This window comes from Amaranthus tricolor, chromosome 2 (assembly GCF_026212465.1).
Source record: "Amaranthus tricolor cultivar Red isolate AtriRed21 chromosome 2, ASM2621246v1, whole genome shotgun sequence".
Lineage (NCBI taxonomy): Eukaryota > Viridiplantae > Streptophyta > Magnoliopsida > Caryophyllales > Amaranthaceae > Amaranthus > Amaranthus tricolor.
This window is the reverse complement of record NC_080048.1, coordinates 24791581-24863669: the sequence shown is the minus strand read 5'-3', so window position 1 is coordinate 24863669 and position 72089 is coordinate 24791581. Positions and strand designations below refer to the sequence as shown.

At 31.9% G+C, this 72089-nt stretch overlaps 1 protein-coding gene across 1 annotated transcript; it reads right to left on the bottom strand.

The window, feature by feature from the left end:
- Positions 1–27972: 27972 nt before the first annotated feature.
- LOC130805633 (calmodulin-binding protein 60 G-like) lies at positions 27973–31305 on the bottom strand. Its single transcript, XM_057670417.1, has 5 exons — positions 31114–31305; positions 30946–31030; positions 30186–30343; positions 29969–30095; positions 27973–29856 (listed from the first exon to the last, which is right to left on the bottom strand). The coding sequence occupies exons 1-5, from the start codon at positions 31303–31305 to the stop codon at positions 29525–29527; spliced, it is 894 nt and encodes a 297-aa protein (XP_057526400.1). The 3' UTR covers positions 27973–29524.
- Between the last annotated feature and the right edge of the window lie 40784 nt (positions 31306–72089).

Genomic DNA, 72089 nt, shown 5'->3' with positions numbered 1-72089 from the left:
TATATATATATATATATATATATATATATATTTGCTTTTTTCGTTTAATACTATTAAATAATCCAATAATGTACAATGTAATAAACAATGATTAATCCAATGATAATCACCAATTAATACCAATAATCACCAATAATCTCTTTGTAAACTCTCGATCGTATATATAATATAATAGTATGTACATATACAAATTAAAGTCCTAACTCTAAACTAATTACGTTATTTACCAAGAACAAAAATTAGCAAGATAAGCGGCAATTTTGTTTTTCAATTCGCCTATTTCCCTATCTCTCAAAGGGCGTGCTTCCCTCAGAATGTCGTATAAAACCTATAATATAATATAAAATTAAAAGATATATAAACATTAGATTTTACCAATAATAGTAAATATATAATATATAATATAATTTAAGAACGTAACAAATACTTACGGCATCTATGTTTTCGACTCAACCCTCCTTCACGGATTGTAAGATATCGTCCATGTATTTGAGAGTATAATAATCGCAATCAACGGAACTATAAGCTTGTCGAAAGCACTAAGAGAAAATAGATGTTAGTTGCAAAAACGCTTAAAAACCCATAAAATCGCAACTTCGCACGTAATTTCCAGCATATCACTATGATTTACAATTCTAACAAATTCAACACAATAACATATACCAAATAGTGTTGTGTGCCATGTTTCGTGCAAAACAAACCAAGTTTGAGCTACTTTATGCGCGAAAGTCCAAAAAAAGCTTAAAAACACATAAAATCGCAACGTAACACCTAATTTTTAGCATATGACTATTATTTTCAATCCTAACCACTTCAACACAATAATATATACCAAATAGTGTTGTGTGCCAAGTTTCGTGCAAAACAAACCAAGTTTGAGCTACTTTATGCGCGAAAGTCAAAAAAATGCTTAAAAACCCATAAAATCGCAACTTAGCACGTAATTTCTAGCATATGACTATTATTTTTAATTCTAACCACTTCAATACAATAATATATACCAAATAGTGTTGTGTGCCAAGTTTCGTGAAAAATAAACCAAGTTTGAGCTACTTTATGCGCGAAAGTCCAGAATAAGCTTAAAACCCATAAAATTGCAACTTAGCACGTAATTTCTAGCATTTGACTATTATTTTCAATTCTAACCACTTCAACTTTTGGAGGTGATGTTCATTATCTTACAACACAATAATGAACATCACCATGCCAAACCCAAACATGATATTGAGGCCTAAACCCACGTCGAAGTATGTGCTCCTTAAGGATATCAACATCATCTACCTTTGATACATTGCCACAAGTGACACATGGGCAATAAAAATCAACTCCCCCCCTGTCCTAACTTGATGTTCAACCGCAATACTACAAAATTCTAATACGCCACCAATAAATTCTGACAATTCAATGCTTCTATACATCTAAGAACCATCTTTTGTCATCCTAATTAGTGTGATTAATTAAATCAAAATAAAATTAATACACAACTTTTAACATATATACTAAACCCAAATTAACCCTATTTAACCCATATAACCAAAAATATATTTTAATGACAAAACATATATAACCAAAAAAAAAACGCCATTTTCTTTAATCAAATACACATAAATCAAAATAATAAGAAACTAATAATATACAACTACATACATAAGTAAATTATTCACATTCAAATATACAACTACATATATACATAAGTAAATTATTCACATTCAATCTACCCTAAAAATCCTAATTAATTAAAATTATTCTTGAAGCTATTAAATCACAATGAAGCTATTCTTGAAGAACTTAAACAAAGATTGAAAAATTTATACCTTGAAGAAGAACAACCTTAGCCCTTATTTCATGGGTTTTTGAAGGAAAAGCAACAATGGTGGGTTGAAGAACTTAAACAAAGATGGAGAAGGATAATGGTGTGCTCTACAATTGGGTATAGTAACCTACAATGAAAAACAAAAAAAAATTAGTATAATTTGAAGAATTAAGCCCTAAAATACTATAAAAACTTGAAGAGCTAAAGGTTGAAGAAACAAAAGAGAGAAATTATACCTTAAAAGAACTTAAATGGTGAAGAACTAATGCAAGAACTTGAAGAAACAAAAATTGTAATGCCTTAGTCGTGCTTGGGTTAAATTTCATGGGTTTAATGTCGTGGGTAAGAAAAAAATTGTAGCTTGATGAAGAAGATGAGGGATTATGAACAAATTTTGTGGGTTTGAAGAAAATTGAAGCTTAGCTTGAAGAAGAAGAAGGGGGTCGATAAAACAGTCGTGCGTAGTACACTAGGTTTGAAGAGGGTTTATGAATGAGAACATAAGGTTTTGTAAAAGGAACTTTAAAAAGGTGCGTTTTAAAAACGGTTATTTGATGCGGGTAAAACAGAACTACAATATAAAAGAAATTAATTGATGCGGGCTTACTAAAACCGCAGCATATAAGGGCTTATACGATGCGGGCAATAGGTGAACCGCAGCATTTGTATTATATATTTTTTTTTGCTTTTTTTTTTTGCTATTTAATGCTGCGTCTAAGGAAAACCGCAGCAAATACGTTATTTTCCACTAGTGAGTGCAAGATTCTTCATGGATGGTGTTACATGATTTTCTCCATCATCATGTAGGGTAAGTTCATGAATTGTGAGCTTTCCAAAAAGATCGTCAAGTAATAGTACTCTCAAGTCTTGAGCTTCTTCAATGGCAGTGACTTTTAGACTCTATTTAGATATTGGAAGACACCTAAAGATCTTCTGGACTTTTACTACATTAGTAAATGTTTTGCCAAAAGAGTTCAAACTATTAGTAATCAATGTAAAACGAGTAAATATTTCATTAATATTCTTATCCTTAGCTTTTTCATCTTTAACATTTCGTATTGATGCATGAGGATGTTGATCTTTGTCTGCTTGACTTAATTTGTTCCTTCATACGTCACAACCAACTTACCCCATGTTTTCTTAGCACTTGTGCATGATGAAACCTTATTGAACTCGGTACCATTTAATGAACAACACAATTGATTCATTGCTCTATAATTTTTGAACACAGATTCCAAATCACTTCGTGAGTATTTGGACTCGAATTTTTCAACATCATTACCTTGAGCGTCCTTTTTCAATGATAACTTAGGTCCTTTGTTATTATGTCCCAAAGTTCTATATCTTGATCAATCACAAACATCTTTATTAAAGTTTTTCCATTGAGAGAAATTTGTTCCACGAAACAAAGCAGGTCTAGAGCAAGAACGACCTTGAGCAGACAACCCTTCTCCTATCGGATCTATCACAAGATATTAATCTTTGTACGTGAAACACATCTCTGATACTAATTAAAGGTTGATAGGAGATTGAATACTCTATAGAGGGGAAGAGGGATGAATGGAGAATATGTCCATTTAAAATTTTTCTTGGGAAGGTTTGCTTAAGAGCTTAGGAGTTCTTTTAAACCAGTTTTTAGAACTATTTTAGTTCGAATAATAAATCCAAGAACTACATGCGAAAATGTCCTTAAACAAGAACAATGGATTTTAAGAAATATTATAATTTTATACTGATTACATATAATTGCATTTATAAAAATTTATATTTATATATACTTTGATACTAACAACTTCGTGCACTGCACGAGTTTCTATACTAGTTTTCCTATAATCATATCACCCATTGATTAATCATGATTAATTTAAACTTTAGGGGTATTTTTTACTAGAGTAAACTCGGATAACCGGATAATCTGCTATTGTAGGTAATTTATAAAAAAATTAAATTGAAAATTGATGTAAAATTAGGGAAAAAATTTTAAAAATTTACGTAGTAAATTTTGAATGATAAAAAAGTTAGAATTGTTTTACATTTCTTCACATTTTATTTAAATTTATATTTTTTAAAATAAAACTTACTATAACAACTCATCTGGTTACTAGATTTACTTTAGGAAAATATCTCTTAAAGTTTAGATTATTTATGGTTAATCAAAAAGTGAGATTATTGTTGAAAAATCATGAAAGTGTTGGATTATTCCAGGTAATTGTTCCTTATTTTAAAGGTTTTTTTTATTTGTCTTTAAGAAATTAATATCAAACTTAATGGAAAAAATAAAGTCAAAATTAGTTGGGACACAACAATGTATGTAAGGATTTCAGTCCTTGAAAAGATCTACGTCTCCATCTTAACGTTTAGGTTAATGGAACTTTTTCTATCTAGAGTGTAACCTAAAAAAAAAAACCAAATAGTAACAAGAAAACTAAACACTATAAGAAAAAGCTGAAATAATTACGACCGTATTGTTATGGAAAAAGGTGTTGTTCGTGAGTTTTAAAAAAAGTGACGTAATTTTTAAAAAAAGGTATCGTTGTCATGCTTTTTTTTTTAATTGTGACAGACTAAGGGAATAAAGAACAGAACTATGGCGCTGTAATTGAAATTTATCAACTTCTTGGGAAACAAATATTCAGTCGCAATAAAAGGTTTTCACTGGTGTGTTACAAGTCCATGGCTAATATTAGTTGTTTTCATCGTAAGATTTAAAGTCGTTAATCTGTCACAAATTACTGCAATATATATCTTGAAAAAAATGTAGACTCAAGTGTTTATACGATCACTATATTATACAAATAAAAAATCATAACAAATTGTTCAATTGTGTAAGCTTCATTTTTCTCCTTACCAGGTTAGTCATTTATTTTAATTCATGTAGTAATAAAATTTATTTTTATAAGTTAATGTATGTATATAGATATGAAACATATTTTATACTTCCTCTGTTCCAGAATACTTGCTATATTCTCCATTTTTGGCAATTTCATATTACTTGCTACTTTCTATTTTTAGTAATAAAACAACAATATAAATATCTACTTTTACTTATTTTTATCCTACTCTATACCTCATTAACTTTTATATCTACCATTATTTAATCTTTATTTATTTTCAAGTAAAATTAATAATTCCCTCCATATTTATTTTTCTTTCCCAACTAATTTCACTATCCCAACCAACTAAAATTAATATCCTATTGTGATTGATGGGACTAGACAATTGAATGCATAAAGTTCAGAGTTATCCTATCCCTTTTAATAGTAACACTTTTGTATATATATAATTGTAAGTTCCACAATGCTTTGTAAGTGAATGTAATAGAAGCTAAGATAAACTGATATAAGTTTATTTCCTATACTACTTTTCTCCATATATTCTCCCTACCTCTTAACACGTTATCAGCACCAATTTTCGCTCTCAAAACCCAAGAAGGTAATATTTTTTTCAAAACATTATAACATTTTTAGCCACAATATGGACCAACAATCAAATGGTATCAATATTATTATTCAAGGTGTTACTAACACCGTTCTATACTTTATCCTTGAAGAAAATTGTATATCTATTACTACCAACCCAGATAATAGTGATCTAAACCAATTGCGAAGACATAATCCAAATAATACCCATATAAATGAAAACTCAATGCCAAATCCCAATAATGCAGCTAATCCACCAGCACAACCACCTACTAATCAGCCACCACAATCTACTGATAACCCACCAGTCCAACCTACTAATGATCCTACAGTCCCACAAGAAAATAATAAAAGAAAAAATGACGACGGCGAAGAAACTAGTAACAAACGTTTTCAGACTATTAACCCATAAAATAATTTATTTTAATAATGTCATTTAATCTTTATGTTAGTTTTTACTTTTTCAGCCGCCTATATGAACTGACTAATATTATTTTGTAATGACCGCCTTTATGGACTGGCTAATTTAGCATTGTTATCGCCTTTATGGACGGTTTTATCTCTATTTATCTGATCATGTCATCATATTATGTGCATATGCATTTGGTTATTTTAGTCTATAAATTGTATAATCACTTAATAAACTCATAAAATATAATTTCACCTTCAAATAATAATAAATAACGATTTTATTTGATTCTATTTTTATTTAACATTATAATAATAAATTGTCTTAATTTACCTATAACACAGATTATTAGCAGACATGACCACATTATTTCTACACAACATAAAATCCTTTTCTAATTGTAAAATATCAACCTCGGATGAATGCTGGAGTGGTCCGAAAATTATAATTTAAGTAAATTGTCAAGGGTTCGATTCTGAAAAAAAAAATAATAATAATAAATAAATAAATAAATAAATAAATAAAAATTTTTACCTTTTTACCCCCTATAAATAGGGACTTCTACCCGTCACAAACACACACACACACCACTCACACCTTATCCCAAACACAATAAATAATTTTTTTTTCTTCATCTTCTTCTTCCTTCAACCATCCATGGCAAACAATACATCTACAAACACCCACATCAATCCAATTGCCGACAATATAAGTAAAATACTAGATGCATTAATTATCATTATGAGTTTAATTGTATTACTCGTAGCATTAATGCTCTACCTAATTATCCAAAAATAAATTATAAATCTTGCATTTGTTTAGCAATATGTATTTATTTTTTGTTTGTTTTATTATCTATTAATACTCTCTATTTTATTTTTATTTATGATTATATTGTGCTTATAATGTTTGAGATATTAAATCAGGAGGAGATAAGACGAATATGCTTTAATATCTCTGATGATACACAAAATCATTAAATAACCTTGTCATTTTCTCAATTGTAGAAAATAATGGCTGATCTCAAAAAGAGAGAATTCAATGCCTTGGAATTAACAGGAAACCATTTTATACAATGGGCTTCAGATGTTAAATTATATCTATAAGGAAAAAGTTTATTATGGACAATAATTGAACTTAATCCCACCGACAAAGGAAAGGGTATTGAAAGAGATCCCATAAAAATTGAGGAAGATAAGGCAAAAGCTGCATCAATTTTGAGACATCATTTAACCGACAATCTCAAACATGAATACACCAATTTTGAGGACCCAAAATTACTTTGGGAAGAGCTAAATGAAAGATTTGGCCATAATAAAAGTGTACTTCTCCAAAAGGCCATCGATGAATGGCGAGAGTTAAGATTTCAAGATTTCAAATCAATCAGTGATTATAATTCAGTCCTTCATCTGATAAAATCAAAATTAGTCTATTGTGGACAAATAATAACAGATGAAGAAATGATAGAAAAAACATTATCAACCTTTCATGTAAATAGCATTTTGTTACAACAATAATATCGTGAAAGACATTTCAAGAAATATCATGAATTGCTGAAAACACTTCTTGTTGCAGAGCAAAATAATGAACTATTATTGAAAAATCACAATAGGAGACCGGTTGGGACTATGCCCTTTAATGAAACAAATATGATTAAGAGGAATGTGCGCCATCGAGGTCGTGGGAACTATTTCATAAGAGGTAGAGGTCGTGGAAAATATCACAAAAAGAGCGGCTTGAATACTTTTGAACTAGGAAATTTCTATGGCCGTAGTCATGGTCGTGGTCATCGACTTAATCGTGGCCGTGGACATAGCCACGCTTATGAAAGAAATATATTCCCCCCCCCCCCCCCCCCCCCCGCCGAAATGATAATTTTAAACAAGTCCAGAAATACAAAAGCACATGTAATAGATGTGGCATGACTGGACATTGGGGGCGAACTTGTCGTACCGCCAAACATTTAGTGGATTTATATCAAGCTTCCTAGAAAAACAAAGGAAAAGGGGCATAAGCAAATTTTGTAAATGAAGCAAGTACATCTGGGCCCACCTTAGATGTCTCTGATTTCTTTACTGAGGATGTGAACCTCCACAAACTTGATCCCCAAGAAGAAGATAATTACATCTTTTGAGATGACTAGATGCATTTTCTGTTTATCTAACTTATTTTTCATTTGATAAGTTGTAATTCTTTACTTATGTTTTTGTATTGAGTATTCTAGCTTTATATTAATAATATAAATTTTTTTCTAGTTCTTCTCTTGTCTTAGAATAGGAAATGTCAGTAATTGGATCAACATTTCATTGCCTCCTGGACAGTGGAGCAACACATACGATATTGAAAAATCGAGAATATTTTTCAAACCTAACATTGCTTGAGGCAAATGTCAATACCATATCAGGAACAACAAAATTAATCGGAGGCACTGGAAAAGCATGCATCATACTCCCTATGGGGACAAAATTAGAAATAAATGATGCACTATACTCGAGTAAATCTCGAAGAAATCTTATCAATTTCAAGGCAATAAGAAAAAATGGTTACCATGTGGAAACCAAAAGTATAAATGAAAAAGAATTCTTATGCCTTACAGCAGAAAGAAATGGAACGAAAATCATCCTTGAAAGGATGCCAGCATATTCATCGGGGTTGTATCTCACCCATATACGCCCGATTGAAATAAATATGATAAGATTAGACAATAAGGAGCTATTCACTTTATGGCATGACCACTTAGGTCATCCTGGCATTGGGATGATGTATAAAATAATAGAAAATTTAGTCGGGCATCCACTAAGAAATATTAAGATTCCCCAGTCGAATGAGCTCTTATGCACCTCTTGTTCTCTTAGAAAATTTATTACTAGACCATCAGTAAATAAGATTGTTACTGAATCTTCTATATTTCTTGAAAGAATTCAAGGAGATATATGTGGACCAATTAATCCACCATGTGGACCTTTTAGGTACTTCATGGTCTTAATAGATGCTTCCACAAGATGGTCACATGTAAGCCTTCTATTAAGTAGAAACAATGCATTTGCAAAACTACTTGCACAAATCATTAAATTGAAAAATCATTTTTCTGATTATACAATAAAAAGTATTAGATTGGAGAATGCCGGCGAATTCACATCTCAAACTTTTAATGATTATTGCATGTCAATTGGAATTAAAGTGGAACACCCTGTGCCACATGTTCACACACAAAATGGTCTTGTTGAATCCTTAATTAAGAGATTGCAATTAATTGCAAGACCACTGCTAATGAAATCAAAATTACCATCATCGGCCTGAGGTTATGCAATATTACATGCAGCATCATTGATTAGGCTAAGACCTACAGCTTATCATAAATATTCGCCAATGCAATTAGTAGCTGGTCATGAACCAAATATTTCACATTTGAAAATCTTTGAATGGGTTGTATATGTGCCCATTGCTCCCCCTCAACGTACAAAAATGGGTTCACAAAGAAGAATGGGAATATATGTCGGTTTTGAATCTCCATCAATCATTCGATATCTTGAACCATTAACTGGTGATCAATTTCAAGCTAGATTTGCTGATAGCCACTTTAATGGGACAATATTCCCATACTTAGGGGGAGAAAATGTGGACTTACAGAAAAGAAATATGGAACTTATTTGGAAAGCAACACATTTAGAATATTTAGACCCAAAAACAAAATCATGTGAACAAGAAGTACAACGAATTGTTCATCTACAAAGTGTTGCTAACCAATTACCTGATGCATTCACAAATACTAAGAGAGTTACAAAATCACATATACCAGCAGAAAATACTCCAGCTCGAATAGAAATTCCTGATGAAAAAGCAAAAAGTGATGAAATTATTGTGCAAAGAAAACGTGGAAGGCCACTTGGTTCAAAAGATTTAAAACCAAGAAAATTGAGAAAACAAGAAGGTGCACCAAATAATACTCAAAACGAAAATGAAAATAAAGGAGAAAATCAAGACATCTCCGATAATGAAAAGGATGAAAATTATGAAATCTCAATAAATTATATTTTCTCCAACAAAAAATAGAATCGAAAAGGGATCATTCAAAATGAATCCTTTGCTTATTCCGTAGCTGTTGAAAGAATAAATGTTGAAAATGATCTTGAGCCAATATCGATAAATGAATGCAGAAAAAGACCTGATTGGCTAAGATGGAAAGAAGCAATTGAGGCCGAATTAAAATCATTAGAAAAAAGAGAAGTTTTTGGGCAAATTTTGCAAACCCCAAAAGGCATAAAACCTGTGGGCTTCAAATGGGTATTTGTAAGAAAAAGAAATGAGAAAAATGAAATTTTCAGATACAAGGCAAGACTTGTAGCTCAAGGTTTTTCTCAAATGCCAGGAATTGATTATGAAGAAACATATTCCCCGGTAGTTGATGCAACCACACTCAGATTTTTGGTAAGTTTAACAGTTTCTCAAAGTCTAAACATGCGATTGATGGATGTCGTAACTGCGTATTTATATGGGTCACTCGACAAAGACATCTATATGAAGGTCCCTGAAGGGCTAAACTTACCAATAAAAAATGTACCCAGAAAAATGTTTTCTATAAAATTAAAGAAATCATTGTATGGGTTAAAGCAATCTGAGCGAATGTGGTATAATCGTTTGAGTGAATATCTTATGAAAGCAGGATTCAAAAACAACCAAATTAGCCCATGTGTATTCATCAAACGATCTCAAGTTGGTTTCGTAATAATTGCTGTGTATGTAGATGACTTAAATCTGATTGGAACCCCAAGAGAAATTGAGATAACAGCTAAATATTTGATGAAAGAATTTGAGATGAAGGATTTAGGAAAAACTAAATTCTGTCTTGGTCTACAAATTGAATATTTGAAAAGTGGAATATTTGTACATCAGAGCAATTATACTGAGAAAGTTTTGAAACGATTTTACATGGACAAGGCTCATCCACTAAGTTCCCCAATGGTGGTACGATCACTAAATATAAAAGATGATCCATTCCGCCCACAAGAAGAAGACAAAGAAATTTTAGGCTCGGAAGTGCCACACTTGAGTGCCATTGGTGCTTTAATGTACTTAGCAAATAATACAAGACCTGACATAGCATTTTCTGTAAATTTATTAGCTAGCTATAGCAATGAACCAACAGAAAGACATTGGAATGGGATAAAACATCTATTTCGATACCTAACGGCCAAGTCACAAACTGGATATGTATTATTTTTCCAGTCAGGAAATGATGTCATACTCACTGGGTATGCTGATGTAGGGTATCTATCTGATCCACATACGGCCAAGTCACAAACTGGATATGTATTTACATATGCAGGAACCGTAATATCTGGGAAATCAACAAAACAAACACTAACGGCTACATCCTCAAATCATGCAAAACTGATAGCTTTATATGAAGCAAGCCGAGAATGTGTATGGTTGAGGTCCATGATCGGCCAACTCCAAAAGGATTGTGGTTTAAACGATACAACTAGGGCACCAACTACAGTTTATGAAGATAATGATGCATGTATCAATCAAGTCAGAGAAGGATACATTAGAGGAGACAGAACAAAACACTTGTCACCAAAATTATTCTTCGCACATGATCTACAGAGAGATAAAAAGATGAAAGTCCAAGAAATTCAATCCTGTGAAAACCCTGCTGATTTTTTCACAAAGTCACTCCCGTCAAAGCAATTCGAATATTTGGTACGCAAGATTGGGATGCGCCAATTTCGAGACATATGTTAACTTAAGGGGGACAAATATGCTCACTGTATTCTTTTTTCCTTTGATCAGTTTTTTTATCCTACTGGGTTTTTTTTTCTGATAAAGGTTTTTAATGAGACAGTTTTAAGATTATGAATATCATAATAAAATTTCCACATATATGTAATGCATTCAAGGGGGAGTATTGTGATTGATGGGACAAGACAATTGAATGCATAGAGTTGAGAGTTATCCTATCCCTTTTAACAGTAACACTTTTGTATACATTTATCATCTTGCACTGTATATAAGTGCAAGTTCCACAATGCTTTGTAAGTGAATCTAATAGAAGCTAAGATAAATTGATATAAGTTTATTTTCTATACTACTTTTTATTCTTTCATATCCCTATTTATTCTTTCATTCAATTTCAACCCCTTATCTATTCTCCCATTCAATTCCAACCCTCCCAACAGCCCAAAATAAATTGTGAAATATGATCTAAACCGTCAAATGCTTTGATTTGCGATCCAAGCCATGCATTTGCAACCCCGAAAATCACACCCCCTATATAAACTCACTCACCCACCATTCCTAAACCTTAAATCAAACAGTCGTTCCCCCCCTCTCTCACTCTCTCTCTCTCTCTCTCTCTCTCTAACTATTATCTGATTTTGCATGAGATCTAGGTTCTTCATTTGCCTTGAAACTCATTGAAAAAATCAAAGTAATTCGAGATATGGGGTTTTGATTTGCTTTGGTTTGTTATTTGATTTTACATACTATCTGGGTTTTTGAGGGTCTTTATGTTCGTGATCCTCTCAATCATCTGGTATGGTTTTTTGTATTTTTCTACTCTTGGCTTTGATCAATTTTAATCATGATTTGGTATGTCAAAATTATTTTGATTCAGTATAAATTTTTCCTTTGTTCTGATTTGGTATGATCTTGTTCTGATTATTTTGATCTATTATAAAGTTAATGTTTTTTGTGATTTGAGTTTGTTCTATTTTGTTCTGATTTTTCTGATTTAGTTTAAGTTAATTTTTTTTGTGATGTAGGTTTGAATTAGAATTATGTTACTTTTGTTTGTATTTGATGTTTTTATTTTGGTTTTTTTGTTATTAAAAAAATAGAATTACTTCGTAAATTGGAAGTATATCAACGTAATTGGAAGTGTCTTAAATTTATTTGTTCTGATTTTTTCGGTTTAGTTAAAAAATAAATTGGAAGTTCTGATTTTTTTAATCTGTTTTAGTTTGTATTTATTCCGATTTATGGCTTGCATGTTTTTAAATTTATTTTTTGATTATTGTGATATATTTTAAAGTTAATTTTTTGTGATATGAGTTTGCTCTATTTTGTTCTGATTTTTTTTATTTAGTTTAAGTTAATTTTTTGTTGTGATTTGGGTTTGATCTATTCGGTTTAAATTGGAAGTATGTTACTTTTTTTTGGGTCTGATTATTTTGTTTTTATTTTTTTCCATTTACGGCTTGCATGTTGTTAAATTTATTTTTGATTATTTTGATCTATTTTAAAGTTAATTTTTTGTTGATTTGAGTTTGTTCTATTTTGTTCTGAGTTTTTTGATTTAGTTTAAATAATTTTTTAATGATTTGGGTTTCATCTATTCGGTTTAAATTGGAAGTATTTTACCTTTGTTTGGATCTGATTAGTTTGTTTTTGATTTTGTTCTAATTGATGTTGTAAATTGGTATTGATTTTGGTTCTTATTGGTATACTAGCTACTTCCTCTGTACTTTTTTGTTGCTACATAAAAATACATTTCTTGGTTGCCTTTGAAGATGGATAAAAGGAAAAATTTCTCGGCATGTCCAAAGAGAAAATATCAAATATGACAATATCTTTGCTTCGTGGTATGACCATTATTATCTTAATTGTGGGGAATTAACTGCTCTTGATAGTCCTGAACCATAACCCCCATCTTCTTACTACGGTTTACCCAATAAGGAGGATTGATCATCATTTTCGAAGGTGGAAACTCAAACAAAGCGGCTGCGCAAGATGACAATCCTTGGTCTTCACACATGAGCTTCACACATGAGCTAACTTTTACTTATAGTATTTATTTATGATCTTCACACATGAGCTAACTCTTATAGTATTTATTTATGATGATGTTTATGTTGATGAAAAATGTTGTCTTGTTGGCTATGCTATGCTTTGTGTTCCATACCTATCTAGTTTCTTAATGATGATTAGTATTTGTAACAGGCTCAAATTTCTTAATCTTAATCTTCCGATTAATTATTCCGAAATTTGTTTTCGAATTCCTAATCCTTTGGTTATCTAATTCAAATCACCTTTAATTCCTAAACCTTATTCCGATTTTTGTAATTTCTTCCAAATATTAAACTTAAAAATATATATATATTCTTAAATTTCTTTATAAGCACTAAAATATTATTTTATTATTTTATACTACGAAAAGTAAAATTTTAATATTATATTTATGGTTTTATTAAAACGTTACGTTTCAATTTCGTTTCCTTAAACTAACTTTACTACTTATCATTTTAACTTTACAACTTCGATTTAATTATTTTATACCTAAAAATTAACTATATTTTTCTTATTAACTTTAAGTATAGTTTTAACTAAAATTTTTAAAGTAACTATTATATTTTCATAATCAAACCTTAATCATACTTTGCAATTAATCTAAAACATTTCACTAGCATAAACTAGAACAAAAATTTGATGAATCAAAATATTTTCTACATCAATCCATAATGTTCATCACTTACACAAGCTATCACCATTTCCTTACACAAGTTAACCTTCTTCTACACTCCAAATTCTTACACATCCACTTACACACTCTAACTCTTACACATTCACTTACACACTCTAAATCACTTACACAAGTTAATCTTCTTTTTCATACAATCTTATGAACTAAAAAGTTGCCCAAAACTCATTATAAATACCCCTCCTTAGCCATGAGATCACTTGCATCCCTATCATCAAATCTTTCTACCATTCTTTCTTATATCTTCACTTCATTAACATCTTACTAACTCTATACCCTTTTTATTTGTTGAAGAATCAAATGAAGATGGAGCTTGATCTTATCACTTCTTAAGCCAATAATCATCAACTTTTAAAAAGTCAAGTATTATCTTTTGGAGCCTGGATATCATTTTCTTTTGGGTAATTGAAGATCTATTTCTTTGAAGCTTGGAACCTTGAAGACTTTCTTTTAGAGCTTATTTCCTTAAGTTCTTATTTTCCTATTATTATTCTCTTACTTGGTTTAGCACCACCTTCGAAGGAAAATGGTACACATTTTCTTAACTCTCTCATTATGTGATATTTATTTATGGTTACTCGATAATATAAAAGCATGATCAATATGATTTTATTTTAGTCATTTAAACTTTACTTGGTAATATTAAAGTTATATCCAGTTTAGTGATATTTTCGTCAAAACAATAATACTTTTGGAACACTCGAAAAAAAGTCATATATATGGAAATTTTTGATTAATATGATAATATAGATATATATAAATTTTACTAGTTAAATAAACTTATTTGTTTAAAATGATTCTATATCATCTTGGTGTTTTGATAAATTTTTAGTCGGTTTATTGGTAAAATAGTCAAACAAATTTGTTAAAATGCTTAGCGTTGTTTTTCTAGAAAACTCATTTCATTTAGATTTTGGACTTTTAATAACTTGTCGGATTATGTTTTTTTATAGTTATGATAGATCCGTTTTACTATTTTACTGATGATTTGATAAAATACGTTATTAATATTACTCTTGACTTTTATGATTATTTATGACATAATAATGACTTATTTTAGCCTCATGAATCTTATTATAGCTACGAAAATTTGTTTTTTAGTTAATATTAATTTATTAAATACTAGTAATTTGTTTCTATTAAAAGGGTAGAATTGTCAAAATTTTGACTAGTGCCAGTTTGACTTATGAGAATGTAAACTATTTCGGTTTAGAGTCTTGTTCGATATTGCATGATATTGATTGTATGACTCTGATAGTAAGGTAACGTCGAACCATGGACCGGCATGTAAAATCCCAGCGTCCGTGTTAGCCGGCACGTAAAATGCGGTGTCAGACAGGGAGTCCGAGAAAAACCCATCCTGTGAAGTCTCGAGCATAACAGTATTGAGAAGAGTGACGACTCCCACCACAGTTAGGGTTTAGGAATACGGTCCTCACCTAACCAGACCCTTACATATATCAGTTGTCATTATTGTTGTGATCTTGTGATGTGCTATGATGGTAAAGTTATGAGGCTTAATTGAATTTGATTAAATAAGCATTAAGATTACCAAGTATTTAGTAGCAGTAATGAACTTCTGCAAGTATTGAGAATGTAACTTAATCGCTTAGTAAAGGTCAATAATGAGTAATAACCTTCTATATTGTGCTTGATGATTATTTTGTAAGCATGATTTAACTATCGCATCATAAGCTTGTTGAGAAAATTGTACTCGGCTTTATCGCTGACCGATTTAATCGGCTGTCATCCGTATTATGGATGACAGTATTTTGCAGGAAAATTTAGCTAAGGTTTCGATCCAGGCCGCAACTTTAATTATTTTATCGAGGACTTAGCTTCAATGATTTTACTTGATGACTATATTGTACTTATGTTTTTTTTATCGTATTTAAGTAAACCTTATTTTATATTTTCTCAGTTGTAAGATATATATATATATATATATATATATATATATATATATATATATATATATATATATATATATATATATATATATATATATATTTTACTTATGTTTTGAACGATTTTACTTTAAATGGTTTTTAGCAGTTCGGCGTTTTACACTTCCGCATTATTTATCTTAAGTATAATTATTAAGTTAATTATGTATCGAGAGTGCCGCTCCTGCTACAGTATTCGTCTGATGAAATGTGTATATTATAAACTGTTTTATTGCCCTCATAGATTACTTGACATGAGCATGAGATATTAACATATGTATAACTTGCTATTTGATGTTGTTTCATTGCCACACCAATTACTTGGTACGAGGCTAAAACTAAATAATATTACTGATTTGGCAATGGATAATTTTTTTTAACTCAATGCCTTTTCAAGTACTAAGATGAGGCTGAAATAGTTACTTTTGTGCAATTTCAAATGATGCTAAACCTTAATTCTAAGAGATATATAAACGTACATAAGTGAAACTTGGAATGATGAATGATATTTAACTTGATTAATTTTTTGTGTGTAAAATGACCTCAATGACTAAATGAAGAGCTGTGCATAAGTTCATTGTGATTGATACTTATAAGTTGGTTCATGTTTACAAAATGTTGTCTTAGATGTATCTTTCCTTTAAAAAATATTGATCCATGTCTACAAAATGTTGTAATGATTTACAAAATGTCTACTTAAATAAAGTTAGACAATTCTTGTGATCCAAAAATAAGAGGGTGTTAATCCATCTCTACAAAAAATACACATTTCATATTGATAATTACTTTTAATCTTCTTGTTGTGGAAGAACATTCAGAATAATTATACCATGAGATAAAAATTGATGTGTTGCACCTATAAATTCAGGAGGAACTTCTAGTTGTCTTGGCAATATACCCAACCTGTTCAATCATTGTTTTCCAACGTGTAGATTCTAGTAATTATTACTACCTCTAACTTTTAACTCCTCTAGCAAGCATAATTGATATTTTATCCATGCGTGATTCAAAATTTTTGGTTCAAAAGTGTCATATGCATCATTGATCGCCTTGATCAAATCTTAGAGGTCTTTTGGGAATGACTTGAATTGATTTGATTGTAGTGCACTAAAAAAACCCAAATCTAAGATGTTCATATCTGGATGAGATGCCGGTTGATGAACCAGTCTCATATAAAATCCATCTTTATTAGTTGCTTCGTTGAATGATTGGTCATTTGTTAAAATATGTGGCTTGGCATTGTCTTGCTGAATCCAAATATCTTTGACAACATTGGCTAGCCATTTGGATTTGATTGCTAGTTGAACTCCATTGATCAGTTTATCCCAAATGACATCCCATGTAACTTTTGTTATTGCTCTTAGTTGTGGTGTCCCAGCTGGTCTTTTTTCTGACCTTCTAATTGCATAATATGTCACCGTGAGTGGAAAAATTCATATTTTCTCATCCAACAACACTTCTCCCTTAGCATTAATTTGAGGTCTTGCAACAGTTGCTATAAACATTACTTTACCAATAAAATTTTTATTTTGCACACTTATATGGTTCTTTCTCTTCCAAAGAGAATAAATAGTACCTTTGTGTTTCCCTAGTCATGTAGAACCATTTTTCATCGATGTGAACAACATTGTACATCAAAGTAACCTTTGGTGAGGTGTTTATAGTAGGTGGTATTATTTGGGATAAAATAAAATTAAGTCTCCTTAGTGGTCATGAGGAAGTTTTGGTTTAACTGAATTTGTATGTGCTCTAATATTACCTAATTTTATCATTCTATAAACTAGTGAATGTCCAATGCCTAATGCACTTGCCATTGCTCTAATTGTGGTCATCTTTTCAATGAGAACAACATTAAGCAGATTCATGTCCAACACTCTTGGTTTCCTACCAACTCTCTCCATTTTTTCTATTATTAACATCAACAACAATACCATTTTGCATTGCTGTTTTAGATGATTCCCAAAGTCTTTGCTGCAGTCCACCTAGATGTATTATGTTGCAATGCAATTGTTTTGATGGAACCCCATGGCAAATGTTTATCTGGTTCTTTACACAAACAAGTTAATTGTTGTACGATTAACTTTTTGGTTTGTATTGTCAATTCTTTCTTGTGACCAATTGATTATTGTATTGGAGTTTGTTGTTGGTTGTGTTAATGTTTCCTCATGTGAATTTGGTTGACTTTGGCTAATAGAATCATCTGAAGTCAAACTGACATCTATTGTTGGAATATGAAGAGATAATCAAATGCAACAAGAGGGGGGGGGGGGTGAATTGTTGTGTATTGAGTTGTACTACGTTTTTGCTCTAACTTGCGGAATTTTAACAAACAAAATAAATCTTAAACTTAAGAAGCAAGAAATAAAAGGAGACAAAGATTTTACGTGGAAACCTTCTTGGCCTAATAAGAATGAAAAACCACGACCTCCGGGATTTCAAAATTCTCACTATGTTTAGGCAATCAATTACAATTACACAAAACAATGTTTGCTTCACTTGAAGCTTCTCTACTCTAGGCCTAATTCTCTTTCTCTACTTTCTCCTTCTCTTTCTCTTCTCACGTTTCTCTTCTCTATTCCCTTAGACTTCCCACAAGTCTAATTACAACAAAACACTCATTAACCCTTACAAGGCCAATTCTCAAGAGGATAAAAATTAAAATAATTACTTAAGAAAAATATAATAAATTAATTGGCATTGGAAAACTGAAAAATATTTTTCTTAAGATGATCTCCCTTTAATGGACACTCATGGATCCTCTTGGATGGATACACGGTTGGAGCAAAGTTCCTCTTATTTATACAGGGAACAGACAACAGTTACCTCAGGCACACCTCCCACTATCATCCACGTTCTCAAAACAAACGGATAGTGGAATTACCACAAAAATAAATGACCGGCTGTCATTTGCTCAAAGAGAAAATCAGTTTCCTTATGCTTAAAATAGCATAGGAGTTAAAAACGTAAGATTCTAAAAAATAGGAGATCTAAATCTAATTAAGAAAAAGTCTTGGGCTATTTTTAGAAAACCTAAAAATAGATTAGCCAATTAACTTACTAATTAATTTAAGCAATTAAATTAATTCAAAACCATTACATGAACTTAAAAACAGAAAATAATTAATTCGCAATTTTCCAGTCGATGTTATTCTCCAGACCTGCTACGTAGGAACAGCGTACTGTCTCCAGCTTCAACTTCAGTCAGAATGTTCATTTTAGGAACAGTAGACTGTACGTCTACTTTGAACATTATAACACTTATCTAACATCTTGGACATATTAAGACATGTACATCTTCCACGAACCAAGTCATAGGCTTCATCAACGATTCAAACTAAATCGGATATATACCTACAAAACAATCTCTAAAAATATGTTTGTTTATTTAAAAGTGAAGTCATCATCAAAACCTTAAGAGGCCAACAAATTCCCCCTTTTTGATGAGGACAAACTTTATAAACAAACTTAAGTAAAATAGAGCAAAACAAAATTCTTAGAGCATACTAGAGATTAAAGCAACTCTAAATAACTTAGCAAATTAACTCGTTAAAATATAATTTACCAAGCATTCACAATAAAACAATTTACTCCGTAATATCAAATATGTTTAAAAATTTTCAAAATTAATTAATCTAAAACTTAAATGAAATAAACTAAAATTAATTAAACTGACATAATTAAACTAACATAATAAAACTAACACAAATTATTAAGTATTTTCAACCAAAAACAACTTGAAAACAAATTTACAAAAACAAGTAAATATCCATCAACTTGAAAACACAGATAATCATTTAAGCTAGCATAAACTCAGCACATTATCATCAATAAGAAACAATATAAATCAACCAAGATATGTTACTGTGTATTCACTGCTCTTCTTAAGTTTGTGCATAATCTTCCCCCTTTTGTCATCAATCAAAAAGAATTAGGGGTTATCAAACCTCAGCACAAACCATATAGATTTGTTAGTGATGAAAGCAAGAAACAATAATAAAAGTAAGTGCCATGAATAAAAATCAAACCTGCATATAGTGAGTTGTCACAGACCATTAATAAAAGCAAAGAAAGAAAAGTAGCAATTGTTCAACATTACAACAACAATGTACCCCAGATGGTACAAAGTAAAAGGTGAGATTGTTTGTGAAATGTAACATCCATTCAAATCTTAAAAAAAATAGGGAGAGGGTTCAAGGGGCAGTCTCTTCTTCATCCACATATTTGGTCTGCACTTCTACTGTATCCAACTTTGCACCAAGACGATTCTCCATCATGGTCAGTTGATCAACAATTGAAGCGAGTGAGACACGAACTTCATCTTGAAAAGCACTGAATTGAGACTGTAGATCATTAAGCTTGGAGAGAACATAATGTGAAGATGCTGTAGGAATAGGATCAGCACAACCAATACCAGGAGATGATGGAAATGGTGGTGGTGTAAAGTGAGTAGGTGATGGAGGTGGTGATGAAGTTTGATTTGGTGGTGGAGTGGTTGGCTTGGGTGAGAGAGGTTCGTTTGAAGTAGGCTCAGGAATGGTTTCAGAAGTGATATCATCAACCGTTACAGCCTTTTGTTTTGAAGCAAGCCTCCTACTCTTCCTTTGAATAGCTTTACCCTTCCTCCTTAAGGCAATCACAACCTCTTCATCACTGGAATCATGACAGAGATCATGAGGCACTTCTTCTCCTAAAGCTTCTTCCTCTCCTTGTTCCCCCTCTGTTCTTGTCCCCTCCTCCTGTTCCCCTTCTTCAGTGGGAACAGGCCCTTGTTCTTCCTCCTCTACTTCTTCATCTTTTTCTTTTTCTTTTTCTTTTTCTTCTTCTTTTTCTTCTCCTTTTTCTTTCTTTATTTTTACTTCTTTTTCAATTTCTTCTTCTTCTTCCTCCATTTCCTCCTCATCAGAACCTACATCAATTACTTCTTCTGATTCATTTATTAACACCCCTTCATCATTTAATTTGAGATGCAGATTTTTCAGACACCGTGCACCAATTTTCATATTGGGACCCATTGGGAACTCCAGCCCATCCAATGGTACCCCAAGCTTACGAAAAATCCATGTCAACAGCCCACCATAGCCCACAACATTCTTCTTCTCAATGCAGTTAGATAAATGTGATATCATCAAAGATGGAAAATTTATTTTTATTTGATTGTCCATGCAATAAATCAAAGTTGCATCACGTAGACTCAACTCACTCCTCTTAGAGTTTCGGGGCAAGATGAATCTTCGTGCTACATTATAGAGTAATTTATGCAATGGAGACAAGACATTGTGATTGATTTTACCCCTTTTTTGTTCAACCCCTAAAAACTTAAAAATCGTTTTTTCATTTATTCTAGAAAAAAACTATCTTAGTACCAACACAGTATGTATCAAAACCAACATTCGGAATATTGAACCATTCTGCCAACAAAGCGCTGTTAAACTCTAATTTCATGTTCCTAACCATACTAAAACACATTCCACATTCATTGGAGAAGTTTGAAATAAACTCTCGCATAATGTTTGGGAAAATGGGATTACAACTATACTCAGTCATCAAAACCTCCCATTCTTGAAATTTTAAAATAGTATGAAATTGAGGAAAGTGTGTAGAGTCATACCAGTACTTATCTACCCCAAATCCGACAGACATTTCCTTTGCAATCTCTTCAACACTGTTAGGATCAACTTGCTTCAAACGCTTGACCGCTTTGGAGGATGATTCACTTTTTGGTGAGAATATTTTGCGTTTTGTTCCAACATTTTCAGTGGTTTCTTGGGATGGTGATGGTGCAGCGTTCAGTAATGGGGGTGGATGAACAATTTTTAAGGGTTTTGGCTGGATGTTTTGGTGAGATGTAGAGGCTTTATTTCCTGATTTAGAATTTTTCTTGCTTGATTTTGGTGTTTTCATGTTTGAATTTTGAAAGGTTGAAAGAAGAAGGGGAATGGTTTCTTGAGACGGTTTTTGAAGAAGGCGTGTGAAGTGTGAAGTACGGGAAAGGTTTAATAAAGTGACGAAGTGACGGTTACCTCAAGTCCAATCCCTTTAATGTTCTAATCATAGCGTTTGATATGGAAGGATTTTGAAGAGATGGGATTGAAAACCGTTTCCCATTATTTTTAATTTAAGTTGGCCGTACATTCTTTTAAAAAAATGTGAAATATGAATAAATTATGAAATATGAATATTAAAATAAAATATGAAAACAAAATAGAAAAATGATGAATTATGATATAAAAAATTATAAAGAAAATAACGAATATATTGTTGTGGTCTGATCAAACTAACAACATGCAAACAAGAAAATTTTCATAGTACAAACTTCATTACGTGTTTACCTGATCCATGCAATAATTGATTTTCAATCAAGGTTTTGAGGTTGATTCCTGACCCTCTTTTTTCATGATGCTTCTTTGGAAATTTTATGCAACCAACTTTAGTGGAGCTTGATCATACCAAGTTCCAATCTCATCTTTTCATATTGTTCTCTTGGAAGTGGTTTGGTCAGAATGTCTGCAACTTGTTCATTAGTATTAACATGCTTTAATATAATATTTTTGTTTTCTACATTATCCTTAAGAAAATGATGTCTAATATGTATGTGTTTAGCTCGTGAGTGATGCACTGGATCTTTAGATATACATATGGCACTGGTATTATCACAATAAATAGGAACACATTCAAATTTAATACCAAAGTCTCTTAGTTGCTGTTTTATCCAAAGCATTTGGGAACAGCAAGCTGCTGCTGCCACGTATTCAGCTTCGGCTGTGGATAATGCAACCGTGTTTTGTTTCTTGGAACTCCATGAAACTAAACAAGAGCCAAGAAATTGTACCATACCTGACGTGCTTTTTCTATTAACTAGATCACCTGCATAATCTGCATCACTAAAACCTTTTAAATCATAAACATCACTTTTAAGATAAAATAGGGACAAGTCGTCTGTTCCCTTCAAATATCTTAAGATTCGTTTGACTGCCGTGAGATGTGATTCTTTAGGATTTGATTGAAATCTAGCACATAAACCAACACTAAATGAAATATCGGGTCTACTTGCAGTTAGATATAATAAGGAACCTATCATGCCTCAATAGATTGTTTGATCTACGTTAGTTCCTTTTAGGTCTTCATCTAATCTAACATTTGTAGCCATTGGTGTATGGTTGGTTTTAGCGTTGTTTAGCCCATACTTCTTAAGAAGTTCTTTTATGTATTTTTGTTGATGAATAAAAATACTATTTTTAGTTTGTTTAATTTGTAAACCAAGGAAGAAATTTAGTTCTCCCATCATGCTCATTTTAAATTCTGTGCCATTAGGTTAGCAAATTCCTTACATAATAAATCATTAGTAGCACCAAAAATAATATCATCAACATAAATTTGAACAACCAAAATATGAGAGCCTTTATTCTTAAAGAACAAGGTTTTGTCGATTTTTCCTCTAACAAAGTTATTTTGTATCAAAAACTTTGACAGTCTTTCATACCATTGCCTAGGAGCTTGCTTTAAGCCATATAGAGCTTTATCAAGCTTATAGACATGATCAGGACAAGAGGTATTCTCAAAACCTAGAGGTTGTTCAACAAACACTTCTTCATCAAGAAATCCATTTAAGAAAGCACATTTCACATCCATTTGGTATAACTTAAAGTTCATAAAAGTAGCAAAAGAAATTAAAATTCTAATAGCCTCTAACCTTGCTACCGGAGCAAATGTCTCGGTATAATCAATACCTTCTTGTTGATTGTACCCTTTGACCACGAGTCTTGCTTTGTTTCTTACAATTATTCCATGCTCATCTAGCTTATTCCAAAATACCCATTTCAGACCAATTACCTTCTTGTGTTTTGGTTTGGGTTCCAAGTGCCATACCTTATTTCTTTCAAATTCATTTAATTCATCTTGCATGGCTATTATCCATTCGGAATCCTTTAGAGCTTCTTCGTGATTTTTGGGTTCTAGTGATGATAGGAACGCAAAGTGAGCACAAAAGTTTCTCAGTTGGGATCTGGTTTGTGTTCCCTTATTCATATCACTTATAATCAGATCAAGAGGATGATAACTTTGGTATTTCCAAGGTTTAGGCACAAATTCTCTGGAGGGAACAGTAGCATGTTCTGATTCAGCATCTTGATTTGCATTTTGTTCAGCTACTGGATCATCTTGGTCATCTGTGGGAACAGCTGGATTGGGAACAGTCTGCTGGTCCTGTTGTGCTGGCAGTTCCTGGATTTGGTCAGTTTCCCCTGCCTCTTCTTATATTGGCTGTTCACCTACTGTTCCTGGATCTTGCATTTTAACTCCTTCATCATCATCTTCTAAATTTGAAAGACCTATTTTAATATTTTTTATTTTCTGTTCACTTGTTGAAAAGTTAGTTTCATCAAAAATTATGTGAATAGATTCCTCTACGCACATTGTTCTCTTATTATAAACTCTGTAAGCTTTGCTATGTGATGAATAACCGAGGAATACTGCTTCATCACTTCTTTCATCAAACTTACCTATATTTCGTTTACCATTCACATGAACAAAACATTTGCATCCAAACACACGAAAATAGGAAATATTTGGTTTAACACCTTTGAGTAATTCATAGGGTGTCTTAGAAGTGATTGGTCTTATTAACACACGATTCAAAATATAGCATGCAGTATTGACGGCCTCGCCCCAAAAATTCCTAGGTAGACCACTAGCAATCAACATGGTCCTAGCCATTTCTTCTAAGGTTTTATTCTTCCTTTCCACCACTCCATTTTGTTGTGGTGTTCTAGGAGCGGAAAAATTATGATTTATACCATGTTCATTACAATAATTCATGAAGTTTGAGTTTTCAAATTCTTTGCCATGATCCGATCTAATGTGAACAATTGAATTATTGGTAGATTTTTGTATTTTATTAGCAAAAGATACAAACTCATCGAAAGCTTCATCTTTGCTTACTAAAAATAAGGTCCAAGTAAATCTACTAAAATCATCAACTATGACAAACACATATCTTTTGCCACTACGACTTTGTGTTCTCATAGGTCCACATAGATCCATATAAATTAATTCTAATGGTCTAGAAGTAGTCACCAGAAACTTTGATTTAAAGGATGACCGCACTTGTTTTCCTTTAGCACAAGGATCACAAATTTCATTTTTGAGGAATTTTATTGCTGGTAATCCTCTTACTAGGTCTTTTGATCTTAAGGTGTTAATCAATGAATAGCTAGCATGACCTAGACGCTTGTGCCAAAGAAGTGGGTCTTCTTCTATAACGCTTAAACACGTTAGACTGTTTCTGGGAACAGTGTCCAGGTCCACCACATAGGTGTTTCCTTTTCTGATTCCCTCTAGTACAGGGTCTCCTGTGTTGTTCCTAGAAATTATACATCGTTCAGAAGTAAACTTAACAGAGTTACCTTTGTCACAAAATTGAGAAATACTTAAAAGATTGTGTTTTAGATTCTCGACTAAAAATACATTGTCAATGGCATGGGAGCTTGATCTTCCAACTTTTCCTTTGGCGATTATTTCACCCTTCATATTATCACCGAAGGTTACAGTTCCCCCATCATACGCTTCAAGTGAGAGAAATCTTGATTTATCACCCGTCATGTGCTTGGAACACCCACTGTCGAGATACCATGAGTTGTTCCCCCTCACTTGAGCCTGTAAAGCAAACTAATGGTTAGTTTTAGGAACCCAGTCAGCCTTAGGTTCCCTGTCGATTAAATTTGAATCATGTTTCTCAATCCATATGTATTCGACATAAGTTTCATTTGCTTTAGTGTGCTGTTCCCTTTTTACACATTGATATTTTAGGTGTCCATTTTTACCACAAAAGGAATAGATTTTACTACTAGGGAGATCTACATATACCTTTTTCCTTTTTTCATTCTTAACATAACCTAGACCTTCTTTATTCTTGGTTTTAGCATTTAGAATCCATTTGGGAATTTCATTGATTTTCCCTTTTCCTTTTAAGTTAATTTGATCTTTTAGAAACTTATTTTCTTTTTCATATGATTCTAATTTTAATTTTATTTCTTGAAATTCCGTGCTAAACACATGAGTGGTTTTATCATTTTTAACCAATTTTAATCCTAGCAATTTGTTTTGATTTAATTTAATGTTAAGAATAATGAAATTCTGCTTTAATTTCTCCAATTGTTCTTTTAAAATGATATTCTTATCTAACAAATCAAAAAATCTACTTTGCACATCGATCCTAAAGGAATTTAGGTATGAGATATGATCTTTACTTAAGTTAAGGTCTTTCTCAATTTGGAGACACTTAGTTGTTTTTTCATTGAACTTTTCTTGTGTCTCTAACAGCAATTTGATTAATTTATCCTTACTTAAATTAGACAGTTGTTTAGGAGATGGACTAGAAGACATTACCTCTTTTTCCTTAGACTCTTCATGAGATGCCATGAGACACAGATTTGCGGTTTCTTCCTCTATTGGCGCTTCAGTTTCAGCTTCGCTTTCACTATCACCCCAAGCTGCGATCATAGCTTTTCGAAAATCAGTTCTGAAGTTTCCTTGTTTAGGCATCCTTCCAGCTTCTCTTGTCTTTCCCTTGCCCTTCTCATTCTTCCATAGAGGGCAATCTTTGATGAAGTGGTCAGTACTTTTACATTTGTGGCATTCAAAATTTTTCTTCATGTTAGCAGTTCCTTTTTCTTTATTATTCCTTGATTTCCATATCTGCTGTTCCTGAAGAATTTTTTGAATTTACGTGCCAACATAGCAGCTTCCTCTTCACCAGCGTCTGACTCTTCACTATCATCTGCTGCCAGAGCCAGTCCTTTGTTTCGGGAACTGTCAGCTGTTCGCAAATGCAATTCATGAGTCATGAGGGAACCAGCCAACTCTTCCAAATTAAATTTGGTGAAATCTTTCGATTCCTGAATGGCTGTGACCTTAGCTCTCCAGCGTTCGTCTTGAGAAAGACTCCTAAGTATTTTCCTAACTTGTTCATCAACGGGAATGATCTTACCAAGAAAGACCAATTCATTCGTGATATTTGTGAACCTGGTGAACATCTCTTGAATGTTCTTCTTAGGTTCCATAACGAACCTTTCATATTTGGACATTAGGAGGTCAATCTTGGATCGCTTTACTTCACTAGTACCTTCATGGGTAACTTCCAGCAGGTCCCAAATCTGCTTGGCAGTTTTGCAACCCATTATACGATTGTGTTCATTGGGTCCAAGACCACAGTGAAGCAATTTGATAGCAAGAGCGTTCATCTCCATCTTTTGAAAATCTTCTTTTTCATATTCAGTGATTGGTTTTGGAATAGCTTCGTTATTGGAGTTGATGGTCGTCACCTCAAAGTCTCCAACTTCAATAACTCTCCAAACTTGATAGTTTTCGGCCTTTATGAAGATTTCCATTCTATTTTTCCAGTAAGTATAGAATTTCCCATCAAACATGGGTGGCCTTTGTGTGGAGTACCCCTCTTCCATGCGCTCGTTCATCTTCAACATCTCTGTGGGAACAGGATACTGCTCTCAGGGTTTCCTGATTAAATGAGGAACAGGGCTCTGATACCAATTGTTGGAATATGAAGAGATGATCAAATGCAACAAGAGGGGGGGGGGGGTGAATTGTTGTGTATTGAGTTGTACTACGTTTTTGCTCTAATTTGCGGAACTTTAACAAACAAAATAAATCTTAAACTTAAGAAGCAAGAAATAAAAGGAGACAAATATTTTACGTGGAAACCTTCTTGGCCTAATAAGAAGGAAAAACCACGACCCCCCCGGGATTTCAAAATTCTCACTATGTTTAGGCAATCAATTAGAATTACACAAAACAATGTTTGCTTCACTTGAAGCTTCTCTACTCTAGGCCTAATTCTCTTTCTCTACTTTCTCCTTCTCTTTCTTTTCTCACGTTTCTTTTCTCTATTCCCTTAGACTTCCCACAAGTCTAATTACAAGAAAACACTCATTAACCCTTACAAGGCCATTTCTCAAGAGGATAAAAATTAAAATAATTACTTAAGAAAAATATAATAAATTAATTGGCATTGGAAAACTGAAAATATTTTTCTTAAAATGATCTCCCTTTAATGGACACTCTTGGATCCTCTTGGATGGATACACGGTTTGAGCAAAGTTCCTCTTATTTATACAGGGAACAGACATCAGTTACCTCAGGCACACCTCCCACTATCATCCACGTTCTTAAAACAAACGGATAGTGAAATTACCACAAGAATAAATGATCGGCTGTCATTTGCTCAAAGAGAAAATCAGTTTCCTTATGCTAAAAATAGCATAGGAGTTAAAAACATAAGATCCTAAAAAATAGGAGATCTAAATCTAATTAAGAAAAAGTCTTGGGCTATTTTTAGAAAACCTAAAAATAGATTAGCCAATTAACTTACTAATTAATTTAAGCAATTAAATTAATTCAAAACCATTACATGAACTTAAAAACAGAAAATAATTAATTCGCAATTTTCCAGTCGATGTTATTCTCCAGACTTGCTACGTAGGAACAGCGTACTGTCTCCAGCTTCAACTTCAGTCAGAATGTTCATTTTAGGAACAGTAGACTGTACGTCTACTTTGAACATTATAACACTTATCTAATATCTTGGACATATTAAGACATGTACATCTTCCACGAACCAAGTCATAGGCTTCATCAACGATTCAAACTAAATCGGATATATACCTACAAAACAATCTCTAAAAATATGTTTGTTTATTTAAAAGTGAAGTCATCATCAAAACCTTAAAAGGCCAACATCTATGTTTCCATAATTTTCACTTGTGTACTCTTCATAAATGTCAAATTTAGAATCTATATTGAGGTTTTCAAAGTTAAAAATACATACCTAAATATCAAGATTGATGAATTCGTCTTCTTGGCCTTGAATTTCATCCATCTTCTTGGCATTATGATTTTCTTTATTGTAATGAATTGAACATTTTGATTTTTTGGTGGAAATTTGTAATTTTGATGGGGAAATCATATTATACGGGGAAAATCATTGTGAAATAAAAAAGATTTCCCTTTTTGTAAGCAAGTTAAATTAAAATTTGTTTTAGGGTGTATAATTACACATGTGCCCACCTTTTTTAAGCAAGTATAAAAGCTGTTTTTCTTTTTTTTCTGTTCAAATTAGAATTAAAATGAATGGTAGAATTATCTTTTATATGTTGTGTCCACCTTTTCTTAATTTCTGTGCCCATGTAAACTTTGCAACAAAACAGCACAAAGGAAGTAGCATACAATATTATTCCACCTCAATGCATGTCATCCAGCTATTTATCAACCGGGGAGACGAAGTTTATCCATATTACACATTTACACTTATGGTGGTAGACTTGATAGTCAATGTTACACTAATAATATACGTTTGATGACATTAATATTTGGACAAACGAGAGTTTCATTATTATATGCCTGAGGAAATCAAAATTTACAATATATGATACCTTCAGCCTTTAAGCACTAATCAATATCCTTTTGGAAAACATTTCCGAGGTCATTTAGAGGAACTGATGTCATAGAAACAGTAGCACCCACACCAGGAATTGAGGGCAGAAAACCTATGCTTGGATCACTGTTAGAATCCACTGTAAAGTTGGTGTCTTGTTCAGCCATTGTTTGAACTGAAGAAAAAGGTGTGGGGGCGGAATATAGTGGCACTGAGTAATCTTGGCCATAAAAGGGGATATTAGCAGATGATCCTGCTTGTAGGTCTTCAAGAAAACAAAGGTTGGTAGCAATGGAGTTGGAGTTGTTCCCTCCATAGACCTGTGACATTTGAATTTGTTCTTGATCTGTGCAACCGAAAATTGGATTCGAAAAAATTAGCCGCTCCTTAGATTTCATCTTTTATTATGTATGTAAAACAATTGAAATTACAAATATTTGAGTTGATGTTCTTCTCACCATTGAAATAAACTTGTTGTATGTTCGAGCTTGGATTGGAGTTTCGCTCTGAATTGACGTTTGACAAGAAACCGACAGCAGCCTGTTTAATTATTCCCTTGCACTTTCTTGGTGAGACTTTAATGATCTACCAATTTAAATAGATCAAAAATTAATGTTATTCATATTCCTTTAGTCTTGGAAAATTATTTACAAGAAATATACAAAATGGACTTACTTTGCTGAGTTCAATTTCATTATTCTGATATGTGATCAAATCCTTCACTTTGAAAATTTCATTTTGTTCCAGTCTTTGGCATATCTTCCCGTTTTTCGCAATCCCAATCAAACGCCATACTTCATCGTCAGGGGATGGATTTTTACTTTTCTGATAAGCTGTACATAACATAACATATATAAATCATCAATCATTTTACGTTATGGAATCAATACCAAAAGTTTGTTACACACTTAGAGTATATATCATAAGACATCAACCATAAGCTTAAGCTTTTAATTGAGTTGGTTTTTTGACATGGTATCAAAGCCGACGTAATAAGAGGCCACAAGTTTAAATTTCAACTACCATTCATTTAAAGTTGAACATTTAGCGCCAAGTATGAAGTGAGCTTGTGCTACATTCACAGTTTTAGCCCAAATGACTCTCATTTGAGGAGGCGTGTTAGAGTATATATCATATTCTGAGATTCCAACAATAAGCTTAAGCTTTTGGTTCAGTTGGTTCCTATACAAAAACAATACTATGTCGTCCTTTTGAATTGCCTCAAAGAGGAATTGGTGTATTTTTAAAAAAGTGGTAATAAATGAAGAGAGAATGAATTGTGTGGATGAAGTTAAAAGAAAGTGGTGGGCCATTGTTCAAAACTAGAAATGATACAAATTAAATAGAAAGGACTAAAATGAAAAATGAAAGATGATGCAAATTCAATGCGACGGAGGGAGTATTTTTTTAATAAGTTAGAACGCATAGAACTTACATTCTCCACGACGGTCCTTAACATGGAAAGGATTACTGACTGCTTCTGTTATATTATCTTCTTCTCCTTCAATCTTAGCACCCACCTAAACATCTTGCTTCTAACCCAGCAGGAGTTATCAGTGAACAAAATATTTTGGATGAAGCCAATTCCATTGTTTAGTGTAACAAAACATTCACCGATTAACAATGGCCTTTTTTGAGGATTTCTTTTTTCGATTATATGATTACAAAACTGAGTCTTTGTCCATATCTCTAGTTGCTCTGCCTTGAAATCGCCATGAAGAACAACAATCTTAACCTTTTTCTTAGATAACGGGCCTTGTGTAATTAGGTTCCCTGAAACTGCATCAACTAACATAATTTTAATGGGTGAGAACCCTTCACTTTCTACCTTGTTTTCAGTAAACAACTCTTGAGGCAATTTGTTCTCGAAAACCAACTTCACACGTCTGAATTCACATGCCTCAATTTCAACATTTTGCAATAACCTGTAAAATCATCAAATTTTATTTGAATCATAAATTTATCATATTATACATAAAACCGAGGCTAGATTTAGATATCTCAACTATAAGATTACCAAACAAACCTAGATTTAGATACTCTATTATAAGTAAACTAAAATTCAAAGTTGGGTATAATGGAATTTCTAGGTAAAATATATAATATATTTGATTTACGCCGAGTCTCTGCTATATCTTTTATCAGAGTCACACTTTTCAAATTTATAGTGTCAAAAATGGAATAATATCGAAGTGATATTGTCAGTGCCATAATTAAGCATAATAAAAAGAAAGAATAAGGTATGTTCCTATCATTGTAGATAAACAAACCTTAAATTAGAGCGGGAATAACGTTGAATTGCATCCTCTGCTCCGTCTCGAACCTATTAATATTTCAAATTAGAAATCTAAATTGATAATTGATGGTTAAATAGATACCAAATGACAAAGTAAAATCAACTTCCTTCTCTGTTAAGAAAGACCGATTTGGTGTAGCCTGTATATCGGAAAAGAAAATCATCCTAACTCTACTTAGAAATTGGGAAGTACATTATCTTATACCGTTAAATTGAACTGCACTTATTGCAAAAGTTAGCATATTAATGGCTAAACATTAATTGCACATACTTCATAAGCCAAGGAGATATATATCATCTCAAAATCATATGGCAATGGAAATAAGAACTCTAATAACTTATAAAGTACGTAGAACATCTTTAATTTTTTGATAAAGGATAAATTATCCCACCGTATAAAAAAAATAATTAGAGGTCAATTGAAAATCTAAGTTAGAATAAAGTGGAATCCTTGATATATAACTTTGAGTCTAAAATTTTATAATCCTTATAGAATAACGTTACTTAGTACTTCAAACTAGACGCATTTATTAAAATTTTGAGAAAAAAACAATGATTAAATGTTATCTTCTATTTATACAATTATAAGGCAATAACCCTTATTTAATTTAGCACAACACAATTATTTCATTTGCTTTTTTAACATTATTAATAGATCATTCTTAACTTGTGATATATATATATATATATATATATATATATATATATATATATATATATATATATATATATATATATATATATATATATATATATATATATATATATATATATATATATATATATATATATATATATATATATATATATATATATATATATATATATATATATATATACATATATATATATATATATATATATATATATACATATATATATATATATATATATATATATCAAATAAGAAGAATTTTAAAATGAGAAGTGTGAGAAGGATTTTTGTTGATTTTGTTTGGTTACTATATATACAAAAAAGGATACTATGTTATAATTAAGAATATTTTAAATATTATTTCATAGTTACCTTTTTGTGTAACATAGTTACTTTTACAATTATGAGTTTTGGCTCAATCGTTACTACAGATTTTTTTTTTTATTTTAGTGAAATCAAGGGTGTAGAGTCCTTCTTACCCTTTTTATTTTCAACCCCTTCTCAATGTATCCCTCCCATATATATATATATATATATATATATATATGTTAAAACATAATCTTGCGGGATCCTAGTTAATTCATTTTAATGAACATTTTATTGATAACAATTATTGAAAAGTTTTGATTATAAGCACATTAAAATATTTTGGATTGAAAATTGCGTTGAATAGAGTGTTAATAGCAAATGATAATATATAGAAGCCAATTCAACCAAATTTGCATTTTTTAGAATTGATACCTTATTTGTAAGCCTAGCCAAACATGCCTTGTATGGCCCAAGCCCAGATCGTTCAAATTGGATTAGTGCAGCATTTTAGGAGCCATACGAAGCTTGGGTATGCATTGTACGTTGTCTTATTATAAGATCCACAAGTTACCTTGTGTTACAAGTAGGTTATACGAGGAAAGGTGCTTCGAATTCAGTGATCGATGACCGAATGTGTGATGGGATAACCTAGAAAAAGTTAGCGAAGGTTAACTGCCACCAATAATTGGAAACATGGAAATAGGTTATTCAAACCGTTAATCTCTATTTCTTTTTATAAATACTGATACATTCGTCCATTCAAACTAAGCATTTATAAATTTCTAAGAGTATTAACATCCAAAAGATATTATGTATATTTGTATCGTTGTTACGTCCTCATAAAAATCAAAAAAATCCTTACATAGAACATCTAAGCTAAAATCTTATGTACACTTGAAGTTACGTAGTTTAGGTATTTCAACCAATATATATACTGACTAGGGCGTCAGACGGTCCATAAAAACACCCTTCGGGCCACCTAACCCATGTTTCTTGTGTAATTACAATCTTAGGTGATACTTAGTGGACTCCCCAACCTTTGCCATTTATATCATGCTATCAAAGCCTCATGCATTTGTTTTACATAACAGATTTTTGCAAGCCAAATCAATTGGGTACTTGTAGAGACCCTAACCTATATTTTTTTTCTATCTTTCTTCCTCTTGAGAAATGATTTTGTGTTGCAAATGGGCCAAACATAAAGAGTTACGAACCGCCATTGTTAAATGTAAACAAGATAAAACCCAAATCTTGGAAGATTATTATGCCAAGATGAATCTCTATGCTGAATTACATAGGATGAAACCTTTATACTCTTGTGATTGTTGGAAGTTTACTTGTAATGCGATGAAAAGTATGCTCAAGATAGGGAAGAGGAAATCTATCATCATTTCTTGATTGGAGTTGATGATGAGAAGTACGGGACCGTTTGATCCAATTTACTGTCACAAAATTCGTTTCCCAACTTGGACCGCTCATATAAAAACATGCTACAAGAAGAAAGGGTGAAAGGGATGAAGAGGGATAAAGATGAACAACACGATAAAAGTATATTTGTTGTACTACCACTGTAAAACGTCGGGACATGATAATACAACATGCTTCAATATTAATGGAATGCCTAAATAGTGGGCGGAAATTTTTGTGGAAGAAAAAGTGGAGGAAAACTGGGAGGTGCTTCATATAATAATGGTAATTACGATAGACTTTCTTTGAACAATAATGGGGGTGCAAGAGCCAATTCAATTGAAGTGGGCAGTGAAGTTAGTAACTCTATTGTAGCTTGTGCAAATAATGGTAATGGCAGTGGAGTGGCTTATCGAACAAGAGGACACGGAAAAGGCGTGTTGTTAGCTACATTTTAACCGTATTTTTACTCCTATAAGTGGCTCATTTAGCGTGAGGAAACTAGATGTTATTGCATTGTTTATTGAATTTTACGCTTGGTTTGTTTCTTTGTTGTTTAATCTCATTTCAGGTTCTAATCGTTAAAACCGACCACAAACTAGGCCTTTTTGTTGCATGCACTACTCACCTTACCCCTATGGCTCAAAGAAGTGAATCACCGTTAGCCAATCCACTAGAAAAAGCCAAAAAGAAACCAAATAAGCATTTAGGAGCCATTCGAGCAGCTATGGGTTAGTAGACCTCAGGTCGTGCAAATACACTATTCACTTCCAGTTGCTCCAGAATGTTGCTAGGATCATTTTTATGGAACAGGATATCAGCTCGACCGGAAGCCGGCTTGTTCGGGCCGAGTGGCCCATTTTACAACCTTTTTCCTAATTTTCTTCAAGTTCTTATCTAGATACTTGATGGTCGCTCAACTAGTCAAGCGAACTTAGTTCAGTCGAGCGAGTTGGGTAGCCAACAAAATTTATGATATTTTAAATCATACGAGATCCAATTAGATTCATTTCTTCAATTGCTGCTGCCACTCACCTACAATTTCTCCATAGCCACCCTACCCTATCAATTAGGGGTAGCAACTACCTTTTACATCCTAGGGGTGGTAGAGCAATCATGAAATCACCACCCCACTTGCTTTGTTGAACGTATAAATAATATAGAGGAAGATCAAGCTAAGACATTCAAATTTCATCCTTCATTTTCTAGTAACATTCATGTATTTTTCATAGTTTAGTTTTCATTTCAATTCAACTAAGTATTTAGTGTAATTTCTTCTTTAATTCAATCACGAACTTTCAATTTCAATTACAATCTCAATTTCAATCCCTTATTTCAATTTCCATACTTTATTATAGCATTTTACAATTTGGATTTTTCATCAATTGATGTATTATTTATAAAGATATTGGAAGGTATTAATTTGAATTATCAATACTCATCCTATTCTTCCTTGGATTAAATCCAAGAGAGTAATTTCTATACTTATCTTTATTTTGTTCAATCTATATTACTATTGCATTCATTTAATTTTAGTTGATTGTTCTAGCTTACTTTATAAAATTCATACCCTTTATGTTTTGTTCAAATTAAAAAATTTAAATATGAATATGAGTAAGTAATTTTATTTTGGCTTAGGCTACGCACTATCACCATGAATATAGTTTAATTTTCTTACTTTCACTTATTGTTTAGATTTGTTTTTTTATGGTTTAAGATGGATTTTGCTATCATTGTTGTAGTATTGTTGAATTGAGGGCGAGAGTCGATTTTCAACGATAATCTATGCTTAAAAGTTAAGTCATCTCCATGAGAATAGATAAATGCTTTGATTGGCAATGTTGAATGTATGCGTCATGTCGTAAAATGTGTTTTGCTCCATGAGAATAGTTAATTAAACATGTTTTAGGAAACTTTTGTTGCTCGTGTGAGGACATTTGTATTTACGATACATTCTTCCCCATAACATATATCCACGACCATAGGTTAAAGTTTAGCGAACCACTACCTTGGTGAGAAAGCCTAGCCTTTGCCTCTTAAGCTTATTGATCATTTTATTTTTACTTTTATTCTTAGTTTTCGTTTTAGTATTTTTAATTGCTTGCCTTAGTTATTTCTATCACCAACCATCATATTATATGTTCATGAACAAACTAATCGATTCAGAAACCATTGACTTAACCCCCACTCCTGAATTCGACCTGTACTTGTCGTTGTACTAAGTCCTGATCACGTGCTTCATAATCTTACTCAGCAACAGCTCCAAAGTCTTATGAAGTTGGTAAGTATGGAACCAACCCAGCGAATGATGGGTATGTTTCCACTCTCTGGGATTTTAGATATTGGTGCTACAAATCATGTCACTGGAAATGAGCAATGCCTTTATGATCTTAGTGATACTATGTGCCCAATTGGGTTATCGGACGGGCAACAGGTGGTGGCTACCGAGAAAGGGAAAGTGAAACTTGACGATCAACTTATTTTTGAAAATGTTTATTTTGTGCCTAAATTATGTTGTAGCTTACAATCTGTCTCCCAAGTTATTGATGATACACATTGTCGAGTATCTTTCACTAACCAAATGTGTTATGTACAAGAACAACAATCGGGGAACCTGTTTGGAGTCGGTGAACAATGAGGAGGACTCTATCATTTTCAAGGGCATAACATTATTAATGCAACATTGAAGGTGGATGAGTTCAAATCATGTCATCAAAGAATAGGTCATCCTGGTGATCAAGTCACCAAGTTTGTATCTCCAATAAAGAATAGCTCTTGCAACAAAAGTTTAAATAAAACTTGTACGATTCGCCTACAAGTCAAACAAAAACATTTTTCATTTTCTCTTAGTGGTTGTAGAGCTAGTAAAGTTTTTGAACTTATACATTTCCTGCATCATGTGATGTACATTATTTTTTGACTATTATTGATGATTTTTCTCGTGGTGTTTGGGTTTATTTACTGAGTTTTAAGACATAAGTTTAGACTGCTTTTTGTTCTTTTATTAACATGGTATATCGACAGTTTGGTTGTTCTATTGAGATTGTTATGAGTGATAATGGAACCGAATTTTATTGTTTGAAAGAATACTTGATGAAAATGACATTGTCTTTCAAACTTCGTGTTGTGACACGCCTCAACAAAATGGGTGTGTTGAAAGAAAACATCAACACATTTTGAATGTAGCTCCTGCTTTAATGTTTTAAGGAAATTTACTAGTCTCTTTTTGGTGTGACTGCATTCTTAGTGCTTCTTACTAAATAAATTGCACTCCATCTAAATTGTTTCTATATAAGACTCCTTAAGAGATTTTATTTGGGAAAGAACCTAGTTACAATGAACTTAGAGTTTTTGGGTGTTTGTGTTTTATGCATAATCATAAAAAGGATAATTATGCTTCTCGTAGTAGAAAGTGTGTTTTTTATGGGTTATTCCAATACCAAGATACGGATGAAAACTTTATGATCTTTTAAGCCATGAGTTCTTTGTGTTTCCTGAGTAAAATTTATTAAGCATAAATTTTCCTTTTCTTAAGTGCTTACATCATTTGGTACATCATTTGTCGACACTATGGTACCTTGTAGTGAATTTCTTCCTGATGACCATTCTGTCCCTACACCTATTGAAATTGTTACTGATATGACATCTCCTGAGGAACCGAGCAATGAGACTCTTGAGATACCTATAGAGACTGATTCTACTTCTACTACATTTGCTTCTTCTAAAGTCCTGGGCCGAGGACGAAGAGAAAAACGTCTATTTCTTCTGCTCCATGATTATGTTGCCATAGTCCTTTATTTGTGTCCTTCTCCTCATCTAACCTCCACATCAAATTCCTCAGGTACGCTACATTTTGTGGCACATTATATTGGTTACACTAAATTCTCCAACATGCATCGTGTTTTTTTTAGCAAAAGTCACTGCAGGTGTAGAAACTCGCTCATTTAAGGAGGCTATGATTGATGATAGTTGGAGACAAGCCATATCATATGAAATTCAGGCTTTGGAAGATAATGGGACTTAGGAGATAACCACACTTCTAGCTAATAAAAAGGCTCTTAGGTGTAAACGAGTTTAGAAAATTAAAAATCATGCAGACGGGTCTGTCGAGCGTCATAAAGTTTGATTGGTTATCCTTGGGAATTACCAGGTCGAGGGACTTGACTATCATGAGACTTCTTCTCTTGTTGAGAAAATGGCTACAGTTCGCATGCTTTTATTCGTTGCTGCTGCTGCAAAAAATTATGAACTTTATCAGATGGATGTTCATAATGCATTTCTTCATGGCATCCTTAATAAGGAAGTATACATGAAACTGCCTCCAGCTTTCATTATAAGCAAACTAGATGCGCAACTCTCTATATTGTCTACGTTAGGCTCCTCGATCTTGGTTTTTAAAGCTTATATCTTCTTTACTGCGGTTATGGGTTTTTGTAATCTTACTCTCACTATTCTTTTTTTTTTACTTATAAAGAGGGAACTTTCTTATTTTCTTGGTATATATAGATGACCATATTATTAGTAGAAATGATTCTTCTACTATTACCACTTTTAAAGAATATTTAGGCAAGTGTTTTCACATGAAAGATTTGGGAATTCTTATATACTTTCTTGGAGTAGAGGTTGCTCAAGGTTCTGATGGTCTTTTTTGTGCCAATGTAAACATACACTAGACATTTTTAATGAAACTGGTCTTTTGGGTTCTCGTCCTGCATCTACGCTAAAGGAGTAAAACCACAATCTTGGTCTTGCTTTTGTTGCTCATCTTAGTGACCCTTAAAAATATCGTCGTGTTGTTAGAAGCCTTATTTACCTCTCCTTCACTTGTCCTGATTTGTCATATGCAGTGCACATTCTTTCTCAATTCATGCATACTCCATGAATTGAGCATTGGGAAGCTACTATTCGAGTGGTTCGATACCTTAAGGGAACGCCTGGACAGACAATTCTCCTCGCATCTAAGTCTAATCTCTTACTTTCTAGTTGGTGTGACTGTGATTTGGCTTGTTCTTCTCTTACTCATCTTTCTCTCACTAGTTGGATAGTGTTTCTTGGTTCTTCTCCTATTTCCTAAAAAAAAAGAAACAACACACTATGTCTAGATCTCACTAGTTGAATACCGGTTAATGGCGACTCTCACTGTCGAGTTAAAATGGTTATGTGTTGATCTTCTTGATCTTGCTGTTGCAGTTTCATGTCCTATATGCTTTAACTGTGATAGCCAAGCTGCTCATCATATTGCTCATAGTCCGATTTTATGTGAATGAAAGATGCACACTGAAGTTGACTATCATTATGTGCGTGATGGTATTCATGATGTTCGTATTACTCCTTCTTATGTTTCCACGAAAGATCAATGTGCTGATATTCTTACTAAGGCCTTAGGAACTCAATAGTATTTTTATCTTCTTCGCAAGCTGGATATTTATAATCTTCTTGCTCCAACTTGAAAGGGAGTGTTGAGCCCAAAGAGAATTTATGTATATATCTCATGATTAAAATTGTAATCTTACATATATAAATAGAAGGGTTGATTAGTAGAGACCCCGACCTTTTTTTATTCATATGGCGCCTAATATTAAGAAGGTTTCTCTCAAGTTTTTGCGATAGTAAAATGTATAAATTAGGGTGAAGATTATTAATTCGGATCTCATAGTTTTAGGGTCCGTCCCTGTGAAATAATCATAGTAGTAAACTCAATCACCAGTATGGTTTTTTTTTTTTTTTTTTTTTTTTTTTTAAATTTTAATTTACATTATGCTAACTTCATTTAATAAATTTTAAGTTTTATTGTTATTATTATTATTATTATTATTATTATTATTATTATTATTATTATTATTTTATCATCACAAATTCTTGTGAGCGATGATCTCTTTAAAGAACCATCTCTAATAATAATAATAATAATAATAATAATAATAATAATTATTATTATTATTATTATTATTATTATGCTAACTTTATTTAATAAGATGTTGTAAGTATTGCAAGCTCACTTAGTGGGCGTTAACGATATTTTGAGTAGGTATTCAAGATATTACAAATAGATATTAAGGACATAGTAAGTAGGCATTTAATAATTATGTAAGTAGGTATTAAGGATGCAGTAAGTTGGCATTTCTGAATAATACAAGTAAGCAATAAAAATATTATAAGTAGACATTAAGAATGTGGTAAAAAGATATTAAGATCAATGTAAGTAGGTATAAAGTAGATATAAAGCATTGAAGGACTAGGCCTGAGAGCGACAGAGCATCTTTTAAAGAGACGATCACTTACAAGATCGACTCTTATATAATAAAAAATCATGCTTCTCTCAAAAATAATTCCAAAAGTAAGTAGTGATATACATTAGAATTTAGAATTAGTAGACTTAAAATGGATGGGTAATTTGACTTGGAATAAATGGGTGGACCGACCGATTGTAGTCAATGGACCTAACTCATGAGAAATACCCATGTTTTTGGTTTTCTTTACATCTTCTCTCTCCTCCTTAAACCTCATTCCTCTTCAAACTCTTCTTCATCAACTAACAACTCGTCATTAAAATTCAAACAATGTCGTATAGTCGTCCAGAAGACGATCTTAAACCTTACAGACGTATTCCCTAAAATCCTCCATCGTCGTAGTATCAGTTTCCCATTTTACCCTTTTACCATTAATAGAAGAAATATGTTAAGATTTCAAATCGCGCCCTTAATCAAAAGCTGAAAACAATGTATGTACGGTAATGGTAGATGAAAGATTTGATGGTGGAGAGAATGGTGTTAAGAAGGAGACGTAAATAGAACAGAGCACACAGGAATTTTCGTGTCTTTTACCTTTTTAATCTGACCTGGATTTCGACTCATTTAACTCTACATCTAAATTTTTTGGCTTTAATTTTAAACTTTTTGTTCATTTTTTATTTAATATGAAAAATTATATAACATTAAACGAATTAAATTTAGATTATTTTTGTTGATTTAAGCTGAAATTTTTTATTTTGATTAATTGAATTATTATTTTTTTCAGGTTTAAAATGTAGGTTTAAAATGTTGGCCTAAGCATAAATAACATAATAAACAAATCAGGTTAAGTCGACCTATTTAATCAATCGAGTTAAAATATCAACTCAAATTCACTTATTTTAAATTAGATTCAGATTGAAATAACAGATCGAATCAACTTTTATCAGGCCTAAACAAAAGTCATGCACCTAAGAAATAGTAGATAAATTTCCCAATCATAAAAGAATATAAAAAAAAAATTATTGATAAGGACATACATACACTTGAATTTTAGTCTTTTTTGTGAAAGTTGATTGATTATGAAGTATTAAAAATGGGCATGATTGAGTAAACAAAGCATAACCTTCCATTATCTTTAGCAAATCGTTGTTTGGATATTGAAAAGAACAAACATGATAGGAAAAGGCATATAGTAAGTGAAAGGAAAATATATTTATTTCTCTTTTGGACCCACCAACTAAAAGCAAACAGTAGAAATCTAAAATATTATCATCATAAGAAACAAAAAGTTACTCAATTTTATATTTAAGAGGAATTTTGGGTACCATTTTTCGTAGTATCGGCTCTAGGTGAGGAGAATACTTTTGAATTATCTTCTCTTTGAACATGTACCTGACAAACAGCATCCACAACAAAACATATGTTATTGTCATTGTATAGTTAAACCAGAAGATTAATTAACATTTGAAACTAACAATTGGAGGTTTTAGATAGTTATCTATTCAATTTTTTTTATCAACACATTGTAAATATAATTTGCTTAACAACTATCATTAACTATTAATAATGTTAAGGTTGAAATTAATTGTCGTCATAATATCATCATGATGATTTATACGTTTTTGGAAAGAGATATAAAGATTATTAATAACAAAATAAAAGATAACTTACTTGTTGGCTCGGTAGCTCCTCATCATTTTGAACGGAAAAATTTGTTTCAAGAAACAAATGAAGAAAGTTCTTTTTGTAAAACAAAAAGCAGGCAAAAAACTAGCTTTCATGAGCCTCTAACGTGGAAGTTCATAAGCAATCAACATGAAGTCCTCGTGAAACTACCTAGAAGAGAGAATGTTTTAAAAGTCTATTAATGCTGAAGTGAATGTGTGGGCACACATTGATGAATCGTATTAGTAACCAAGAGTTTAGGGACAGACTAGGGGTAGCCCCTATATCTGAAAAAATGCGCGAAAATAGATTAAGGTGGTTTGGTCATGTGCAGAAAAAGACTTTCGACGCCCTTGTGAGGAGGGTAGAAAGCATTATAGTAGAGGGTAAGAGAAGTCGAGGAAGACCCAGGAGAACTTGGGATGAACAAATAAGAGTTGCCTTGTATGAGTTAAACATCTCTACGGGCCTGACTAAGGATAGGAGCAGTTGGAGACGTCATATCCATGTCTTAGATTACTGATGTCCTTTTAGTTTACCTTTTAGAGTTCTTAACCTCTTTCATTTATCGTTTCCTTTCTATTAGTTCTTTGTTTTCTTTTTGTAGTGGTTCAACTTCTATTTTTATATGCCTTTAAGTTATCTTTCGCGTGTAATTACGTCTCTTTATCTTTTTCGAGCCGGGAAACTCCTTTGGCCGTGCTCTCCTTTATGGGTATGAGTTGCCGCCGTCTTTCGCTCTCCAGACCATGTTCTTAGTTTTCTATGAGCGGGATATATTAGCTAGGATGATAATGATGATGATGATTGACTTATGCTACTTTTCGGCCCCGTCTTTAATTTGAAAACGATATGTAATTACTAAATAAACACCAAATGGAAAAACATAATAGCAGTAATCAAATTGAAACCAACATGTATGGTCATAAAAAGATAGGATGGTCGAGAATTATTAGCTGAGTGGTCACATTTGCAACCACCTTTGATTAATTTGGTCACAAAGTAATTCATCTGGATCTGACTACTAATTGGTCGTTAATTAACAATCAAAACTGAAAGATTGTTACTTTCTGATCACAATTCCAATATTTTTTCCTTAATTCTATAGAGTTACATTTGTATAAAATAAAAAATTGATCCGCTTGAAAATATTTGACTTAAAATCATAACTTATTACTAGAGTTTTGTATCTCTTTTATCTAACAGTCGTATTATGATTTTTATTGAAATGAACTAGAGTGGAATATTATATTAGATCAAGATTCTTAGAGGTTTTGATAATTGAGGCCTAACTAATGTTTTTTCAATGAATAAGTTTTAGTTTCTTCTTTTAATCATAACGTGGAAGATTTTGAAATTTATATTAAGTGGATCTAAAACGTTAAAGTCAATGTTTTGTTGTCAATTTCAACGTCAATTTTATACTTAACATTTTTCTTGCAACACTATATTTATATGTTATTTATTGTATTACTCAGATCAATCATATTTTTAATTATGTATAATTACAATTATTAAAATTTAATATTCTAAAAAATATGTGATTAGATGAATTAAACCGGCAATAATACATCGACAAACTTACTTTTGTTAAAAGTATACCAAATAATAACAAACAAGCAAAAATCGATGAATAACAATAAACTCTGTAAACTTTCTAGCTCAAATCTTAATAAATAATTCAAATAAAGTTTTCTATCTCAAGATTTAGGCCTTTTAGTCAAGCTATGACAACAAGGTTTAGACCTTGAATGGATGAAAACATCACTTTGAAAACGATATTGGTTATAATCATCGTGTTTTTCTAAAAAGAACCAAAACATTTTAATAAGGCAAAAGATAGTTGACATGTACCTACTTGTACTTATTGTTGTAAAAAGGATCACATGAAATATTCATGTCCTTATAGATCAAATCATCCTCATATTATTAAAAACGCTTATCCAATGCAATTAAAAGAACATATCAACTTAACTTTGGGTTGTTAAAGGAAATATGTCAACTTATATAGCTCATTTCAAATATGATCATAAATTTGACAAATGGTCTACCCGAAAGGATGGATGAGATGTTTCGTAGTTTCCTCGCAAACAGAATCTTCATAGCGGGGGCACAGACACATGAGGGATTAGTAGGGATGACAATGCGTCGTACTCGACTCTAATTATCCACCCTCTGACTTTGCTCTGGGTAAAGCTGTTTTTTTTTTTTTTTTTTTTTAATCTATTTTACTAAGAATCGATTTACATAAACTCTAACTTTGCTCCAACTCGGACTCTAGGATCTTCGATAAAGTTTTGATTATTATTAAGTTCTATTTATTATCAATATAATAACTGTTTAAAAGAATAAAAAATTAAATAGAGTATTCTTTCAAATTCAAATAACAAAGAATATGTGTCCTTTAAATTCAACTTAAAAAGAAAAGATATTTCTACAATTACAATTAATAGAAATAGTACTTCAAATACAACTTAGTTAAGAAAAGCCTCTAAAATTCCATAACAAACTTAAAAATTACATAAATAATTAAGTCTTCAATTCTTAATGCTCAAAAATATTGAATTTATTCATGGTTTTCCAACATGTAATATTTTATATTACTATTTTATTTGATTCGTGTCAATGTCTCAATTCTATTTTGGATATGTTAGCTTTACAAATTTGACCTTAGTAAACTTAACATTTTAACACCTTTACACTTATAAACCCCACTTTACCCCTATTAAAATTCAAAAGCACTACACTTTATCTTTTACATGTGGTTCCATTTGATCACCTAAAAAATGGTGAAAAGTCAAATGTGACACATTGGGTGAATATATGGGAGTATTACACTATAAGTTTTCTGAACTTCACTATGAAATACATATTGAGCTTAAACTTTTTACTTGAATTTGAGATTTAATTAATGACTCAAATTTTAAGTTCGTAATTTGGTTTTAAAAAACCTATATTTTCATTTTATTTTTAATATGAAGTTCAAACTTGTTCCAAATAAAAAATGGCCTAATCGAATTCGAAGACGGATGTCGATCTGAGTTAGAGTTGGAGTAGGGATCAAGTTGGAGTCAGAGTCGGGTCAAAGTATCAAATTTTTTATAAGGTCTAATCTCGATCCGTATATGAAGTGGGATATATAATTTTTTTCTCGAATTTGAATCGAATTAAATAACTCTGATCGGGTCGAATAAGGGGCAGATTCTGACAGAACTATCATCCCTAATGATAAAACTTCTCTATTGACCAAATTCAAAGAACAAATAAGTGAAACTATCACTCTTGGTAAAAAAAAAAAAAAAGCTAAATGTAATATTCCATCATTGACAAAGTTGGTTATGATTCACCTACCTTTATAACTGATGTTCTCTTTATTAGTGGACTTAAAGTATAATAATGTCCTTAGTGTCTTATCATTTTGTGACTATGTAAATCAAGTTGTCTTTGATAAAGACAAATATAAGGTAAAATGTATCAAATCAGAAAAAACCATTATTTTTCCCAGAAATGATGATTTTTATACTATACATACTAACAAAAGTTCTAGTATGAAATGTCTCAATGCCTTGATAAATGACATGAGGCTTTTGCATAGAAGTTTTGGACATTTTGATATGCATACTATTAAACAAATAGCTTCTATGACTTATACTACTACAAATTACATCTATAACAACACTTGAAAAATGTTACATTAAGACCCTTAAATGTTTAGATAAAGCTTATACAACATTTTTTCGAAGTGTTGCTTTAAGTTGCGTTACATTAGCAAAATGCAAAACTTTTTCAAGATTCCGTAATACTTAATAAAAGTGTAGCAGAATTTGATAGATGTAACACTGTTTTTCTAAATCATGGGACCTGATTGTAAAAGGTTTTGTTGTTATGTATGTGAGGGTTACATATTTGGCTCTCACCCTTCACAAGCAAGTAGATTGGAGTTTAGTTAAGCCTCTTGTTGATGTTGAGGCTATAGGCAATCTTAATTGGTGTGGTTGATTCTTAAAGAAACTGAGGGAAATGTAAGAAGGGCGCAAAAGAAGGCCTGAAATACATTTCCGTTTGTGTTTCTATTTTAGAACTAGCTTTCTATCATATATTCAGTATGAGAGGAGTTTGAGCCTTTAAAGAGTTTCCTTTAGTACATTAAACGTATGATATATTTAAAGAGAGAGCCAAATCTGAATTGAAGGCTAGATCGATGGGCCTTGGGGAGTTTGATTCAACAACATACCCAATTGAGAAGCAGCGACAGTCTTGATACATAATTAACATTAATGATAATGTTTACAATAATGCGGAAGTCTCAAAATGCCGATTTACTAAAAATTTTAAAAACTAAAAACTATTTATGACAAATGATAAATATTACATCGGAGTTGGAATATGAAATACATATCGCTTGTTCTAAAACTAATTAAATTTAACTACATCAAGTGAATAACAAAATGCAACTAAGTCCTCGATAGCATAAATTCGAAAAATGAAATACAATTTATTTATGCTATCGATGACTTACTAATGAAATAAAAAAGTTTCTAAACTTGTTCAAATATTACTAAATTAACATACTAAAAATAATTTTAGTATAATACTACATATAATATAATCTTAATCATAATTTCATTAAACTAACTTTCTACTTAAATATACTTAACATATTTCATACTTTGCGTATTATAAAGTAAACATAATGTAAAATTATACATAAGGAGTAGGGTAAGAATTTATACCATACTTCCACCAAGGATTAGTACTAAATACTAATTGGGAAAAATAAGAAATAAAATCATCCAAGTAGTGCTCTAAAAATAAAAACTCCAAGCGTCAAGCTACAAGCTCCAAAGTACTTTCAAGCTCCCAAAATATGTACCCAATTCCAAAAATAATGATATTCTAAGTACCCAAAGTAATCACCCTAAAATGATAATAATTTATGCTAAATAAAGAGTAATCTAAGTTCATTCTTCTTAAATTTCTTCAACTAATAATGAAGGTATTAAGTTAGTAAGACTTCAATGGAGTGAAAATATAAGAAAGAATTTAGAAAGATTTGATGATGATGGTGTAAGTGATCTCATAACTAAGGGGGTATTTATAACGGGTTTTGGGCCATAGTTCATAAGATTGAATGACAAAGAGTTTTAGGAGTATGGAAGAAGGTTAACTTGTGTAAGTGATTTAGAGTGTGTAAGTGAATGTGTAAGAGTTAGAGTGTAACTTGTGTAAATGATTTAGAGTTTGTAAGTTAAAATGTAAGAGTTGGAGTGTGTAAGTGAGTGTGTAAGAGATTAGAGTGTAGAAAAAGGTTAGTTTGTGTAAGTAATGAACATCATGGGTTAAATAGAAAGGATTTTGGTTCATTAAATTTTTGTTCAGGCTTGTACAAGTGAATATAATTTAAAATAATGGGTCAGATTGATCATAAAAATATGATAATTTACTTAGAAAATGTTGCTCAAAACTATACGTAATGTTAATAATAAAATACGGCTAATTTTTTGGTATAAAATAATTAAATTAAAGTTATAAGGTTAAAATCATTAGTAATAATGTTTGTTTAAGGAAGGAAAATTAAAACGTAACGTCTTACAAAACAGGAAAGTTTTACTTTTTCATAATAATAAAATAATATTTTAGTGCTTATAAAATTTTTTTAAGGAAAAACAAACATTTTAATGTTTATTATTTGGAAGAAATTACAAAATCGGAAAAAGCTTTAGGAATTAAAGATGGTTGATAACTAAAAGATTAGGAATTTAAATTGAAAATTCAAAATATATTATTTCAAAGATTAAGATTAAGAATTTTGAGTGTGTTACATCCAATCTCTTTTAAGAAGATGAACAAGAAGATCATTCAATTTCAATAAGATGTTGTGCAACAAGATTATTTGTCAACTTCTTTGCCCTGAGGTTACAAGATGCTTAGTGATGAGGAGATTCACAACGAATTGAAAGATATAAGTTTATTTAACTATTTCTTTATATGAATTAAATGTTACTGTCTAATTTCTTTTAGTACTTCTATGTTACGTTTTAAGCCTTTAATGTATCTTTCTAACAATTTTATATTAGTGATTTTAGAGTTTAATGTTTTTATCTTACAGTTTAATGTTACTTTCTAACAGTTTCATGTTACTGATTTAGAGTTTACTATTTACGTCTTACAGTTTAATGTTACTTTCTAACAGTTTCATGTTATTGATTCAGAGTTTAATTTTTTTGTCTAACACTTTAATGTTACTTTTTAACAGTTTCGTGTTACTGATTTGAACTTTAATGTTTCTGTCCAACACTTATGCACTAATTTTATAGGAAATTGTTGAGGAATTAACCAAGATGAAAAGGAATATGGATATTGTTACGCAATATCATATGAATGATTTTAAAAGACTGAAATCAATGGCTACTGAAGCCACAACCTCAAATGGGCAGAAAATTCAAAAAGAGTCCTTATCGGCAACTATTTTACAATGGCACTCTAACCTGTATGTTTGGAAAGAAATTAATGATGTAGTTGGAAAACTCATGAATCATAGGAAAAGAGCTTCTAACATAAAGTTACTATCATTTGATTTGGGATTATAAGAAATGGAGAATGTTAATGTCGGGCAAGCGAGAAAGAAAGCAAATATATATTAACAAGAGAAAAAAGATGTTGAATTGATGTATTTAAGTTTAATGAATGACGTGTATGAAAACAAGTGTTGTTCTGTAAGATTTTTAATACTTTGGAATGATGTAGTTTGACAATGTTAACTTTTGGAATGATTTGTAATACTTTTTGGAATGTTTTATAAACAAGTAATTGCTTTATCAAGTTTAGCAACATATATGTTGTAAAAAGTAGCATCCATGCATCTCTATATATTATGCTTATTGTATGATTCAATGTTTAGCAACATATATGTTTGATTAAATGGTTATGAGATTGAATTTTAATTTTTTTGAATATATTAGGGGTGATGCTCCTAATTTTCTATTTTTGGATTATTAGTGCCAATATGAGATTAATATGATGCATTTGTAGCATTTATGTAACATTGATGTTTGTGATAAGTATCTATATTACTAGGGTGCGTTATACATAAATGGTTTATAATTCATAAACATCAAGAGTAATACTTAGTTGATCAAAATACTTGTAGTGCATATATACTTAAACTTTATTCATAAGATTAAATAAACTTTTCATAATATTCATACTCAAAATAAACCAAAATATTCAATTACAATTCAAAATATTCATACTTACTGTTTTTAATTCACAATATCACAATATCATCGACCATCCAATTTTGCAAGCACATCAAAGCCTCCACTGTTTGAGAATGAAGCCTAGACCGGTGAGCGTTAACTACCCTTCCACCCGTGCTAAATGCACTTTCCGAAGCAACCGATGAGACAGGAATTGCAAGAATGTCTTTGTGGAAATTTTTCTTAAAGTTGGGTAGCTTTGGTCTATCTTCCACCATGCATGTCTATTAAATTCATTATTCTCCGGCAAAGTATGACTCTCTAAGTATTGATCAATTTCACTTTTAATGGGCACATAATCAATTTTTTGTCTCTTAGTCCTAGCGAAATCATCCTCATCACCAAGATCCTCAAATTGTGTCTCCATTGGAGAACTTTCATTCACATTACATTGACTTTTATACTCATCGAAAAGATTATAAAGAGTATTTCTTACTCTTTCCACTTTAGCATTGGCATCATCTCCATAGAATTTCTTAAATAATGCACCACACAATCCATCTTATTTCTTGGATCTAAAATGCCCGCAATGGCCAAAAGCTCATTAGTATGATCCCAATATTTATCAAACTTTTCTACCATTTTCTCAGCCATTTTTCTAATAATCTCACTATTGTCATTTTGCCTCCACTTAGTTAATGCAAGTTTAATCTCACAAACATTATGAAAATACAAATTTGAAGTTGGATAATTTCTACCAGAAAAAACCTTAGTTGCCTTATAGAATATTTCCAACTTTTGACAAACAAGAGTAGCCATTTGCCAATCATGATAACTAGGCACATCAAAATTCAACCTTCTATGTAGACATTTCAACTTATTAAAAACTTCTTTAAAAGGCAAACAAGTGTCAAGCAAATCATATGTGGAGTTCCACCTAGTTTTACAATCAAGACTTACCCTTTTAGGTTTAGTCACATTCAAAAGGCGACAAGCTTCCTCAAACTTTTCAATTCTTTTAGGAGTAGACATCCAAAATGCAACACAATCTCGAACTTTGCAAATAGCAGAATCAATGACATCTAAACCATCTCTCACAATCAAGTTAAGAATGTGAGCACTACACCTCATATGCAAAAAATCTCCACCCAACATTAAAGAACTACTTTCTAATTTATCCATCAAGACATTCATCATTGCATCATTTGTGGTAGCATTATCAACAACAATAGAAGAGATTATATTTTCCAAGGTGAATTGAGAAAAACAATCCAGCAATATCTTGGCAAGAACAACCCCTTTGTTATGTGGGTATGGAACATAACAAAACCTAAACAAAATTCACACACCAACATGGATTCAAGCTTAAATAAAATTCACATAACTAATTTAAAATTCAATAGCAATGAAATTTAAATGAAAGGAAAAGAAATTACATTAGAGTTCTATTATGTAAAACCCATTCTTCATCAATGAAATGTGACGTCACAGCCATATACCCTTTTTTTTGAGTAGAGGCGGTCCACATGTTAGTTGTTATTGCAATTCTACCCTCATTACGCTCCAGCAAGACTTTAAGAGAGCTCCTCTCGGTGTTGTACGTTTTTATCACATCATTTTTCAATGTGTTTCTCGAAATCATCTTAAAGTTGTCATTTAAACTCCTCACAAAGTTTCTAAAACCAATGTGGTCAACCATTGATAAAGGATACTCATGCATTACCACCATTTTCATCAATTCTTTCCTTCATACTTCTTGATCAAAAACCACTTTCTTTGGCTTTTCATTAACTGCTAAGTAAGTAGATCCATCGATTTCTCTTTTCACTTTTAATTGTGATTGATTAGATGCAAGGTTTAAATTTCTACTTGAACATGTTTTTTTAGCATGTTTAAGAAGATGTGAAGTTCCACTACTCCCTTTGTAGGAAAGTATTTTCTTACAAGTCTTACATTTTGCCATTTGTACACCATTCACATGTACAAGGTCAAAATAAGTCCATGCTTCTGAAGTTAATTTCTTACTTTTAGCACTACTTATGTTCAGTAGATTCATTCTCAACATCAACATTACCCTCAAATTCCCCATATGATTCATGAATATGATGCTCAATAGGTTGACTAGAAGCACCATCAAGTCCATCATTTTGATTATCCATTTACTCAACAATACGCTGTGAGAAATTTACTAGTCATCAATTACCATTGAACTCAACATAAATCAAAAATTACCATTGAACTCAACATAAATCAACCACTAAACTCAAATAAATAAAAAAACTACTCAACATAAATCAAAAATTACCACTAAATTCAACATAAATCAACCACTAAACTCAAATAAATCAACATAAATCAACCACTAAACTCAAATAAATCAATATAAATCAACCACTAAACTCAAATAAATAAAAAACTACTCAACATAAATAAAAAATTACCACTAAACTCAACATAAATCAACCCTAAACTCAACATTAGACATATATCTACTACTCAACATAAATCAAAAGTATTGTAGGAAAAAAAAATTAGGGTTCATTACCTTCAAATCCGCCACTCCAACCGCCTGTGAGGAGAGGGTGGGTTGGCCGGTGGCTGTGAGGAGGAGTAAGTGGTTGGCCGGTGGCTGTGTGGAGGAGTAAGTGGTTGGCCGGTGACTGTGAGGAGGAGTAGGGCTAGGCACTAGCAGCATTGTCGACTGTCGAGGGTGATGACTGGCGCTGGCAGATGAGGGAGTCTGGGTCTGGGAGACTGGGAGTTGAGAGTTGGGAGTTGGGTGTCTGGGTATCAGGGATTCAGGGTATGTGCTAGGCAGCTAGGGTATGTTAATATATTTTGATATAAAAAAAATTAAAAAAAAAAAAAACGAGTCCTTCAGATCCGTGGTTCCGGGTCTGGGTATTTTTCTCAGATCCGGATTCGGACACGTGAAATTTAAAAGGATCCGAATCCGACCCGGATCCGACAGGTCTATATTTTTAGGACCCAGATCCGTGAAAACGGATACTGATCCACAGATCCGGTTCGGGTCCAGTACCCATTGCCGTCCCTATGCACCGACAATCACTAGTCAGAACTACACTGCCACAATTTTGATCAAACAAAATGTCCCAGTAATGTACCACTAGAAACCCATCAAAAAAGAATCTCCAATTATGCAACAAATTAAGATTCACAAAAATAGATCCCCAAATTACCACTAAAAACTCCAATTATACACCCAAATTCACTAATTTGAACTAAATTGATAAAATATTGACCAAATGAAAAAGTCCCAGTGATTATCACTAAAAAAGCATCAAAAAATTCCCAATTATACAAAAACATTAGACCCAGATTTCCTTCAGCATTTGCACCATTAGCAGTTAAGAAGAGAGAAAATTCATCATTTTCATCTGGTTTCCCCATTTGCAGCAACTGTAAAGTGGGTCCCTTTTTACTTCCATAAAACCCAGTTGGGTGGTTTGAATTTTGAGCTCAAAGAACACATTTTTATATGTGGGTTTACTATTTTCAGGATGGGTTTTGAAGATTTGAGGAGAGAGAAAATAGATGCGTGAAAAGAAAGAGAAAGAGTAAGTTAGGGTTATGGTGATGAACTGAAAGAAACTTACCCAATTAAAAACGGTGAAGAAGAAGAATGGTAGTGGTCCACTGGTCTGGATTCTTGTCAACGTCTCAACGTGAATGGTGAAGAAGAAGTAAGATGACGGTGTGAAGATTGAAGAAGATGAGAGTCTGCTTGAAGAAGAAGATTGAAGCAGCGGCCAGCAAGAAGAATGAAGACAGGATTTGGATTTCAAAAGGCCCAAGGTTGTATCAGTACCAATTTAGGGTTTATAGAATAAATTTTAAAAAAAATTACAAACCGAATATCGGGTACCCGGTTTCCCAAAATTTGCGATCCGTATCCGACCCGAATACCCGGTTTTAAAACTGGGTACCCGACTCGAATTATTCGAATTTGGTAAACTGGCTAATTTACCCGGTTTTAAAAATCGGATACCGGATATTACGGATCGGGTTTTTCAAACCGGATATTTTTGAACACCCCTAATTTAAACCCCCATACTAGAGTATAATTTCTTAGATTCTTATAGCAACCCTTTCTACTAAGAATTAGAATATAGTGGATTTTTCTTTTTTTCTTTTTTTCTTTTGCTACTTTAGATTTCAATTTCGATTTTACTTTTATGTTTTGCTATTTTCGGTAATTATTGTTTTGCCAGTTTTGTTCTCAACTCTATTGTTGGGTATTTTTTATTTTAAATAACATTTATTGTAGGAAAGAATATATCTTATTCTTATTTGATTTATAATTTATTTCATGATTATTTAGTTTCCTAGATTAACTTCCTTAATCTTGTCTATACATATGCTTGTATTGCTCTTACAATTCAATACAAAATCAGTATTAATTTCCGTATTTTTTATTTCTTTATGGTATCAGAGCCGATGGTATTTTCCGTCGACCTATGATCGGTTCGCCATTTTGGTGTTCATCAACTACCCATTACCACGTCTGAAATTGTCAAACAGTAAACAAACAGCTTCAAGATTGTCGAATTTATTTTGTTATCGTAGTCGCATCTTGTTGTTAAATAAACAAGGCATTCAATATTATACTTGGGCACAAAGAAAATAATGGATCTTATCTTTATTGTTCTATTCTCTGTATCAGTGGGCTTAATTCATTCCTCTCAAATTGTCAACCTAATTCATCTTTATTTACCTCTGTTTCGTTGGATTTTTGAAGAACAAACTGCTTCATTCCTCTGGTCGAATTAAACTAGTAAACAACAACCAATTGGTTTGTATTTATTCTCAAAATTTAAAGAGTAGAGTGAGGAGTATTGTTGAGTAACATAAAAATTGGTAAACAACAAGAAAGTCGATCAGCTTTGGGATGAGCTCTCCAAACGCGATTTTGATATTTCTGGTAAAGAGACTGAAGGCTGCCATTCAACAATTGGGAAGAAGAAGAGAACAAATCAGAAAGAGTAGATTAAAAAAATGAGGGAAAGAGAAAGAATTAACCCAATTTTATCTTTTTCTATGGAGGCTACAACCAAAAAAAAAAAAAAAAAAAAACCTAAGTACTACAATTGGATTCCCTAACTTTTTTGACCCAAATAACCGTGAACCCCCCAAAGCCCATAATTCTTTTTTTTTTCTAAAAAAAACCCAATGAAGGAATAGGGTTCCTTAGCAAACCGCGTCAATTCCCTTGGATCTTTGATTGCAGGGCGATAGACACAATGACTAATAACTCTTCTGACCTTATCTCTACAGTTCTTATTAATCGTACCCATATTCATACCGCCAATAGAAAATGTGTCCGTGTGACTCGAGCTGGGACTATTGCTATTTCCTCCGATTGTCTCCTTGTTCCAAGCCTATCTCATAAACTATTATATGTTAGTCAATTGATTAAAGAACTTAATTGTACTGTACTGTTGACTGTTGATAAGTGTGTTGTGCAAGATGCTCAAATGGGACGATCATTGGGCGTGGTGTAGGAAAAATTTAGATGGTAAAATAGTGAATGAATTTATTTGGAGAGGAAGATGAGTGAATATGTAGAATGAATATTGTTCTTCATTGCACAAAAAATTGATTACATCAATGGGTATTTATAGTGCAAGTTTACTAAAATATCTTAGATATTTTTAATTTTTTAATTACTTTTCTAGGATCTTCCATTATATTATCTTAGATAGTTTTAGTTTTTAATTCTTTAGTTTAGATATTTTTATATTTAATTAAAATCCTAGATTTTTCTAGATTATTTTAACACTCCCCCTAATCTGAAAAATCTTGAACTCTAAGTCGTCTTCTGAAATCGATAAATCTATCGGTTGATCTGGGTTTTGTGAAAATGTCTGTGAGCTGCTCCCCCGTCTTGCAGAATTGTAGTTCGATCTCTTTCTTGTCTACTATCTCACGAATGTAGTGATGTCGTATCTCGATGTGTTTTGATCTACTATGAAACACTGGATTCTTCGTCATTGCTATTGTTGACATGTTGTCGCAGAACATTGTTGTTGGTGTCTTTTGCTTATGTTGTAGATCGATTAATATCCTTCTCAGCCAGACTGCTTCACGTGTTGCACTTGTTGCTGCAATGTACTCTGCTTCTGCTGATGATAAAGCTACTGTCGCCTGTTTTTTTGATGACCATGAGACCACCTTGTTTCCAAGCTGAAATACGTACCCGCTTGTACTTTTTCTATCATCCACACTTCCAGCCCAGTCGCTATCGGTGTATCCTATGAGCTTGAAATCTTTTCAGTTTCGTACATGATCCCATAGCTTATTGTTCCCTTAATGTATCTGAGAATCCTCTTTGCTGCTGTTAGATGATCCTTGCTCGGTTCACTCATGAACCTGGATACGATGCTGACAGCGTTGACTATATCTGGTCTTGTATGTGTGAGATAGATAAGAGAGCCAACCAAGCTTCGATACATTGCTCCGTCGACTTTTGGTTTGCCATCGTACTTTGATAACTTCTCATTGATTGCCATTGGTGTAGCCAGCGGTTCACATTCACCCATGTTGAATTTCTTGAGAAGGTCTTCTGCATATTTTTCTTGTGATAGAAATATTTTTCCTGGGCTTTGTTTGATTTGTATGCCAAGGAAGTATTTCATTGTACCAAGGTCTGTCATCTCGTACTCCTTCATCATAGCCTTTTTAAATTCTTCGATCATCGTTGGGTGTGTGCCTGTATAGATTAGATCATCCACGTACAAGCATAAAATGAGAAAGTTGTTACCTTGTGTCTTGATGTATAGTGAAGGTTCACTCGGACTCTTGATGAAACCATGCTGGAGAAGATAATTGTCGATGTTGCTGTTCCACGCTCGGGGTGCTTGTTTGAGTCCGTACAGAGCTTTTCGAAGGCGATATACTTTGTCTTCTTGGCCTTTGATGACGTATCCCTACGGTTGCTCGACGTACACTTCTTCTTCGAGTTCTCCATTTAGAAATGCTGATTTGACATCGAGTTGAAAGACTGGTAGCTGATGCTGTGCTGCTAATGCCAGGACTGTTCTGATTGTCTCCATGCGGACAACTGGTGCATATGTTTCGTTGAAGTCGATTCCTGGTTGTTGCGCATATCCCTTTGCTACGAGCCTTGCTTTGTACTTGTTGATGGAGCCATCATCATTATGTTTCACATGTAGACCCACTTGAGTCCGATGACATCCTTGTCTTGTGGTTTGTCTTGTGGTTTGCCTCCAGCTTTCATTATAAGCAAACTAGATGCGCAACTCTCTATATTGTCTACGTTAGGCTCCTCGATCTTGGTTTTTAAAGCTTATATCTTCTTTACTGCGGTTATGGGTTTTTGTAATCTTACTCTCACTATTCTTTTTTTTTTACTTATAAAGAGGGAACTTTCTTATTTTCTTGGTATATATAGATGACCATATTATTAGTAGAAATGATTCTTCTACTATTACCACTTTTAAAGAATATTTAGGCAAGTGTTTTCACATGAAAGATTTGGGAATTCTTATATACTTTCTTGGAGTAGAGGTTGCTCAAGGTTCTGATGGTCTTTTTTGTGCCAATGTAAACATACACTAGACATTTTTAATGAAACTGGTCTTTTGGGTTCTCGTCCTGCATCTACGCTAAAGGAGTAAAACCACAATCTTGGTCTTGCTTTTGTTGCTCATCTTAGTGACCCTTAAAAATATCGTCGTGTTGTTAGAAGCCTTATTTACCTCTCCTTCACTTGTCCTGATTTGTCATATGCAGTGCACATTCTTTCTCAATTCATGCATACTCCATGAATTGAGCATTGGGAAGCTACTATTCGAGTGGTTCGATACCTTAAGGGAACGCCTGGACAGACAATTCTCCTCGCATCTAAGTCTAATCTCTTACTTTCTAGTTGGTGTGACTGTGATTTGGCTTGTTCTTCTCTTACTCATCTTTCTCTCACTAGTTGGATAGTGTTTCTTGGTTCTTCTCCTATTTCCTAAAAAAAAAGAAACAACACACTATGTCTAGATCTCACTAGTTGAATACCGGTTAATGGCGACTCTCACTGTCGAGTTAAAATGGTTATGTGTTGATCTTCTTGATCTTGCTGTTGCAGTTTCATGTCCTATATGCTTTAACTGTGATAGCCAAGCTGCTCATCATATTGCTCATAGTCCGATTTTATGTGAATGAAAGATGCACACTGAAGTTGACTATCATTATGTGCGTGATGGTATTCATGATGTTCGTATTACTCCTTCTTATGTTTCCACGAAAGATCAATGTGCTGACATTCTTACTAAGGCCTTAGGAACTCAATAGTATTTTTATCTTCTTCGCAAGCTGGATATTTATAATCTTCTTGCTCCAACTTGAAAGGGAGTGTTGAGCCCAAAGAGAATTTATGTATATATCTCATGATTAAAATTGTAATCTTACATATATAAATAGAAGGGTTGATTAGTAGAGACCCCGACCTTTTTTTATTCATATGGCGCCTAATATTAAGAAGGTTTCTCTCAAGTTTTTGCGATAGTAAAATGTATAAATTAGGGTGAAGATTATTAATTCGGATCTCATAGTTTTAGGGTCCGTCCCTGTGAAATAATCATAGTAGTAAACTCAATCACCAGTATGGTTTTTTTTTTTTTTTTTTTTTTTTTTTTTTTTTTTAAATTTTAATTTACATTATGCTAACTTCATTTAATAAATTTTAAGTTTTATTGTTATTATTATTATTATTATTATTATTATTATTATTATTATTATTATTATTTTATCATCACAAATTCTTGTGAGCGATGATCTCTTTAAAGAACCATCTCTAATAATAATAATAATAATAATAATAATAATAATAATTATTATTATTATTATTATTATTATTATGCTAACTTTATTTAATAAGATGTTGTAAGTATTGCAAGCTCACTTAGTGGGCGTTAACGATATTTTGAGTAGGTATTCAAGATATTACAAATAGATATTAAGGACATAGTAAGTAGGCATTTAATAATTATGTAAGTAGGTATTAAGGATGCAGTAAGTTGGCATTTCTGAATAATACAAGTAAGCAATAAAAATATTATAAGTAGACATTAAGAATGTGGTAAAAAGATATTAAGATCAATGTAAGTAGGTATAAAGTAGATATAAAGCATTGAAGGACTAGGCCTGAGAGCGACAGAGCATCTTTTAAAGAGACGATCACTTACAAGATCGACTCTTATATAATAAAAAATCATGCTTCTCTCAAAAATAATTCCAAAAGTAAGTAGTGATATACATTAGAATTTAGAATTAGTAGACTTAAAATGGATGGGTAATTTGACTTGGAATAAATGGGTGGACCGACCGATTGTAGTCAATGGACCTAACTCATGAGAAATACCCATGTTTTTGGTTTTCTTTACATCTTCTCTCTCCTCCTTAAACCTCATTCCTCTTCAAACTCTTCTTCATCAACTAACAACTCGTCATTAAAATTCAAACAATGTCGTATAGTCGTCCAGAAGACGATCTTAAACCTTACAGACGTATTCCCTAAAATCCTCCATCGTCGTAGTATCAGTTTCCCATTTTACCCTTTTACCATTAATAGAAGAAATATGTTAAGATTTCAAATCGCGCCCTTAATCAAAAGCTGAAAACAATGTATGTACGGTAATGGTAGATGAAAGATTTGATGGTGGAGAGAATGGTGTTAAGAAGGAGACGTAAATAGAACAGAGCACACAGGAATTTTCGTGTCTTTTACCTTTTTAATCTGACCTGGATTTCGACTCATTTAACTCTACATCTAAATTTTTTGGCTTTAATTTTAAACTTTTTGTTCATTTTTTATTTAATATGAAAAATTATATAACATTAAACGAATTAAATTTAGATTATTTTTGTTGATTTAAGCTGAAATTTTTTATTTTGATTAATTGAATTATTATTTTTTTCAGGTTTAAAATGTAGGTTTAAAATGTTGGCCTAAGCATAAATAACATAATAAACAAATCAGGTTAAGTCGACCTATTTAATCAATCGAGTTAAAATATCAACTCAAATTCACTTATTTTAAATTAGATTCAGATTGAAATAACAGATCGAATCAACTTTTATCAGGCCTAAACAAAAGTCATGCACCTAAGAAATAGTAGATAAATTTCCCAATCATAAAAGAATATAAAAAAAAAATTATTGATAAGGACATACATACACTTGAATTTTAGTCTTTTTTGTGAAAGTTGATTGATTATGAAGTATTAAAAATGGGCATGATTGAGTAAACAAAGCATAACCTTCCATTATCTTTAGCAAATCGTTGTTTGGATATTGAAAAGAACAAACATGATAGGAAAAGGCATATAGTAAGTGAAAGGAAAATATATTTATTTCTCTTTTGGACCCACCAACTAAAAGCAAACAGTAGAAATCTAAAATATTATCATCATAAGAAACAAAAAGTTACTCAATTTTATATTTAAGAGGAATTTTGGGTACCATTTTTCGTAGTATCGGCTCTAGGTGAGGAGAATACTTTTGAATTATCTTCTCTTTGAACATGTACCTGACAAACAGCATCCACAACAAAACATATGTTATTGTCATTGTATAGTTAAACCAGAAGATTAATTAACATTTGAAACTAACAATTGGAGGTTTTAGATAGTTATCTATTCAATTTTTTTTATCAACACATTGTAAATATAATTTGCTTAACAACTATCATTAACTATTAATAATGTTAAGGTTGAAATTAATTGTCGTCATAATATCATCATGATGATTTATACGTTTTTGGAAAGAGATATAAAGATTATTAATAACAAAATAAAAGATAACTTACTTGTTGGCTCGGTAGCTCCTCATCATTTTGAACGGAAAAATTTGTTTCAAGAAACAAATGAAGAAAGTTCTTTTTGTAAAACAAAAAGCAGGCAAAAAACTAGCTTTCATGAGCCTCTAACGTGGAAGTTCATAAGCAATCAACATGAAGTCCTCGTGAAACTACCTAGAAGAGAGAATGTTTTAAAAGTCTATTAATGCTGAAGTGAATGTGTGGGCACACATTGATGAATCGTATTAGTAACCAAGAGTTTAGGGACAGACTAGGGGTAGCCCCTATATCTGAAAAAATGCGCGAAAATAGATTAAGGTGGTTTGGTCATGTGCAGAAAAAGACTTTCGACGCCCTTGTGAGGAGGGTAGAAAGCATTATAGTAGAGGGTAAGAGAAGTCGAGGAAGACCCAGGAGAACTTGGGATGAACAAATAAGAGTTGCCTTGTATGAGTTAAACATCTCTACGGGCCTGACTAAGGATAGGAGCAGTTGGAGACGTCATATCCATGTCTTAGATTACTGATGTCCTTTTAGTTTACCTTTTAGAGTTCTTAACCTCTTTCATTTATCGTTTCCTTTCTATTAGTTCTTTGTTTTCTTTTTGTAGTGGTTCAACTTCTATTTTTATATGCCTTTAAGTTATCTTTCGCGTGTAATTACGTCTCTTTATCTTTTTCGAGCCGGGAAACTCCTTTGGCCGTGCTCTCCTTTATGGGTATGAGTTGCCGCCGTCTTTCGCTCTCCAGACCATGTTCTTAGTTTTCTATGAGCGGGATATATTAGCTAGGATGATAATGATGATGATGATTGACTTATGCTACTTTTCGGCCCTGTCTTTAATTTGAAAACGATATGTAATTACTAAATAAACACCAAATGGAAAAACATAATAGCAGTAATCAAATTGAAACCAACATGTATGGTCATAAAAAGATAGGATGGTCGAGAATTATTAGCTGAGTGGTCACATTTGCAACCACCTTTGATTAATTTGGTCACAAAGTAATTCATCTGGATCTGACTACTAATTGGTCGTTAATTAACAATCAAAACTGAAAGATTGTTACTTTCTGATCACAATTCCAATATTTTTTCCTTAATTCTATAGAGTTACATTTGTATAAAATAAAAAATTGATCCGCTTGAAAATATTTGACTTAAAATCATAACTTATTACTAGAGTTTTGTATCTCTTTTATCTAACAGTCGTATTATGATTTTTATTGAAATGAACTAGAGTGGAATATTATATTAGATCAAGATTCTTAGAGGTTTTGATAATTGAGGCCTAACTAATGTTTTTTCAATGAATAAGTTTTAGTTTCTTCTTTTAATCATAACGTGGAAGATTTTGAAATTTATATTAAGTGGATCTAAAACGTTAAAGTCAATGTTTTGTTGTCAATTTCAACGTCAATTTTATACTTAACATTTTTCTTGCAACACTATATTTATATGTTATTTATTGTATTACTCAGATCAATCATATTTTTAATTATGTATAATTACAATTATTAAAATTTAATATTCTAAAAAATATGTGATTAGATGAATTAAACCGGCAATAATACATCGACAAACTTACTTTTGTTAAAAGTATACCAAATAATAACAAACAAGCAAAAATCGATGAATAACAATAAACTCTGTAAACTTTCTAGCTCAAATCTTAATAAATAATTCAAATAAAGTTTTCTATCTCAAGATTTAGGCCTTTTAGTCAAGCTATGACAACAAGGTTTAGACCTTGAATGGATGAAAACATCACTTTGAAAACGATATTGGTTATAATCATCGTGTTTTTCTAAAAAGAACCAAAACATTTTAATAAGGCAAAAGATAGTTGACATGTACCTACTTGTACTTATTGTTGTAAAAAGGATCACATGAAATATTCATGTCCTTATAGATCAAATCATCCTCATATTATTAAAAACGCTTATCCAATGCAATTAAAAGAACATATCAACTTAACTTTGGGTTGTTAAAGGAAATATGTCAACTTATATAGCTCATTTCAAATATGATCATAAATTTGACAAATGGTCTACCCGAAAGGATGGATGAGATGTTTCGTAGTTTCCTCGCAAACAGAATCTTCATAGCGGGGGCACAGACACATGAGGGATTAGTAGGGATGACAATGCGTCGTACTCGACTCTAATTATCCACCCTCTGACTTTGCTCTGGGTAAAGCTGTTTTTTTTTTTTTTTTTTTTTTAATCTATTTTACTAAGAATCGATTTACATAAACTCTAACTTTGCTCCAACTCGGACTCTAGGATCTTCGATAAAGTTTTGATTATTATTAAGTTCTATTTATTATCAATATAATAACTGTTTAAAAGAATAAAAAATTAAATAGAGTATTCTTTCAAATTCAAATAACAAAGAATATGTGTCCTTTAAATTCAACTTAAAAAGAAAAGATATTTCTACAATTACAATTAATAGAAATAGTACTTCAAATACAACTTAGTTAAGAAAAGCCTCTAAAATTCCATAACAAACTTAAAAATTACATAAATAATTAAGTCTTCAATTCTTAATGCTCAAAAATATTGAATTTATTCATGGTTTTCCAACATGTAATATTTTATATTACTATTTTATTTGATTCGTGTCAATGTCTCAATTCTATTTTGGATATGTTAGCTTTACAAATTTGACCTTAGTAAACTTAACATTTTAACACCTTTACACTTATAAACCCCACTTTACCCCTATTAAAATTCAAAAGCACTACACTTTATCTTTTACATGTGGTTCCATTTGATCACCTAAAAAATGGTGAAAAGTCAAATGTGACACATTGGGTGAATATATGGGAGTATTACACTATAAGTTTTCTGAACTTCACTATGAAATACATATTGAGCTTAAACTTTTTACTTGAATTTGAGATTTAATTAATGACTCAAATTTTAAGTTCGTAATTTGGTTTTAAAAAACCTATATTTTCATTTTATTTTTAATATGAAGTTCAAACTTGTTCCAAATAAAAAATGGCCTAATCGAATTCGAAGACGGATGTCGATCTGAGTTAGAGTTGGAGTAGGGATCAAGTTGGAGTCAGAGTCGGGTCAAAGTATCAAATTTTTTATAAGGTCTAATCTCGATCCGTATATGAAGTGGGATATATAATTTTTTTCTCGAATTTGAATCGAATTAAATAACTCTGATCGGGTCGAATAAGGGGCAGATTCTGACAGAACTATCATCCCTAATGATAAAACTTCTCTATTGACCAAATTCAAAGAACAAATAAGTGAAACTATCACTCTTGGTAAAAAAAAAAAAAAAGCTAAATGTAATATTCCATCATTGACAAAGTTGGTTATGATTCACCTACCTTTATAACTGATGTTCTCTTTATTAGTGGACTTAAAGTATAATAATGTCCTTAGTGTCTTATCATTTTGTGACTATGTAAATCAAGTTGTCTTTGATAAAGACAAATATAAGGTAAAATGTATCAAATCAGAAAAAACCATTATTTTTCCCAGAAATGATGATTTTTATACTATACATACTAACAAAAGTTCTAGTATGAAATGTCTCAATGCCTTGATAAATGACATGAGGCTTTTGCATAGAAGTTTTGGACATTTTGATATGCATACTATTAAACAAATAGCTTCTATGACTTATACTACTACAAATTACATCTATAACAACACTTGAAAAATGTTACATTAAGACCCTTAAATGTTTAGATAAAGCTTATACAACATTTTTTCGAAGTGTTGCTTTAAGTTGCGTTACATTAGCAAAATGCAAAACTTTTTCAAGATTCCGTAATACTTAATAAAAGTGTAGCAGAATTTGATAGATGTAACACTGTTTTTCTAAATCATGGGACCTGACTGTAAAAGGTTTTGTTGTTATGTATGTGAGGGTTACATATTTGGCTCTCACCCTTCACAAGCAAGTAGATTGGAGTTTAGTTAAGCCTCTTGTTGATGTTGAGGCTATAGGCAATCTTAATTGGTGTGGTTGATTCTTAAAGAAACTGAGGGAAATGTAAGAAGGGCGCAAAAGAAGGCCTGAAATACATTTCCGTTTGTGTTTCTATTTTAGAACTAGCTTTCTATCATATATTCAGTATGAGAGGAGTTTGAGCCTTTAAAGAGTTTCCTTTAGTACATTAAACGTATGATATATTTAAAGAGAGAGCCAAATCTGAATTGAAGGCTAGATCGATGGGCCTTGGGGAGTTTGATTCAACAACATACCCAATTGAGAAGCAGCGACAGTCTTGATACATAATTAACATTAATGATAATGTTTACAATAATGCGGAAGTCTCAAAATGCCGATTTACTAAAAATTTTAAAAACTAAAAACTATTTATGACAAATGATAAATATTACATCGGAGTTGGAATATGAAATACATATCGCTTGTTCTAAAACTAATTAAATTTAACTACATCAAGTGAATAACAAAATGCAACTAAGTCCTCGATAGCATAAATTCGAAAAATGAAATACAATTTATTTATGCTATCGATGACTTACTAATGAAATAAAAAAGTTTCTAAACTTGTTCAAATATTACTAAATTAACATACTAAAAATAATTTTAGTATAATACTACATATAATATAATCTTAATCATAATTTCATTAAACTAACTTTCTACTTAAATATACTTAACATATTTCATACTTTGCGTATTATAAAGTAAACATAATGTAAAATTATACATAAGGAGTAGGGTAAGAATTTATACCATACTTCCACCAAGGATTAGTACTAAATACTAATTGGGAAAAATAAGAAATAAAATCATCCAAGTAGTGCTCTAAAAATAAAAACTCCAAGCGTCAAGCTACAAGCTCCAAAGTACTTTCAAGCTCCCAAAATATGTACCCAATTCCAAAAATAATGATATTCTAAGTACCCAAAGTAATCACCCTAAAATGATAATAATTTATGCTAAATAAAGAGTAATCTAAGTTCATTCTTCTTAAATTTCTTCAACTAATAATGAAGGTATTAAGTTAGTAAGACTTCAATGGAGTGAAAATATAAGAAAGAATTTAGAAAGATTTGATGATGATGGTGTAAGTGATCTCATAACTAAGGGGGTATTTATAACGGGTTTTGGGCCATAGTTCATAAGATTGAATGACAAAGAGTTTTAGGAGTATGGAAGAAGGTTAACTTGTGTAAGTGATTTAGAGTGTGTAAGTGAATGTGTAAGAGTTAGAGTGTAACTTGTGTAAATGATTTAGAGTTTGTAAGTTAAAATGTAAGAGTTGGAGTGTGTAAGTGAGTGTGTAAGAGATTAGAGTGTAGAAAAAGGTTAGTTTGTGTAAGTAATGAACATCATGGGTTAAATAGAAAGGATTTTGGTTCATTAAATTTTTGTTCAGGCTTGTACAAGTGAATATAATTTAAAATAATGGGTCAGATTGATCATAAAAATATGATAATTTACTTAGAAAATGTTGCTCAAAACTATACGTAATGTTAATAATAAAATACGGCTAATTTTTTGGTATAAAATAATTAAATTAAAGTTATAAGGTTAAAATCATTAGTAATAATGTTTGTTTAAGGAAGGAAAATTAAAACGTAACGTCTTACAAAACAGGAAAGTTTTACTTTTTCATAATAATAAAATAATATTTTAGTGCTTATAAAATTTTTTTAAGGAAAAACAAACATTTTAATGTTTATTATTTGGAAGAAATTACAAAATCGGAAAAAGCTTTAGGAATTAAAGATGGTTGATAACTAAAAGATTAGGAATTTAAATTGAAAATTCAAAATATATTATTTCAAAGATTAAGATTAAGAATTTTGAGTGTGTTACATCCAATCTCTTTTAAGAAGATGAACAAGAAGATCATTCAATTTCAATAAGATGTTGTGCAACAAGATTATTTGTCAACTTCTTTGCCCTGAGGTTACAAGATGCTTAGTGATGAGGAGATTCACAACGAATTGAAAGATATAAGTTTATTTAACTATTTCTTTATATGAATTAAATGTTACTGTCTAATTTCTTTTAGTACTTCTATGTTACGTTTTAAGCCTTTAATGTATCTTTCTAACAATTTTATATTAGTGATTTTAGAGTTTAATGTTTTTATCTTACAGTTTAATGTTACTTTCTAACAGTTTCATGTTACTGATTTAGAGTTTACTATTTACGTCTTACAGTTTAATGTTACTTTCTAACAGTTTCATGTTATTGATTCAGAGTTTAATTTTTTTGTCTAACACTTTAATGTTACTTTTTAACAGTTTCGTGTTACTGATTTGAACTTTAATGTTTCTGTCCAACACTTATGCACTAATTTTATAGGAAATTGTTGAGGAATTAACCAAGATGAAAAGGAATATGGATATTGTTACGCAATATCATATGAATGATTTTAAAAGACTGAAATCAATGGCTACTGAAGCCACAACCTCAAATGGGCAGAAAATTCAAAAAGAGTCCTTATCGGCAACTATTTTACAATGGCACTCTAACCTGTATGTTTGGAAAGAAATTAATGATGTAGTTGGAAAACTCATGAATCATAGGAAAAGAGCTTCTAACATAAAGTTACTATCATTTGATTTGGGATTATAAGAAATGGAGAATGTTAATGTCGGGCAAGCGAGAAAGAAAGCAAATATATATTAACAAGAGAAAAAAGATGTTGAATTGATGTATTTAAGTTTAATGAATGACGTGTATGAAAACAAGTGTTGTTCTGTAAGATTTTTAATACTTTGGAATGATGTAGTTTGACAATGTTAACTTTTGGAATGATTTGTAATACTTTTTGGAATGTTTTATAAACAAGTAATTGCTTTATCAAGTTTAGCAACATATATGTTGTAAAAAGTAGCATCCATGCATCTCTATATATTATGCTTATTGTATGATTCAATGTTTAGCAACATATATGTTTGATTAAATGGTTATGAGATTGAATTTTAATTTTTTTGAATATATTAGGGGTGATGCTCCTAATTTTCTATTTTTGGATTATTAGTGCCAATATGAGATTAATATGATGCATTTGTAGCATTTATGTAACATTGATGTTTGTGATAAGTATCTATATTACTAGGGTGCGTTATACATAAATGGTTTATAATTCATAAACATCAAGAGTAATACTTAGTTGATCAAAATACTTGTAGTGCATATATACTTAAACTTTATTCATAAGATTAAATAAACTTTTCATAATATTCATACTCAAAATAAACCAAAATATTCAATTACAATTCAAAATATTCATACTTACTGTTTTTAATTCACAATATCACAATATCATCGACCATCCAATTTTGCAAGCACATCAAAGCCTCCACTGTTTGAGAATGAAGCCTAGACCGGTGAGCGTTAACTACCCTTCCACCCGTGCTAAATGCACTTTCCGAAGCAACCGATGAGACAGGAATTGCAAGAATGTCTTTGTGGAAATTTTTCTTAAAGTTGGGTAGCTTTGGTCTATCTTCCACCATGCATGTCTATTAAATTCATTATTCTCCGGCAAAGTATGACTCTCTAAGTATTGATCAATTTCACTTTTAATGGGCACATAATCAATTTTTTGTCTCTTAGTCCTAGCGAAATCATCCTCATCACCAAGATCCTCAAATTGTGTCTCCATTGGAGAACTTTCATTCACATTACATTGACTTTTATACTCATCGAAAAGATTATAAAGAGTATTTCTTACTCTTTCCACTTTAGCATTGGCATCATCTCCATAGAATTTCTTAAATAATGCACCACACAATCCATCTTATTTCTTGGATCTAAAATGCCCGCAATGGCCAAAAGCTCATTAGTATGATCCCAATATTTATCAAACTTTTCTACCATTTTCTCAGCCATTTTTCTAATAATCTCACTATTGTCATTTTGCCTCCACTTAGTTAATGCAAGTTTAATCTCACAAACATTATGAAAATACAAATTTGAAGTTGGATAATTTCTACCAGAAAAAACCTTAGTTGCCTTATAGAATATTTCCAACTTTTGACAAACAAGAGTAGCCATTTGCCAATCATGATAACTAGGCACATCAAAATTCAACCTTCTATGTAGACATTTCAACTTATTAAAAACTTCTTTAAAAGGCAAACAAGTGTCAAGCAAATCATATGTGGAGTTCCACCTAGTTTTACAATCAAGACTTACCCTTTTAGGTTTAGTCACATTCAAAAGGCGACAAGCTTCCTCAAACTTTTCAATTCTTTTAGGAGTAGACATCCAAAATGCAACACAATCTCGAACTTTGCAAATAGCAGAATCAATGACATCTAAACCATCTCTCACAATCAAGTTAAGAATGTGAGCACTACACCTCATATGCAAAAAATCTCCACCCAACATTAAAGAACTACTTTCTAATTTATCCATCAAGACATTCATCATTGCATCATTTGTGGTAGCATTATCAACAACAATAGAAGAGATTATATTTTCCAAGGTGAATTGAGAAAAACAATCCAGCAATATCTTGGCAAGAACAACCCCTTTGTTATGTGGGTATGGAACATAACAAAACCTAAACAAAATTCACACACCAACATGGATTCAAGCTTAAATAAAATTCACATAACTAATTTAAAATTCAATAGCAATGAAATTTAAATGAAAGGAAAAGAAATTACATTAGAGTTCTATTATGTAAAACCCATTCTTCATCAATGAAATGTGACGTCACAGCCATATACCCTTTTTTTTGAGTAGAGGCGGTCCACATGTTAGTTGTTATTGCAATTCTACCCTCATTACGCTCCAGCAAGACTTTAAGAGAGCTCCTCTCGGTGTTGTACGTTTTTATCACATCATTTTTCAATGTGTTTCTCGAAATCATCTTAAAGTTGTCATTTAAACTCCTCACAAAGTTTCTAAAACCAATGTGGTCAACCATTGATAAAGGATACTCATGCATTACCACCATTTTCATCAATTCTTTCCTTCATACTTCTTGATCAAAAACCACTTTCTTTGGCTTTTCATTAACTGCTAAGTAAGTAGATCCATCGATTTCTCTTTTCACTTTTAATTGTGATTGATTAGATGCAAGGTTTAAATTTCTACTTGAACATGTTTTTTTAGCATGTTTAAGAAGATGTGAAGTTCCACTACTCCCTTTGTAGGAAAGTATTTTCTTACAAGTCTTACATTTTGCCATTTGTACACCATTCACATGTACAAGGTCAAAATAAGTCCATGCTTCTGAAGTTAATTTCTTACTTTTAGCACTACTTATGTTCAGTAGATTCATTCTCAACATCAACATTACCCTCAAATTCCCCATATGATTCATGAATATGATGCTCAATAGGTTGACTAGAAGCACCATCAAGTCCATCATTTTGATTATCCATTTACTCAACAATACGCTGTGAGAAATTTACTAGTCATCAATTACCATTGAACTCAACATAAATCAAAAATTACCATTGAACTCAACATAAATCAACCACTAAACTCAAATAAATAAAAAAACTACTCAACATAAATCAAAAATTACCACTAAATTCAACATAAATCAACCACTAAACTCAAATAAATCAACATAAATCAACCACTAAACTCAAATAAATCAATATAAATCAACCACTAAACTCAAATAAATAAAAAACTACTCAACATAAATAAAAAATTACCACTAAACTCAACATAAATCAACCCTAAACTCAACATTAGACATATATCTACTACTCAACATAAATCAAAAGTATTGTAGGAAAAAAAAATTAGGGTTCATTACCTTCAAATCCGCCACTCCAACCGCCTGTGAGGAGAGGGTGGGTTGGCCGGTGGCTGTGAGGAGGAGTAAGTGGTTGGCCGGTGGCTGTGTGGAGGAGTAAGTGGTTGGCCGGTGACTGTGAGGAGGAGTAGGGCTAGGCACTAGCAGCATTGTCGACTGTCGAGGGTGATGACTGGCGCTGGCAGATGAGGGAGTCTGGGTCTGGGAGACTGGGAGTTGAGAGTTGGGAGTTGGGTGTCTGGGTATCAGGGATTCAGGGTATGTGCTAGGCAGCTAGGGTATGTTAATATATTTTGATATAAAAAAAATTAAAAAAAAAAAAAACGAGTCCTTCAGATCCGTGGTTCCGGGTCTGGGTATTTTTCTCAGATCCGGATTCGGACACGTGAAATTTAAAAGGATCCGAATCCGACCCGGATCCGACAGGTCTATATTTTTAGGACCCAGATCCGTGAAAACGGATACTGATCCACAGATCCGGTTCGGGTCCAGTACCCATTGCCGTCCCTATGCACCGACAATCACTAGTCAGAACTACACTGCCACAATTTTGATCAAACAAAATGTCCCAGTAATGTACCACTAGAAACCCATCAAAAAAGAATCTCCAATTATGCAACAAATTAAGATTCACAAAATTAGATCCCCAAATTACCACTAAAAACTCCAATTATACACCCAAATTCACTAATTTGAACTAAATTGATAAAATATTGACCAAATGAAAAAGTCCCAGTGATTATCACTAAAAAAGCATCAAAAAATTCCCAATTATACAAAAACATTAGACCCAGATTTCCTTCAGCATTTGCACCATTAGCAGTTAAGAAGAGAGAAAATTCATCATTTTCATCTGGTTTCCCCATTTGCAGCAACTGTAAAGTGGGTCCCTTTTTACTTCCATAAAACCCAGTTGGGTGGTTTGAATTTTGAGCTCAAAGAACACATTTTTATATGTGGGTTTACTATTTTCAGGATGGGTTTTGAAGATTTGAGGAGAGAGAAAATAGATGCGTGAAAAGAAAGAGAAAGAGTAAGTTAGGGTTATGGTGATGAACTGAAAGAAACTTACCCAATTAAAAACGGTGAAGAAGAAGAATGGCAGTGGTCCACTGGTCTGGATTCTTGTCAACGTCTCAACGTGAATGGTGAAGAAGAAGAAAGATCACGGTGTGAAGATTGAAGAAGATGAGAGTCTGCTTGAAGAAGAAGATTGAAGCAGCGGCCAGCAAGAAGAATGAAGACAGGATTTGGATTTCAAAAGGCCCAAGGTTGTATCAGTACCAATTTAGGGTTTATAGAATAAATTTTAAAAAAAATTACAAACCGAATATCGGGTACCCGGTTTCCCAAAATTTGCGATCCGTATCCGACCCGAATACCCGGTTTTAAAACTGGGTACCCGACTCGAATTATTCGAATTTGGTAAACTGGCTAATTTACCCGGTTTTAAAAATCGGATACCGGATATTACGGATCGGGTTTTTCAAACCGGATATTTTTGAACACCCCTAATTTAAACCCCCATACTAGAGTATAATTTCTTAGATTCTTATAGCAACCCTTTCTACTAAGAATTAGAATATAGTGGATTTTTCTTTTTTTCTTTTTTTCTTTTGCTACTTTAGATTTCAATTTCGATTTTACTTTTATGTTTTGCTATTTTCGGTAATTATTGTTTTGCCAGTTTTGTTCTCAACTCTATTGTTGGGTATTTTTTATTTTAAATAACATTTATTGTAGGAAAGAATATATCTTATTCTTATTTGATTTATAATTTATTTCATGATTATTTAGTTTCCTAGATTAACTTCCTTAATCTTGTCTATACATATGCTTGTATTGCTCTTACAATTCAATACAAAATCAGTATTAATTTCCGTATTTTTTATTTCTTTATGGTATCAGAGCCGATGGTATTTTCCGTCGACCTATGATCGGTTCGCCATTTTGGTGTTCATCAACTACCCATTACCACGTCTGAAATTGTCAAACAGTAAACAAACAGCTTCAAGATTGTCGAATTTATTTTGTTATCGTAGTCGCATCTTGTTGTTAAATAAACAAGGCATTCAATATTATACTTGGGCACAAAGAAAATAATGGATCTTATCTTTATTGTTCTATTCTCTGTATCAGTGGGCTTAATTCATTCCTCTCAAATTGTCAACCTAATTCATCTTTATTTACCTCTGTTTCGTTGGATTTTTGAAGAACAAACTGCTTCATTCCTCTGGTC

What these genes read in the sequence shown, in the direction of transcription:
- LOC130805633 (XM_057670417.1), bottom strand. Translation starts at nt 31,305, where the DNA reads ATGTTAGTTGATGCAGTTTCAGGGAACCTAATTACACAAGGCCCGTTA. An exon ending in TAAGGACCGTCGTGGAGAAT is followed by an intron (nt 30,344 to 30,945) that starts GTAAGTTCTATG and finishes TGTTATGTACAG; the next exon opens with CTTATCAGAAAAGTAAAAAT. An exon ending in ACAACAAGTTTATTTCAATG is followed by an intron (nt 29,857 to 29,968) that starts GTGAGAAGAACA and finishes TCGGTTGCACAG; the next exon opens with ATCAAGAACAAATTCAAATG.